At 34.5% G+C, this 72089-nt stretch overlaps 1 protein-coding gene across 3 annotated transcripts; it reads left to right on the top strand.

The window, feature by feature from the left end:
• The first annotated feature begins 12923 nt into the window (after positions 1-12923).
• Positions 12924-68706, top strand: LOC136026559 (uncharacterized). 3 transcript variants are annotated; one of them, XM_065703256.1, is made up of 5 exons: positions 12924-13056; positions 44520-44720; positions 54780-54835; positions 58355-58587; positions 67530-68706. In XM_065703256.1, the coding sequence occupies exons 2-5, from the start codon at positions 44636-44638 to the stop codon at positions 67813-67815; spliced, it is 660 nt and encodes a 219-aa protein (XP_065559328.1). In that variant the 5' UTR covers positions 12924-13056; positions 44520-44635; the 3' UTR covers positions 67816-68706. The 3 variants fall into 3 exon arrangements, with proteins under 3 accessions (XP_065559328.1, XP_065559320.1, XP_065559338.1); XM_065703248.1 differs by having other exon boundaries at positions 12924-13127; XM_065703266.1 differs by lacking the exon at positions 44520-44720.
• Positions 68707-72089: the final 3383 nt, after the last annotated feature.

Here is a 72089-nt window from a genome sequence, read left to right as displayed (position 1 = left end):
TATAGAAAAAAATATTCCAAAAAGAACTGTTTCAAATTTTTGATTAAATAAAAATACAAGTTCTTTTAACTGAAAGTAAGGAGTGACATTAAAAATTAAAACTAACAGAAATTACTCCCTGCATGAAAGGGGCTGTTCCCTCCTCAACATTCTGCTCTTTACGCTAAAGTTTGACTCTTTCTCTCAATTCTACTTTATAAAACAGTAAATAACTTTAGCGTAAAGAGCGGGACGTTGAGGAGGGGACAGCCGCTTTCATGCATGGAGTAATTTCTGTTCGTTTTAAGTTTTAATGTCACTCCTTACTTCAGTTAAAAAAACTTGTTTTTTTTTATTTAGTTTCTGAACGTTTATGAATTAATGCGTGTTTGATTTTGGCTCTCCGAAAATGAATAATTAAAACAAAGTTTTAAAATTACCATATATCAATTAATTGTAAATCAAAGTAGGATAAAAAGAGCACATTCATTTCGTTACCTTAGGATTATTTTCGATGAGCTTTTATCTTTCTGTAAGCATTCTGATTATTTGAGATTGAAACTTACCCATAACTTAAATTGTATTCATAGATTGAAACATGTGTTTCCTTTTTCCATCCTTAAAAATATTCCAAAAAGAATTGTTTCAAATTTTTGATTAAATAAAATACAAGTTCTTTTAACTGAAAGTAAGGAGTGACATTAAAAATTAAAACTAACAGAAATTACTCCCTGCATGAAAGGGGCTGTTCCCTCCTCAACATTCTGCTCTTTACGCTAAAGTTTGACTCTTTCTCTCAATTCTACTTTATAAAACAGTAAATAACTTTAGCGTAAAGAACAGGACGTTGAGGAGGGGACAGCCGCTTTCATGCATGGAGTAATTTCTGTTCGTTTTAAGTTTTAATGTCACTCCTTACTTCAGTCAAAAAACTTGTTTTTTTTATTTAGTTTCTGAACGTTTATGAATTAATGCGTGTTTGATTTTGGCTCTCCGAAAATGAATAATTAAAACAAAGTTTGCGTATTAATTTTTTTTTTGCTAAATGGCTTTCTCTTAGTTTAGATCAGACGATTTTGAGAAAAAGGGAGGAGAAAAATAGGAGGAGACCTAGTTGCCCTCCAATTTTTCAGCTACTTAAAAAGGTAACTAGAATTCTTAATTTTTAACGAACGTTTTTATTAATAAAAATTATACGTAATTTAAAAATTAACTTACGTAACGAATTTCTATATTCGCACATTTTTATTATGTATATGAAGGGGTTTGCCCCCTCGTTAATACCTCGCTCTTTACACTAACGCTTTAATTTTGTCCCAATTCTTCAAGATCGACCCCTGAATCACAAAGGCTGTAGAATAAATAGTTGAAATTACTAAAATACTTTAGCGTAAAGAGCAAGGCATTTAGGAAGAGATGAACCCCCCATATGCTCATATGCGTAATAACCTATGTTAGTCTTAAGTTTTAGTGCTGGTCCTTACTTTCAGTGTAAAAAACTTTTTCATATTTATTTTTTCATTGTTTAAAAAAAAAAAACGCTAGAAAATCCTGCGCCCCTTCATGCAATTCCTCTTCTCGTATGACAAATTCTTACAAGGGAAGATCCTCCTAAGTATCCCCCTCCACTCAACCCCCCTCCCAACCGAAAAATCCCCCTGAAAAGGTCTGCACACTTCCAAATAACCATTACTGTATGTAAACGCTGAACAAAGTTTATAACTTGCAGCCCCTCCCCCAGGGACTGTGGGGGAGTAAGTCAGCTCCAAAGACACAGTTCTTATTCTTTTCGACTATACTGAACAAAATGGCTATTTAAAAATTTTGATCCGTTGATTTTGAGAAAAAATGAGCGTGGAAGTGGGCCTAGGTGCCCTCTAATTTTTTCGTTACTTGAAAAGGGCACTAGAACTTTTAATTTCCGTTAGAATGAGCTCTCTTGCGACATTCTAGGACTAATTGGTCGATACGATCTCCCCTAAAAAAACAAAACAAAAAACAAACGAACAAACAAACAAATAAATACGCACCTGTGATCGGTTTTCTGGCAAAAAATAGTAGGTTCCACATTTTTGTAGATAGGACTTGAAATTTCAACAGTAGTGTTCTCTGATACGCTGAATGCGATGGTGTGACTTTAGTTAAGATCCCATTACTTTTAGGGGGTGTTTCCTTTTTTTTTCCAAAATAAGGAAAATTTTCTCAGGCTCTTTTGAAACTTTTGATGAGTAAGACTAAATTTGATGATACTTATATGTTTAAAATTAGCATAAAAATCCAATTCTTGTGACTTATCTATTAGTATCAAAATTCCGTTTTTTAGAGTTCCGTTTATTATTGAGCCGGGTCACTCCTTACTACAGTTCATTACCACGAACTGTTTGATAAAAGGAATTTATGTACTAAAAATTAGTTTGGATTCAGGTCGAGTCATTCCACTTAACAAGCTGTTGCTGCGCTAATTTTAGAGATTACTGATTCACTATACGATGATACGTGTCTGCTCTTTTCTATGATATAAAAAAGGTATTTGATACGCTAAACCGTGAAATCTTGATAGAGAAAATTAACAACACCGGTTCAACACCAAAACTCTAAAAAATTTAATTTTGACATCAATAGCTACATCAAAAGAATAGCAAAAGTTACGAGCCTGAAAAAATTTGCCTCATTTTAGAAAATATGAGAAACAACCCCTAAAAGTCATAGAATCTTTATGAAAACCACACCATCAGATTCAGCGTATCAGAGAATCCTATTGTAGAAGTTTCAAGCTTCTATCTACAAAAATATGGAATTTTGTATTTTTTGCCAGAAGGCAGATCACGGATGCGTGTTTATTTGGTTTTCTTTTTCCAGGGGTGATCGTATCGACCCAGTGGTCCTAAAATATTGCGAGAGGGCTCATTCGAACGAAAATAAAAAATTCTAGTGCCCTTTTTAAGTGACCAAAAAATTCGAGGGCAACTAGGTCCCCTCCCACGCTAATTATTTTCCCAAAGTCACCGGATCAAAATTCTGAGATAGCCATTTTATTCAGCGTAGTCGGAAAACCTTATAACTATGTCTTTGGGGACAACTTACTCCCCCAGAGTCCCCATGGGAGGGTCTACAACTTACAAACTTTGACCACTGCTTACGTATAGTTATGGTTATTTGGTAGTGTACAGACGTTTTCAGGGAGATATTTCGGTTGGGGGACGGGTTGAGAAGAGGGGGATATGTTGGTGAAACTGTACTTAGAGGAATTTGTCATGGGGGAAGAAAATCTCCACGAAGGGAGCGCAGGATTTTCTAGTATTATTTTAAAAAAAAACAATGAAGAAATAAATATGAAAAAGTTTTTTCAACTGAAAGTAAGGAGCAGCATTAAAACTTAAAACAAACAGAAATTATTACGCATTTGATAGGCTCACCTCCTCGTAATACCTCGCTCTTTACGCTAATGTATTTTTAGTAATTTCAACTATATGTTCTACGGCTTTTGTGATTCAGGAGTGATTCTTGAAAAATTGCGACAAAATTTAAGCTTTAGTTTAAAGAGCGAGGTACTGACGAGGGGGTGAACGCTCTTATATACGTAATAAAAACACGAGAATACAGAAGTTTGTTACGTAAGCTTATTTGTAAGTTACGTATATTCTTTACTAATTAAAAGATTCGTAAAAAAATTAAAGGTTCTAGTTGCCTTTCTAAGTAACCAAAAAATTGGAGGACAACTTGGCCTCCTCCCTCGCTCCTTTTTTTCTCAAAGTCATTCGATCAAAACTATGAGAAAGCCATTTAGCCAAAACAATAAATATGCAAATTTGTTTAAATTATTCATATGCAGAGAGCCAAAATCAAAACATACATTAATTCAAAAACGTTCAGAAATTAAATAAAAAAAACCAAGTTTTTTAAACTGAAAGTAAGGAGCGACATTAAAACTTAAAACGAACAGAAATTACTCCGTATATGAAAGGGCTTTTCCTCCTCAACACCCCGCACTTTACGCTGAAGTTTTTTACTGTTTTAAAAAGTAGAGTTAAGAGAATGAGTCTAACTTTAGCGTAAAGAGCGGGGCGTTGATGAGGAAGCAGCCCCTTTCATATATGAAGTAATTCTGTTCGTTTTAAGTTTTAATGTCGATCCTTACTTTCTTTAAAAAAAAAACTTGTTTTTTTTTTTAATTTAATTAGAGGTAAAGGCCTAGATCAAATAGAATGTTACCTGCATGATCGAAAATTTCAGGTAGAAATAAATAGGCACCTGTCAAGCCATATTGTTGTTGATGATATTGGAGTCCCCCAGGGATCATGATTGGGGCCATTATTGTTTTTGATTTATATAAATGACCTTCTGAGGTGTTTTCCCAAAGATAACAGCTTAGCATTAATTTTCGCAGTTGATACAGCGGTGACATTAAAAGCTGAAACCCCATCTTTGTTGGTTGAGGAAATGGTGACAGCAATAAAATCTGTAAATCAATGGTTTGCATGTAACTAACTAGCTCCGTACTTCTCTAAAACTAAATTTATGATCTTCGGGTGGTCACAGCGGGCGGTAAATAAAATTACCATATATCAATTAATTGTAAATCAAAGTAGGATAAAAAGAGCACATTCATTTCGTTACCTTAGGATTATTTTCGATGAGCTTTTATCTTTCTGTAAGCATTCTGATTATTTGAGATTGAAACTTACCCATAACTTAAATTGTATTCATAGATTGAAACATGTGTTTCCTTTTTCCATCCTTAAAATTTTACATCATTTTCTAATTGAATCGTATCTTAATTATTGCCCTGTAATTTATCTCAACACATTTATGGTCCGTCTACAACTTCTTAGGATAATTCAAATAAGACAATTACAATTCTTGAGTACTTTTATTCATCGCCCTGTAAGGCTTATAAATCTGTCAGAAACCCAAACTTTTATATATTTTTCTCAATATACTTAATCTCAAGCAACTGAAGGACGTGCATACAGCAATGTGGCATTATGATTTCCAATGCTCAAGAAATTATTTCCATGATTTGGGTACAATTGAGACTCCTATTTCTCCTGCCACCACGTCCGCTCCAAGAAGTATCGTCTTCCCCAAATCAAATCAGAAAGATCCAGATTCTCAATCAGATACAAAATTCCTCATATTGTAAAAAAAAACCTAATTTAGTAGAAATGTCCTCAAGTTTCAAAAGCCGATTTTCTTTGAAAAAACATATTTCAAAAATAGTTCTTTGTTCGAATTAAATAAAAAAAACAAGTTTTTTTAAATGAAAGTAAGGAGCAACATTAAAAATTAAAACGAACAGAATTTACTCCGTATATGAAAGGGGCGTTTCCTCCTCAACGCCCAGCTCTTTACGCTAAAGTTTGACTCTTTGTCTTAACTCTATTTTTAAAACATTAAGAAACTTTAGCGTAAAGAGCGGGGCGTTGAGGAGGAAAAGTCCCTTTGATATACGGAGTAATTTCTGTTCGTTTTAAGTTTTAATGTTGCTCCTTACTTTCATTTAAAAAAACTTGTTTTTTTTATTTAATTTCTGGACATTTTGAATTAATGCATGTTTTGATCTTGGCTCTCTGTACATAAATAATTAAAACGAAATTTGCATATTAATTAATTGCAATTTTGAAAATTTTAGGAAGATTTTGAGAAAAAGGAGCGAGGGAGGAGGCCTAGTTGCCCTCAAGTTTTTTGATTGATTAAAAAAGCAACTAGAACTTTTAATTTTTTACAAACGTTTTCATGGGTAAAAAATATACGTAATTTACGAATTAACTTACGTAACGAACTTCTATATTCGTATGTTTTTATTGCGTATATGAGGGGGTTCAACCCTCGACGATACCTCGCTCTTTACACTAAAGCTTAAATTTTGTCCCAATTCTTTAAGAATGACATCTGAATCACAAAGGCCGTAGAATAAATAGTTGAAACTACTAAAAATACTTTAGCGTAAAGAATGAGATATAATGAGGAGGTAAATCCCTCATATGCGTAATAATTCTTGTTCGTTTTAAGTTTTAATGCTGCTCCTTACATCAGTAAAAAACACTTTCCATATTTATTTTTTCATCGTTTTTTTCAAATAATGCTAGAAAATCCTGCGCCCCCTTCATTGAAATTCTCTTCCCCCATGAGCATTTTCTCCATGGAGATATCCTCCCACGTAACCCCCCTCAACTCTCCCCCTAAACCAAAAAATTCCCCTGAGAAAGTCTGTACACTTCCCAGTAACCATTACTATATGTAAACACAGGTCAAAGTTTGTAGCTTGCAGCCCCTCCCACGGGGACTGCAGGGGAGTAAGTCGTCCCTAAAGGCATAGTTATTAGGTTTTTCGACTATTGTGAATAAAATGGCTATCTCAGAATTTTGATCGGGTGACTTTTGGGGAAAATGAGCGTGGGAGGGGGCCTAGGTGCCCTCCAGTTTTTTGGTCACTTGAAAACGACACTAGAACTTTTCATTTCCGCTAGAATGAGCCCTCTCGCGACATTCTAGGACCACTCAGTCGATACGATCACTCCTGGGGAAAAACAAAACAAAAAAAACAAATAAACACGCATCCTTGATCTGTCTTCTTGCAAAAAAGGGAAATTCCACATTTTTGTAGATAGGAGCTTGAAACTTCTAAAATAAGGTTCTCTGATACGTTGAATTTGATGGTGTGATTTTCGTTAATATTGTATGACTTTTAGGGGGTTTTTTCCCCTATTTTCTAAAATGAGGCAAATTGTCTCAGGCTCGTAACTTTGGATGAGTATTACCGATCTTGATGAAATTTATATATTTAAAATCAGCATTATTTTGCGATGCTTTTCATGTAACTATTGGTATCAAAATTCCATTTTTTAAAGTTTCGGTTACTAATGAGCCGGGTCGCTCCTTACTACAGTTCGTTACCACGAACTGTTTGATGTTGTGATTGATGAATAATGGATTTTAGTATGAATTTTGGTTATGGTGTTTTCACGCCGAGGTGGCCTCCTTTGTTATCTTCAAACTTGTATGTTTTTTTCTTTCCTTTTTTCGTTATTTCGGCATTTTCTTACCTCTGTTTTATGGCCGACACATCGAGTCCGGCTCCCCGGACTATTCAGTTTGTAAAATTATTTATTATGTAATTTGGTCAATAGAAGATCTTGTCTTGTCTTGTGTATGTCCTATTATTTACACACCCAACCTTACGAGCTCTGCTCTCTGCTGGGGGTTAATGTTTTTTTTTCGCGTTTTTATGTATATTAAATGAACTATATTTCTAAAGTATGAAACACTAGTCGACTTTTTCTTTTTTCAAAGTCACGGGAAAGTTTTGATAACAGCCAAGGAAGGGAAAGGTAACAGCAACTATTTTGTATTGCTAGACTCCAACCGTAGTAAGGGTAAATTGAGAAAATATTAAAAGATGACTATATTGTCAGTGGCTTATAGATTGATTTGTTATAGATAAGTTGACTATATTTCATTCACATATGAACTATATATAAACTGTATTATATCCACAAAGAAAATATGCGTCAGAATTACGTATAATATTGTCATTTGTGGCATCTATGGTATTATAAAGTCCTTCAATAATAGCCACAGCAATCTAACAACAGTTCCACGGGGCCCCTTGCTCTCTTTCAAAATATAAATGTCGGTTTCATATTTTTTTTTGTATTTTCTGTGTAGTACACCTATATTTGTATTTTTTAAATTGTCCTTCCCCTCCTGGAAAGTCCCCTTCACCGAAATAACCTCCTTTATACGCGCATCGTGACCGGTCCTAATTCTGACACAAATACTTGGAACATCAAACATGTTCAGTTTTCAGTAAATTTACTTTGATAGCTTCTTTGATTCGGATTCCGGTTTTAGGTTGCTTAGCCGTGGTTTGGCTTATTGGCCATTTATCCTTTTATTAGTCTATCTATTATGAAAAGTGGTCCAACACAAAAAAAAATGAAAATTTTTATTATTCGAATTTTAAGTGATAATGAAAATTTGTGTCTTTCTTGTTTATTCTGAAGATTAATTTAAAGTTCTATAAGCTAATAGACTTTTTTATGCTTTGTATCGGATTGGTGAAATCAATTAAGCTGTGAAGAAAATGTATGCAAAACTAGGGGTTACCCAAACCCCACTACCTGGTGTACATCTTGGAAAGCTTCGTTTGCTGCATAGTTACACCACATTTGGTGCACTTTCACCACGCTTGGCGCTCTTACGCCCCGTTCGGTTAGCATACAACACCCGGTGAAAGATTTCTGTGAGTGGATGCCCCCAAACCTGTGTATATATCAAATCTTAATTTATTCTTTTTGAACAAGTAAGCAAAAAAAGGGGGGGGGGGTTAACACCTATGAAACTATCGTCATAAATTATGTATCAATTTCTTATGATAAAGGTAAAAGGACTTATTGAAGTCTTTAAAAAAGACACTGATACTTCCGTATTATATGGTACACACTCGAGAAGTGAAGTTTGTTGAATGCTAATGAAATAAAACAAAATATGATAAAAAATACAATACTTTAGTTACAGAATCATGAAACGACAACAAAGAATAATGGTAGGGGACCGTACAGAACATATTATATTAAATACATAACCTAACCAAAATACCATCTAAATATTTAATTAAAGTATAGCTACAATGTAATTTTCCACCGAGTCAAAGCTAATTGTGTGGTATAAAGACCGTGAAAACCGGTTATTTTAACAAGTTTTTTTTAACTGAAAGTAAGGAGCTACATTAAAACTTAAAACGAACAGAAATTACTCCGTGTATGAAAGGGGCTGTTCCTCCCTCAACGCCCCACTCTTTACGCTAAAGTTTTACTCTTTCTCTCAACTCTACTTTATTAAATAGTAAATAAATTTAGCGTAAAGAGCGGGACGTTGAGGGAGGAACAGCCCCTTTCATACACTTAATGTCATAAATGTCATACACTTTAATCTCACTCCTTACTTTCAGTTAAAAAAACTTGTTTTTTTATTTAATTTCTGAATGTTTTTGAATTAATGCATGTTTTTATTTTGGCTCTCCGCAAATGAATAATTAAAAATAATTTTGCGTATTCATTTTTTTTTTTGCTAAATGGCTTTCTCTTAGTTTTGATCAGAGGATTTTGACAAAAAGGGTTGGAGAGGAGGCCTAGTTTCCCACCAATTTTTCGGTTACTTAGAAACTAGAATTTTTAATTTTTAACGAACGTTTTCATTAGTAAAAAACATACATAACTTATAAATTAACTGACTTAACGAACTTCTATATTCGTTTATTTTTATTATGTATATGAGGGGGTTTGCCCCCTCGTTAATACCTCACTCTTTACACTAAAGCTTTAATTTTGTCCCAATTCTTTAAGATTGACCCCTGAATCACAAAGGCTGTAGAATAAATAGTTAAAATTACTAAAAATACTTTAGCGTAAAGAGGGAGCTATTTAGGAAGAGATGGACCTCCATATGCGTAATAATCTCTGTTTGTTTTATGTTTTAATGTTGGTCCTTACTTTCAGTTGAAAAACACTTTTTCATATATATTTCTTCATTGCTTTTTTTAAAATAATGCTTGAAAATGCTGCACCTCCTTCATAAAATTTCTCTTCTCCCATGACAAATTGTTCCAAGGGAAGATCCTCCCACGTAGCCCCCTACCCTCAACCCCCCCCCCCCCTTCCCAACCAAAAATCATCCTGAAAAGGTCTGTACACTTCCAAATAATCATTACTGTATGTGTTAAATAAAAAAAACAAGTTTTTTTTTAACTGAAAGTAAGGAGCGACATTAAAACTTAAAACGAACAGAAATTACTTCGTATATGAAAGGGGCTGCTTCCTCATCAACGCCCCGCTCTTTAAGCTAAAGTTTGACTCTTTCTCTCAACTCTTCTTTTACGGTTGAGGGTACGTAGACCCCTACCCTCAACCCCCCCCCCTTCCCAACCAAAAATAAAAGTAAACAAAAAATAAAACAAAAATACCCTCTTTAAGCTAAAGTTTGACTCTTTCTCTCAACTCTTCTTTTTGAAACAGTAAAAAACTTTAGTGTAAGAGCGGGGTATTGATGAGAAAGCAGCCCCTTTCATGTACGCAGTAATTTCTGTTCATTTTAAGTTTTAATGTCGCTCCTTATATTCAGTTAAAAAAAACTAGTTTTTTATTTAATTTCTGAACGTTTTTGCATGTTTTGATTTTGGCTCTCCGCAGAGGAATAATCAAAACGAAATTTGTATATATTTTTTTTTTTGGCTAAATGGCTTTCTCATAGTTTTGATCTAATTATTTTGAGAAAAAAAAGAGCGGGGGAGGAAGCCTAGTTGCCCTCCGTTTTTTGGTTACTTAAAAAGGCAACTAGAACTTTTAATTTTTTACGAATGTTTTTATTAGTAAAAGATATACGTAACTTATAAATTAGCTTACGTAACAAACTTTTACACTCTCATGTTTTTGTTACATATATGAGGGGGTTCACCCCCTCGTCAGTACCTCGCTCTTTACACTAAAGCTTAAATTTTGTCCCAGTTCATTAAAAATGACCTCTGAATCACAAAAGCTGCAGAATAAATCGTTGAAATTACTAAAAATACTTTAGCGTAAAGAGCGATGTATTAGGAGGAGGTGAGCCCCTCATATGCGTAATAGTTTCTGTTCGTTTTAAGTTTTAATGCTGCTCCTTACTTCCAGTTGAAATTTTTTTTCATATTTATTTTTTCATTGTTTTTTTTTAATAATGCTAGTAAATCCTGCGCTCCCTTCATGTAAATTTCCTTCCCCCATGACAAATTCCTTGAAGGAAAGCTCCCCTAACATATCCCCCTCTTTTCAGCCCCTCCCCGACCAAAAAATCCCCCTGAAAACGTCTGTACACTTCCCAATAACCATTACTATATCTAAGCACTGGTCAAAGTTTGTAACTTGTAGCCAATCCCACGGGGACTGTGCGGGAGTAAGTTGTCCCCAAAGACATAGTTATAAGGTTTTTCGACTACGCGGGATAGAATGGCTATCTCAGAATTTTTAGATAGCCATTGGGTCGATACGATCACCCATGGGAAAAAAAAAAAAAAAAAAAAAACAAACACACAAATAAACACGCATCCGTGATCTGCCTTCTGGAAAAAAATACAAAATTCCACATTGTTGTAGATAGGAGCTTGAAACTTCTACAATAGGGTTCTCTGATACGCTGAATCTGATGGTGTGATTTTAGTTAAGATTATATGACTTTTAAGGGGTGTTTCCCCCTATTTTCTAAAATAAGGGAAATATTCTCAGGCTCGTAACTTTTGATGAGTAAGACTACAGTTGATTAGCATTAAAATGCGATTTTTTTGATGTAACTATTGGTATTAAAATTCCATTTTTTAGAGTTTTGGTTTCTATTGAACCGGGTCGCTCCTTACTACAGTTGGTTACCACGAACTGTTTGAAACGCTTGTCAAAGTTTTGGCTTGCAGTCCCTCCCCTGGGGACTGTGGGAGAGTAAGTGAGCCCATAAGACATAGTTATTATGTTTTTCGACTATGCTGAGCAAAATGGCTATCTCAAAATTTTGATCCGTTGACTTTGGGAAAAAATGAGCGTCGGAGGGGGCCTAGGTGCCCTCCAATTTTTTGGTCACTTAAAATAGGCACCACAACTTTTATTTTTCGTTAGAATGAGCTCTCTCACGACATTCTAGGACCACTTGGTCGATACGATCACCCCTGGGGAAAAAAACAAACAAATAAACAAACAAATAAACACGCACCCGTGATCGGTCTACTGGCAAAAAGTTCCACATTTTTGTAGATAAGAGCTTTACACTTCTAAAGTAGGGTTCTTTGATACGCTGAATGCAATGGTGTGATTTTTAAGATTGTATGACTTTTAGGGGGTGTTTCCTCCTATTTTCCCAAACAAGGCAAATTTTCTCAGGCTCGTAACTTTTGATAAGTAAGACTAAATTTGATGAAACTTATATATTTAAAATCAGCATAAAAATTCAATCCTTTTGATATATCCATTGGTATCAAAATTCCGTTTATTAGAGTTTAGTTTACTATTGAGTCGAGTCACTCCTTACTACAGTTCGTTACCACGAACTGTTTGATTATATATATATATATATATATATATATATATATATATATATATATATATATATATATATATATATATATATATTTATATGTAGTACGGAAGCGCCAAAAGTTATTATCATATTCTTTAGAATGCATTTGCGATTCCACCAGGGGTCCTAATACACATAAATCCTCTTTTAAAAGTACACTGATGGTCGAAGAGGCGTGATTTTTCTTATTTAGTGACGCGCTATAACGCTTTTACCTAGCTAAATTTGTAAAAAAAAAACAGGCTGAAAAGTGCGATAATAAAAACGACCTTAAGAATGCTAAGTAACCCTCCAATGCCTTTACCTAATATTCGTTTGTCCATATTGAATAAACAAAGATATGTAAATTGCACACAGTCATCCCTACAGCCTTAAAACACTTTGGAGTTATTATTAAAAAGTAATAATCAAAGAAAAAAGTAACAACAAAGGGAAAAATAAGTATAAAAAGTAAGCTACAAATGAAAACTGAATAAGGGAAAAATGAAAATTAAAATACGACCAGAAGTATTTGGAAATTAAATACATCTTATATGTATCTCTTCTATACTAAAAATTATAATAAAAAGATGTAGTGTTAATAGAAATTTGTGGTATGATAACTTTTAAACATGTCCGCGGCATATTTCACACCTACTAAATTTAGGGCGTATTATAGCTAATATTACTCAAGGATTTTCTTAAAATAAGACAATCTTATGGTTAAACAGTTTATTGTTGGTAATTTAAAACTTACAACCGTGAATTTTTATCATTTTAGCGAAAAAAATAATTATTCACGGTCGCTTGACCATCTGTTCTGATAATACCTCAATCAGGGTTTTTTGCTCAGTTATAGGTAACCAGAGCATGTGTGTAAGCGTTTCGTTCTAATAACTTCATTTACGACTTTTTAGTGATTGCTTAAGAAGTAAGCAATCAGGAAAAACAGACTCTCAAATTGAATTATACAGTTTTGGAAGGAATATTAATATTAAACTGGTATTCAATTTTCTTAAAAAAACGTATATTATTAAGTTTGCTTTAAGCCCTTTTGGATTAAATACCTTTGAGTAAGTTTTGTTCCCACTCTGTACATATTTTGTCCATTTCCAATAAAGATATGACTGACTTTTTAAAAGACACTGGCACGAACCTTTAAGACAGACACTAATAATAGAGCAGCTTAATAACAGAACGCACTGTTCTGCAAGCAGTGCACTGGTAAAAAAAAAGTAACCCTAGGAGTAGCTGATCCAGGTGAAATGGCTAATTTTAAGTACCTAAGTACCTATTCTATGTACTTCTTAAGTACCTATGTATCCTTAAGTATTAGCTATAACTTAATTTTATTATAACTTATTTTATTATTATTATTTTATTATTATTTATTATTATTATTATTTATTATTTTATTATTTTAATTATTAACTATAAATAACTTAACTATTAACTACAACTTATATCCTTAAGTATTAAATATTAACTATAACTATAACTTAAGTATCTTAAGTATTCTTAAGTACCTATTCTAAATGTATATTACGATCCAGTGAAACGAGAACAAAATCTTGTGTCTCTGGGCTCCTATCAATATGGTGTATGACTTTACCTACTACTGCTTATAACCTACTTACACATTACGCACTCTTTTTTTTTGCATTATACCCTTTTTATGCATTATCTTATGCCTTTTTTATTTTGCATTATCTTTTTTTGCATTATAAAAACTGCATAGAACTAAATTGTACCCAAGCCCAGGAGGCTTTCCCTCCTAGAGTCGACTCTTGCTGTGCAAGTTTTTGTACTTCCTTAATCCTTAATTAAATAATAAAAACAAGTTTTTTTGAATGAAAGTAAGGAGCGACATTAAAACTTAAAACGAACAGAAATTACTTCGTATATGAAAGGGGCTGCTTCCTCATCAACGCCCCGCTCTTTATGCTAAAGTTTTTTACTGTTTTAAAAAGAAGAATTGAGAGAAAGAGTCAAACTTTAGCGTAAAGAGCGGGGCGTTGATGATGTAGCAGCCCCTTTCATATACGAAGTAATTTCTGTTCGTTTTAAGTTTTAATGTCGCTCCTTACTTTCATTCAAAAAAAACTTGTTTTTTTTTTATTTAATTTCTGAACGTTTTTGAATCAATGCATATTTCGATTTTGGCTCTCCGCAGAGGAATAATTAAAACGAAATTTGCATATTTTTTTTTTGGCTAAATGGCTTTCACTTCATTTTGATCAAATTATTTTGAGAAAAAAAGGCGAGAGAGGAAGCCTAGTTGCCCTCCGATTTTCGGTTAATTAAAAAGGTAACTAGAACTTTTAATTTTTTACGAATCTTTTTATTAGTAAAAGATATACGTAACTTATAAATTAGCTTACGTAAAGAACTTTTGTATTCTCATATTTTTATTACATATATGAGGGGGTTCGCCCCCTCGTCAGTACCTCGCTCTTTACACTAAAACTTAAATTTTGTTCCAATTCATTAAGAATGACCCCCTGAATAAAAAAAGCCGCAGAATAAATCGTTGAAATTACTAAAAATACTTTAGCATAAAGAGAAAGGTGTTAGGAGGAGGTGAGCCCCTCATATGGGTAATAATTTCTGTTCGTTTTAATTTTAATGCTGCTTTTTACTTCCAGCTGAAAAAAATTTCATATTTATTTTTTCATTGTTTTTTTTAAGTAATGCTAGTAAATCCTGCGCTCCCTTCATGGAAATTTTCTTCCCCCATGACAAATTCCTCGATGGAAGATTCACCCAGTATATCCCCCTCTTCTCAACCCCTGCCTCCAAACAAAAATATCCTCCTGAAAATGCCTGTACACTTCCCAATAACCATTACTATATGCAAGCACTAGTCAAAGTTTGTAACTTGTAGCCCCGTACATAAATTCCACATCTTTGTAGATAGGAGCTTGAAACTTCTACGATAGGGTTCTCTGATACGCTGAATCTGATGGTGTAATTTTCGTTAATATTCGTTAAAATGACGTAAATTTTCTCACGCTCGTAACTTTTGATGAGTAAGACTAAACTTGATGAAACTTATATATTTAAAATCAGCAATTCTTTTGATTTTGAAAATTCCATTTTTCAGAGTTTTGGTTACTATTGAGCCGGGTCGCTCCTTACTACAGTTCGTTACCACGAACTGTTTGACACTGGTCAAAGTTTTGAACTTGCTGCCCCTCCCAGGGAATTGTGGGGGAGTACGTCGTCCAGGAAGACATAGTTATTATCTTTTTTGATTATGTTGAAAAAAATGGCTATCTCAAAATTTGGATATTTTGACTTTGGGATAAAACTGAGAGTGGGAGGCGGCCTATGTTCCCTCCAATTTTTTTGGTCACTTAAAAAGGGCACTAGGTTAGGTTAGAAATTTTATTTTCAGTTATAATGAGCCCTCTCGCAACGTTCTAGGACAACTGGGTCGATACGATCACCCTTGGGGAAAAAAAAACAAACAAACAAATAAACACATTTTTGTGATCGTTCTTCTGGAAAAAAAAATACGAATTTCCACATTTTTGTAGACATGAGCTTGAAACTTCTACAGTTAGGTTCTCTGATACGCTGAATGCGATGTTGTGATTTCCGTTAAAATTATACAACTTGTAGGGGGTGTTACTCCCTGTTTTCCAAAATAGGGCAAATTTTCTTCGGCTCATAAATTTGATGGGTTGGCCTTCATTGGATGAAACTTATATTTTTTAAAATCAGCTTAAACATGTCATTCTTTTGATGTATCTATTAGTATCAAAATTCCGTTTTTTAGACTTTCGTTTACAATTGATCCGGGTCCCTTCTCAACGCCCCGCTATTTACGCTAAAGTTTGACTCTTTCTCTAAATTCTACTTTATAAAACAGTAAAAAACTTTAGCGTAAAGAGCGGGGCGTTGAGAAGGGAACAGCTCCTTTCATACACGGAGTAATTTCTGTTCATTTTAAGTTTTAATGTCGCTCCTTACTTTCAGTTAAAAAACTAGTTTTTTTATTTAATTTCTGAACGTTTTTGAATTAATGCATGTTTGATTTTGGCTCTCCGCACATAAATTATCAAAATGAAATTTGCATATTAATTCTTTTTCTGGCTAAATGGCTTTCTCTTAGTTTTGATCAGACGATTTTGAGAAATAATGGATGGGGAAGGAGGCGTAGCTGCCCTCGGATTTTTTGGCTACTTAAAAAGGCAACTAGAACTTTTAATTTTTAACAAACGTTTTTATTAGTAAAAAATATACGTAACTTACGAATTAACTTACGTAAGAAACTTCTATATTCTTATATTTTTATTATGTATATGAGGGGGTTTGTCCCCTCGTTAATACCTCGCTCTTTACACTAAATCTTAACTTTTGTCCCAATTCTTTAAGAATTACCCTTCAATCAGAAAGGCCGTAGAATGAATAGTTGAAATTACTAAAAATACTTTAGCATAAAGAGCAAGGTGTTTAGGAGGAGAAAAACACCTCGTATGCGTAATAATCTCTGTTCATTTTAAGTTTTAATGCTACTACTTACTTTCAATTGAAAAAAACTCATGTTTATTTTTTCATTGTTTTTTTACAGTAATGCTAGAAAATCCTGCGCCCTTTTCATTGAATTTCTCTTCCCCCATGACATATTCCTCCAAGGAAAGATCCTCCCAAATATCCCCCTCCCCTCACCCCCCCAAACCAAAAAAGTTCCCCTGAAAACGTCTGTACAATTCCCAATAACCATTACTGTATGTAAATACTGGTTAAAGTTTGTAACTTGCAGCCCCTCCCCTAGGGACTGTGGGGAGTAAGTCAGCCCCAAAGACATAGTTATTATGGTTTTCGACTATGTGGAACAAAATGGCTATCTCAAAATTTTGATTCGTTGACTTTCGGAAAAAATTGAGCGTGGGAGGGGGCCTAGGTGCCCTCCAATTTTTTTGGTCACTTAAAAAGGGTACTAGAACTTTTCAATTCCGTTAGAATGAACCATCTTTCGACATTCTAGGACCACTTGGTTGATACGATGACCCCTGGGGAAAAGAAAAAAAAAAAAAAATAAACACGCACCCGTGATATGTCCTCTGGCAAAAAATATGAAATTCCACAATTTTGTAGATAGGAGCTTGAAATTTGTGCTATAGGGTTCTCTGATATGCTGAATGCGATGGTGTGATTTTCGTTAAGAATCTATGGCTTTTAGGGGGTGTTTCCCACTTATTTTCCGAATTAAGGGAAATTTTCTCAGGCTTGTAACTTTTGATAACAAAGACTAAATTTGATGAAATCCGTTTTTTAGAGTTTCGTTTACTATTGAGCCGGGTCGCTCCTTACTACAGTTCGTTACCACGAACTGTTTGATTAAACTTTTTTACTGTTTTAAAAATTTGAGCTGAGAGAAAGAGTCAAACTTTAGCGTAAAGAGCGGGGTGTTGAGGAGGCCCTTTTCATATACGGCGTAATTTTTGTTCGTTTTAAGTTCTAATATCGCTCCTTACTTTCAATTAAAAAAACTTTTTTTTATTTAATTTCTGAACGTTTTTGAATTAATGCATATTTTGATTTGGCTCTCCGCACATGAATAATTAAAACAGAATTTGCATATTAATTTATTTTTATGGCTAAATGGCTTTCTCATAGTGCTGATCGGACGATTTTGAGAAAAAAGTAGCGGTGGAGTAGGCATGGTTACCCTCCAATTTTTTGATTATTTAAAAGGTAACTAGAACTTTTAATTTTTTACGAACATTTTTATTAGTAAAAATATACGTAACTGACGAATTAACTTTTGTAACGAACTTCCATATTTCGTATATTTTTATTACGTATATGAGGGGGTTCACCCCCTCGTCAATACGTCGCTCTTTACACTAAAGCTTAAATTTTGTCCCAATTACTTAAGAATAACCCCTGAATCACAAAGGCCATAGATTAAATAATTGATATTAATAAAATTACTTTAGCGTAAAGAGCGAAGTACTAGGAGGAGGTGAACCCCTCATATGCGCAGCGATTTCTGTTCGTTTTAAGTTTTAATGCTTCTCCTTACTTTCAGTTGAAACTTTTTTTTCATATTTATTTTTTCATTGTTCTTTAAAAAAATACAAAAAAATCCTGCGCCCCCTTCACAGAAATTTGGTTCCCGCACGAATAAATTCCTCCATGGAAAGTTTCCCCCGCATATTCCCCATCCCCTCAACCCCTACCCCAACCAAAGAAATCCCCCTGAAAGCGTCTGTACACTTCCCAATAACCATTACTGTGTGTAAACACTGGTCAAAGTTTTTAAATTGCAACCCCTCCCACAAGGACTATGGGGGAGTAAGTCGTCTCCAAAGATATGGTCATTAGGTTTTCGATTAATTTGAATAAAATGTCTATCTCAGAATTTTGTTCTGGTGAATTTGGGAAAAAATGAGCGTGGGAGGGGGCCTAGATCCCCTTCAATTTTTTTGGTCACTTATAAAGGTCACTAGAACTATTAATTTCCGTTAGAATGATCCCTCACACGACATTCTAGGACCACTGGGTCGATACGATCACCCCTGGGGAAAAAACAAAACAAAAACAAACAAACAAATAAACACGCATCCGTGATCTGTCTTGTTGCAAAAAATGCAAAATTCCACATTTTTTTAGATAGGAGCTTGAAACTTCTATTGCAGGGCTCTCTGATACGCTGAATCTGATGGTATAATTTTCGTCAAGATTCTAAGATTTTAAGGGGTATTTCCTCCTATTTTCTAAAATAAGGTGAATTCTCTCAGGCTCATAACTTTTGATGGGTAGGTCTAAACTTAATGAAACTCATATATATAAAATCAGCTTTAAAATGCGATTCATTTGATGTAACTATGGTTATAAAAATTTCGTTTTTTAGAGTTTTGGTTACTATTGAGCCGGGTCGCTCTTTACTATAGTTCGTTACCACGAACTGTTTGATAACATTCAATCAAAGAATCAGCTTTCATGTAAATACGTAAATCGATCGTAAATACGTATTTGTTTATCAGTAATTAGTGCAGTTATTAGCACACTAACTGTCAAACTTTACACTAAAGTTTGACTCTTTCTCTAAACTGTACTTCTTAAAACAGTAAAAAACTTTAGCGTAAAGAGCAGGGCGTTGAAGAGGAAAAGCCCCTTTCATATACGGAGTAATTTCTGTTCGTTTTAAGTTTTAATGTCGCTCCTTACTTTCATTTAAAAAAAACTTGTTTTTTTTATTTAATTTCTGGACGTTTTTCAATTAATGCATGCTTTGATCTTGGCTCTCCGCGCATAAATAATTAAACAAAATTTGCATATTTTTTTTTTGGCTAAATGGATTTCTCATAGTTTTGATCGGAAGATTTTGAGAAAAAATGAGAAAGGGAGGAAGCCTAGTTGCCTTCCAATTTTTTGATTACTTAAAAAGGCAACTAGAACTTTTAATTTTTTTACGAACATTTTCATTAGTAAAAAATATACGTAATTTACGAATTAACTTACGTAACGAACTTCTATATTCGTATGTTTTTATTGCGTATATGAGGGAGTTCACCCCTCGTCGATACCTCGCTCTTTACACTAAAGCTTAAATTCTGTCCCAATTCCTTAAGAATGACCCTTGAATCACAAAGGCCGTAGAATAAATAGTTGAAATTACTAAAAAATACTTTAGCGTAAAGAGCGAGGTATTACGAGGAGGTAAACCCCTCATATGCGCAATAATTTCTGCTCGTTTTAAGTTTTAATGCTGCTCCTCACTTTCAGTAGAAACAAACTTTTCATATTTATTTTTTCATTGTTTTTTTTAATAATGCTAAAAAATCTTGCGCCCCCTTCATTGAAAGTCTTTTCCCACATGAGAAGTTTTTCCATGCAAATAATCTCCCACGTACCCCTTTCCACCTCAACTCTCCCTCCCAAACCAAAAAAGTCCCCCTGAAAAGTCCGTACACTTCCCAATAACCATTACTATATGTAAACACAGGTCAAAGTTTGTAACTTGCAACCCCTCCCACAGGGACTGCGGGGGAGTAAGTCGTCCCCAAAGACATAATTATTAGGTTTTCGACTATGGTGAATAAAATGGCTCTCTCAGAATTTTGATCCGGGGACTTTGGGGGAAAAACGAGCGTGGGATGGGGCTTAGGTGCCCTCCGATTTTTTGGTCACTTAAAAAGGGCACTAAAACTTTTAATTTCCGTTAAAATGAGTCCTCTCGCGACATTCTAGGACCACTGGGTCGATAAGATCACCCGTGGGAAAAAACAAAACAAAAAAACAAATAAACTCGCATCCGTGATTTGTCTTCTGGCAAAAAATGCGAAATTCCACATTTTTGTAGATAGGAGCTTGAAACTTCTACAATAAGGTTGTCTGATACGCTGAATCTGATGGTGTGATTTTCTTTAAGATTGTATTACCTTTAGGGGTTTTTTCTCCTATTTTCCAAAATGAGGCAAATTTTCTCAGGCTCGTAACTTTGGATAGGTAAGACAAATCTTGATGAAAGTTATATATTTAATTCCATTTTATAGAGTTTCAGTTACTATTGAGCCGGGTCGCTCCTTACTACACTTCGTTACCACGAACTGTTTGAAACACTGGTCAAAGTTTGTAACTTGCAACCCCTCCCACGGGGACTGTGGGAGAGTAAGTGGTCCACAAAGACATAGTTATTGGGTTTTTTTCGACTATGCTGAATGCAATGGTTATCTCAGAATTCTGATCTTGTGACTTTGGGGGAAAAGGAGTGCAGGACGGGGCCTCGGTGCCCTCCAATTTTTTTGGTCACTTAAAAAAGGCACTAAAATTTTTAATTTCTATTAGAATGAGCCCTCTGATGACATTCTAGGACCACTGGGTTGATACAATTACCCCTGGAAAAAAAAAACAACAAAAAACAAACAAATAAACACGCATCCGTGATCTGTCTTGTGGTAAAAGATACAAAATTCCACATTTTTGCAGATAGGAGCTTGAAACTTCTGCTGTTGGGTTCTCTGATACGCTGAATCTCGTTGTGTGATTCGTTAAGATTCTATGACTTTTAAGGAGTATTTCCCCCTATTTTGTAAAATAAGGCAAATTTTCTAAGGTTGTAACTCTTGGTGGGTAAGACTAAACTTATGAACTTATATATTTAAAATTAGCATTAAAATCCAACTCTTTTGATGTAACTATTGGTATCAAAATTCTGTTTTTTAGAGTTTCGTTTACTATTGAGCTTGGTCGCTCCTTACTACAGTTCGTTAATACGAACTGTTTGATATTTGAAGTCATTATAATCAGAAATGTTTCCCCTGAATGGAATGCTAGGAATTTCTAGATTTTTCGCCCTGAATGGATACGTTTTTCGTGTTTTATTATCATTTCTTTATATTATTTTATTTTGTGTTTAATTATCATTGTATTTATCAAGTTGTCACTTCGAAAAAGATTTGATTTTTTTACAATTATGAAGCATAAAGGTATCAAATATATTGGTTTTGGTATTAAAAATTGAATTAAAAATATTAAATTAAAGATTTGTATTTGATATCCGTCTAATGCTTCTGCAATACTCAACAGAACTGAATGCTGAGAGTGTATATCCTATATTTTCTTTAGTAGGCTATTGTATAGTGTATTTACTTACTTTTTTAATTACTTTAATTAATTACTTTAATTACTTACTTTTTCCGTTTTTATATACTTTTACTTAAATTGACATAGTCTTTCTATTGCCTTTAGAAAAATGTTTGTCTCTAAGCTTCATTAAATAAAAAAAAACAAGTTTTTCAACTGAAAGTAGGGAGCAACAGTAAAACAAACAGAAATTATTACGTATATGAGGGGAGTTGCCCCCCTCAACATCTCGCTCTTCACGATACAATTTTTCGGCACTTTAAAAAAGTTACTTGTTGTTCTCATTAAACAACCCTTGTGTTTCAGGAGTCGTTTTTACAGAATTGGGACAAAATTTAAACTTTCAGCGTAAAAAGCGATGTGTTGAGGATGGGACGATCCCCCTCGTATACGTAATGATTTATATTCGTTTTAATTTTTAATGCTGCTCCTTACTTTCAGTTGAAAAAACTTGTTTTTTTATTCAATTTTTTATGGTTTTTTAAATAACGTCAGGATACCTGGCTCTACCTCTACAAAAAATCCCCCTCCACATAGAAATATTCTCTGGACAATTCAATCCTGGTTCCCCGTAGTAGCATAAAACCTTGCTGCTTTGCTTGTAGCAATGAATATATAATGACTCGGAGGTAATAGGCTTGGGACTGTCTGTGCAAGATTTCGATTCTTGAAGATAGAAGAGCATTGCCAAGTGCTGAAAACAATGTTGTGACCAAGAAGAGGATTGCACAAAGCCTTCATTCCACTAGAGGTCCCAGGGACTTCTTGCTGTCCGATTCTAAGCCGGCTTAAGCGCTTCGGTGCGGACTTTAGAAGATGTGATGATCTCCGTCCTGCACTTGTATCCGGGATAATTGCTTTGCTTAAGGCCAAAATAATTTCAATGATTTAGAGAACATGAAAATTGGAACTTGGATTGTTCCAGCGTTAAGAAATGACTGTAGTATCGACACTTGACTGACGAATTCAGATGATTTGACCTGGACTTATTAGGAGTTTCAGAAACGCATATCTCAGTGGTAGGAAGCATAAAATTAAGTGATATAGAATTTGTTTACTCAGGTAGGCAGGATGGGGTACATAGACAGGGAGTAGGGCTAATGATGAATAAGGAAGCTGCTAAGTCTTGTTTAGGCTGGGAAGGTATTAATAATAGAATACTAATTGCTCATTTTATGACTAAAAAGTTCAGGGTATCAGTTATAGTAGTATATGCCCCTGTTGAACCGACTGACGGAGATACTAGTGACTCAGATGAATTTCACTTACAGTTACAGGAGCAAATAGACAGGGTCCCAGGTAGAAATATGGTGTTTTTACTAGGAGATTTTAACGTCCAGATCGGTAGAAATAGGGATAGATGGTATCCTAGCATAGGTAAATTTGGTACAGGAAAAAAAACAGTAATGGCTACACACTTTTGAAATTTTGTAGGTATAACAATCTAGTTATAATCAGTACGGTGTTTGGTCATGCGATGGCCCATTAGTTGACGTGGCATTGAAGTGATCGTAAAACAGCAAATCTTTTTGATTATGCTATAGTGAACCGAAGACTGGCAGGATCAATACGAGATAATAGGGTATATAGGGATGAGGTTATTGATTTTTAAAGTAAAGATCTCCATCTAGTAGTGTCTAGAGTTAATTTAGAGCTGAAATTTCGGAAGGGCAACTTGCCCCCCACGCCTTTTTTTGAATGCATCTGAAATTTTTCTTTCGAGATAGCCATTTTGTTGAAAATAGCTCAAAGACCATATAAGAAAAACTCCGTTGTCGACACAACCCCCAGGGCCCTCGGGCAGGCGTTGCAAGTTATGCCCTTAGAGCATATTTGGTTCTCATGGAAGAGGTGCTCCTATAAACTACAGAAATGGCTCATTTGACTGGATATTCAAAGTTATAGTTCAGTTTTTCAGGGTAAAAAGAGATCGGAGGGAAATAGGATCCCCCCCCTTTCCACACCCGTTTTCCTCAAAAACATCCGATAAAAACTTTGAGATAGCCATTTTCTAAAAATAGTTCCAAGATCGTATAACAAAAACTTCGGGGTTGACAGCCCCCCAGGCCCCGGGGACAGGCATGCTAAGTTATGCCCTGGGGGTACATTTGGCTCTTATGGAAGGAATGCTCGTATAAACTTCATAAACGGCTCAATTGCTTGAAAACTGAAAGTTCTATTTCAGTTTCTAAAAGTCAAAAGAGATTGGAGAGCAACTAGCCTCCACCCCACGCCCCTTTTTCGCCAAATGCATCCGACGAAAATTTTTAGATAGCCTTTTTGTTCAAAATAGTTCAAAGGTCATATAGTAAAAGCTCAGGTGTCAACACAGCCCTCGTGGGCCTGGGGTAGGCGTTGTAAATTATTCTCTGGGAGTATATATGGTTCTCATCAAAAGAATGCTCGCATTCAGCTGATAATTTTTTGGCTATTAGGATTAATAATTTTGTACTGGTCAATGTTTACCTTCCTCATAACCAGGATTCACTGTCTTCTCTGACATAATTTGCAACTGTGTGCCCCTCCATCAGAAGTCTGATCAAAAATATTGAAAGTCATGGATACGAATGGGTTCTAATGGACGACTTCAACTGTGATTTATGCAATAATTCAAGTCGCGCTGAACTTATTTTAGGGTCTTTAACTGCTGGTTTCCGTATTGTCCCAAAAGATTCTAGACACGTACATTCATAACAGTGGAACTCTGCACAGCCATTGACCATTGTGTATGCTCTGCTACTGTGTCTTCCTCGGATGTACATGTGAATGAGGATGAGCGTGATTACGACCATCTCCCAATATCCTTAAGCGTCTCCATTTATTTTTGGCAATCTCGGTTGCCCGTAACTGGCAGTAAGCTTGATAAGAAATGGTTTTATCAAAGTGAATGGAGACAAATTGACCTTCCATTATGCATTTTCACCCTTGCTGTTCTCCTCTCAAATATTCAAATCTCGTTCAGTTTGCTGTGCACTAGAATTTATTTACAAAATGCTCGCTCCCTGTTAAGCACATATTATCTTCTAATCGTTGCCTGTTTGAGGCAAGAATAAGCTGCTGCCGTCCCTCGTGTCCGGGCTCGTCTAAAAAATCGTAGTTCCATTTGGAAAGATGTCAAAAATTAAAAGGCATTAAAAGTAGAGTAAAGGATCTGCGTAGTGTACGGTATAATGGGTCCGAATTTCCCAAAACTGCATCTCAATGAAGACAAGTGATCAATTCCTCTAGGCTGGAACCCTCTGCTTCTAGCGATGTTATTCCCGTGGCTTCTTGGATTAAGCACTATTATAGTATTTTCATTGTCATTAACTATGCTGCACATTCGCGTTTCTCGTATCTCCTAATTCTCTTGAAGCTGAAGCAGAAGCATATAATCCCAATCTCCTGTGAACAAGTGCTTAAAAGTGTTAAACAACTTAATTCGAAATCTGTTGATCATGATGGTATGCTGTCTCTGACCTTTGAACGGAGTCGCGAGATTTAGTGTTTCACCTGCAACTGCTTTTCCAAATGTGCTTGGCATCCTCTCTGGTGCCTGACTCCTTTCTAAGCGGTGCAGTAACCTTGATGCTAAAGCGTGGAATGGATCTTTTAAGTTGTGATTCAGTTTGTGATGATTAAGTTTGTGGCCTATGATTTTGGCAAAGTTTTTGAGTGTGTTTTGTTACCTTTTGTAACAGAAATTACGGATAACAATCAAAATCTGTTTGGATTCAGGTGGCGTATTGGTTGCCAGCATGGCCACCGTGTTTTAACTTTTGTCCGTTTAAAGGCTCAAGTCAGCGGCTCTGAGGTCCATTTTTGTGCACTGGACCTGTCTAAAGCTTTTGACAGTGTTTCTCATGCTCAAATTATGTTTTCCCTTGTCAGTTCTGGAGTCAACGTTTCTGTCGTTCGGGTTTTTCAGGATGGGTATAGTAATTCCCATGTTCGTATAAAGTTTCACTCTAATTTTTATGAATATTCCAATCCGATCAAGGGTGCGTCAAGGTGGTGTTCTTTCACCATATCTTATCATTAGTTGTAACCAGAGTGTACTATCAAAAATTATGCCCTCTCTTTTTTATGATTTGGTAAATGTCTCTTATATTGCATATGTGGATGATATACTTCTTTTAAGCTGTTCTAGATCTAGCCTCTCGAATTCCGTATCATTTGTTCCAAAACAATTCCAAAGTGTTGGCCTGTCATTGAGTATTGTTATTGTTATTGATAAGTGTGAGTACCTAGTCTTTAATACAAAGTCTATGCCCATTTCTCTTCCATGCTCTAACTTCTCCGTCCGTTGTCTCTGATATGCAGTGGTTAGGCATTCATATTTGTTCAAACAATTTGTGGTAACGAACTATAATAAGGAGCGACCCGGCTCAATAGTAACCAAAACTCTAAAAAATGGAACTTTGATACCAATAGTTACATCAAGAGAATTGAATTTTAGTGCTGATTTTAAATATATAAATTTCATCAAGTTTAATTTCACCCATCAGAAGTACCGAGCCTAAGAAAGTTTGCCTTATTCTATAAAATAGGGGAAAACGCACCTAAAAGTCATAGAATCTTAGCAAACATCACACCATCAGATTCAGCGTATCATAAAACGCTACTGTGGAAGTTTCAAGCTCCTATCTACAAAAATGTTGAATTTTATAGTTTTTTGCCAGAAGACAGATCACAGATGCGTGTTTATTTGTTTGTTTGTTTTTTTGTTTGTTTTTTCCCCAGGGGTGGTCATATCAACCCAGTGTACGTAAATTAAAAGTTTTAGTGCCCATTTTGAGTGACCAAAAAGATTGGAGGGCACCTAGTCCCCCTCCCATATACATTTTCTCCCAAAGTCACCGGATCAAAACTTTGAGATAGCTTTTCTTTCAGCCTAGTCAAAACCCTAATAACTATGCCTTTGGGGACGGCTTAAGCCCCCAGAGTCCCCGGGGGAGGGGCTGCAAGTTAAAAACTTGACCACTGTTTATATATAGTAATGGATATTATATAAATGTACACACGTTTTCGGGGGGGGGGGGCTTTTCGCGCTGGGGTAGGGTTGGGTCGGGGGGAGGGGGTTACGTGGGAGGATCTTTCTATGGAGGAATTTATCATAAGGGAAGAGAATTTCCATGAAGGGAGCGCAGGATTTTCTAGCATTATTAAAAAAAAACAATGAGAAAATAAATAATTTTTTTAGAACTCGAAGTAATGAGCAGCATTAAAACTTAAAATGAAAATAAAATATTACGTATATAAGGGGGTTCGTCTCCTCCACAATACCTTGCTCTTTACGCTAACGTATTCTTAGTAATTTGAACTATTTATTCTACGGCCTTTGTGATTCAGGGGTCATTCTTAAAGATTTGGGACAAAATTCAAGCTTTAATGTAAAAAGCGCGGTATTGACGAGGGGGCGAACCCCCTCATATACGAATAACGTTTTTTATTGTTTTATACTTAAAGCTCTTTATTGTTTTAAAAGTAGATTTCTGACAAAGAGTCAAACTTTAGCGTAAAGAGCGGGGCGTTGAGGAGCGGACAACCCGTTTCATATACGGATTTCTGTTCCGTTTTAATGTCGCTCCTTACTTGCAGTTAAAAAATTTTTTTTTGTTTAATTAACTTTTAGGATCAATATTGTACGGGATGTTAAAGAAAAACATAAAGTGGGTTATGGTAAAATAGTGGCTAATCGTGGTCATTATTCAAGAAAGGGGCTTGCATTGCTATATATTAGCTTTTGTGACCATTCAATACTTTTCCTGTGTGGTATTTCACCTATCCTGAAAAAAGGATCTGGCTGAATTGTGTGTATTATATTTCCACTATTGTAAGTTTATGCTTTATTTACCCCGATCTTATAGGAACAAGAAAATAATTCGATATTTTGGGGCTTCTGACATTACTACTTCTTTGTGGACATTAGGCTCAAAATTGGAAAAAAATTTTTTTTCTCCAGGCCCCTTCCACTTCTTTGTTCGTTTATTTATCGGTTAGTTTTCACCTGTTTTCGTTTTATATTTGTGTTATCTATTAAAATTCTTTTGTTAGTTGAGTTATGGTTGTGTTGTATATGTTTTATTTCTCGTATAGTTGTGTTATTTTTCTTTCATTTTCTTTTATTTACTCCACTTGTCTTGTATTTTAGTGGGTTAAAAATAAACTATTATTAGCATAAGCTTCATAGAGGGCTAATTTGATTGGAAACTGAAAGTTCTATTTCACTTTTTAGAGTAAAAAAAGATCGGAGGGCAACTAACCCCCGCCCCTACGCAGTTTTTTCCCCAAACTAAAACGATACAAAATTTTGAGATAGTCATAATTTAACAGTTCAAAATTAGATAAAAAAAAAATTCAGTGTCCAAAAAACCCCCCAGGGCCCAGGGGCAGGCGTTGTAAGTCGTTTCCTGGTGGGGTATATGGTTTTTATTAAAGGGATGCTCGTACAAACTTTAGAGAAGGCTAATTTGATTGGAAACTGAAAGTTCTAGCTCCATTTTTAGGGGTCAAAAGAAATTGGAGCGCAACTAAACCCGCCCCTACGCCACTTTATCCCCTAATACATCAGATACAAATTTTGATAAGGCCATTTCGTTAAAAATAGTTCAAAGGTCAGATAAAAAAAAACTCCGATGTCGACACAACCCCCTAGGTCCTAGGGACAGGCGTTGTAAGTTATGCCCTGGGGCACATAGGGTATTTATGGAAAGGATGCTCGTATAAGCTTCAGAGAGGGCTCATTGGACAGGAAATTGAAAGTCCTAGTTCGCTTTTTAAGAGTAAAAAGAGACTCGATGGCAACTAGCCCTCTTCCACAGCCTTTTTCCTCAGGCCCATCCGATAAAAGTTTGAGATAGCTATTTTGTTATAAACTTTTCCAAGGTCAGATACCAAAGGTCACGAAACCCCCCAAGGGCCTGGGGGCAACCAGCCACCCCTCTCCCTAGCCTTTTCCCCCAAATCCATCCGATAAAAATTTTGACATAGCCATTTCTTTTTTTAAAATAAGACAACGAAACCTCCAGGGTCGACACAACCCCCCAGAGCCCGGGGACAAGTGTTTTATGTTATGCCCTCGGAGGCGTATGAGGTTTCTGTTTAAGAGGTGGTCGTATAACATTCGAAGGTGGCTCATTTGATTGGAAATTGAAAGTTTTAGTTACCTTTTTATGAGTCAAAAGATATCGGAAGGTGTCTATCCCCCCCCCTCAAACAAACAAAAACTTCTCTCCAAATAAATCAAATGAAAAATTTTGAGATAGCCGGTTTGTTTGAAATAGTCCAACGATAAGAAAACAAAAACTTCGTTGTCAACTTACCCCCCCCCCGAACAGGAGCCAAGGAAAGCGTTGTAACTTATGCCGTGGGGGCATATAAGGTTTTTATGGAAGAGGTGGTCGTATAAACTTGGGTGGGACTCAAATTATTATGGCGCATTTGATTGGAAATTGAAAGTTCTAATTACCCTTTAAAGAATCGTCAAAGTGATCGGAGGATATCTACCCCCCCCCTCCCTACGCCTTTTCCCGAAATAAATCTGACAACAATTTCGAGATAGTCTTTTTGTTCAAAACAGTTTAAAATTCAAATTACTGTAAATTAGGGATTGAGAAATCCTCCATAGCACCCGGGACAAGAATTGTAACTTATGTAAGTTCTTAAGATTCGGAAGTAAAACACGCATCATTAAACAAATAAACACGCATCTGTGATCTTTTTTCTGGCAAAAATTACAAAGTTCCACACTTTTGCAGATATGAGCTTGAAACTTATATATTTGGAACCAGCATGATAAGCCAATTCTATTTATATATCTATTGGTATTAAGATTCTGGTTTTTACAGTTTTGGTTACTATTGACCCGGGTCACTCCGTACTTCCAGTTCGTTACCACGAAGTGTTTAATAAAACAGTTCGTGGTAACAAACTGTAGTAAGGAGTGACCCGGCTCAACAGTAACCAAAACTCTAAAAAACGGATTTTGATACCAATAGTTACATAAAAAGACTCGCATTTTAATGCTGATTTTAAATATATAAGTTTCATCAAGTTTGGTCTTACCCATCAAAAGTTACGAGCCTGAGAAAATTTGCCTTAATTTAGAAAATAGGGGGGAAACCCCCCTAAAAGTCATAGAATCTTAACGAAAATCAAACCACCGGATTCAGCGTATAAACGCATTACATATATTTGTTTAAATACATTGAAGCACTTCGCATAAGTAGAAAAATAAAAATCTTACCATTTAAAATTGCTGAAAACTAAGTTCCTAGCAGTATTTGCCACCCCAAAGAAATTTCCTGGCGCGACTGGCAATGACCTGCCTTGAATTTTCCACCTCTGTGCTGGTAGGTATGGGAATGTAAAATTTTAGTTGTATAGAGAAATATTTTAATTAATTTCTACTTCCCCCCTACCTCTTTCAACATTTATCTGAAGCCTCACGAAGAGTAAGCAGTTTGTCCATTAAAATGTACATTTTTTAGGAATCGATCCTACCCCCACCTGAACCATTACTCGCCCCACCCCTCATTATAGCTGATATGCATTTACAGATCACCAAACGTAGCCTAATTTCATTACAAATAAAGTGAATCAACTTGGTTGAATCCAGTACTGCCACCGTGTGGAATTACTTCTTTTGCAACTGGGAAGCCTAAAATATAGTTATTGATACTTTTAAATCCTTTAATTTCTCAGAGTTTTAAATTGATTGCAAATTCGTTCTCTTCGCGGTAATGTCGTACTTTGGTGCCCCAAAATGGCCAAAAACAAGACTTCCCCCCGGCCCAATCTGTATGGTCACTTTAAAAAGAGCTGTAAATTTACGTTTGAATAAGCTCCTTCCCAATTATCTTGGACCTTCGGTTTGAAATAATCAACTTTCGTCTTTCATATCTTTCAGCGTTTGGTCCAGATCTTAAAAAGCACTATTCGAACATCAAAGCTCAACGATCTTATAAAGATTAAATAAATTTTTTTTTACTGAAAGTAAGGAGTAACATTAAAACTTAAAATTAACAGAAATTATTACGTATATAAAGGGGATAGCCCCCTCCTCAACACCTTGCTCCTTACGCTAAAGTGTTTTAGTACTTTAAAAAAAGCTTCTTATTTTTCTAATGAAATACGCCTCGCTCTTTGCGCTGGAGTTTTTTTTACCGTTTTAAAATGTAGAGTTCAGAGAAAGAGTCAAACTTTAGCCTAAAGAGCGAGGCTTTGAGCAGGGGACAACCCATTTCATATACGGAATAATTTCTGTTCGTTTTAAGTTTTAATATCGCTCCTTACTTGCTGTTAAAAAACTTGTTATTTTTTATTTAATCACTTAAAAAGGACAATAGAGCTTTTAATTTCCGTTAGAATGAGCCCGCTTCATTCTAGGACCACCAGGTCGATACGATCACCCCTGAAAAAAAAAAAAAAAACAACACACATCTGTGATCTTTCTTCTGGCAAAAAAAATACAAAATTCCACATTTTCGCAGATAGAAGCTTGAAACCTCTTCAGTAGGTTTTTCTTGTACGTTGAATTTGATGGTGTGATTTTCATTAAGATTCTATGACTTTTAGGGGATGTTTCTCCCTTTTTCTAAAATCAGGCAAATTTCCTAAGGCTTGTAACCTTTGATGGGTAAAACTAAACTTAATGAAACTTGTATATTTGAAGTCAGAATAAAAACGTAATTCTTTTGATATATCTATTGATATGAAAATTCCGTTGTATAGAGTTTTGGTTACTATTGAGCCGGGTCACTCCTTACTTACAGTTCGTCACCACGAAGTGTTTGATTTTATCTCTCATCTGTAGTTTCAAACTGAAATCTCTTTGCGGGTATTATACGTAATCAGGTAATATTGATTAATTTAATAAGTTTTTTGCATGAAAAGGTGACGTCTTTTATCAAAAGTATAAAGGTCTATGTCATACTACCTAGAAACTATACTCCTCTCAATTTTCATGTGACTGCTGATGACAAAATTTTTCATGAGAGAACACATAAGAAAAACAGTTTAAGCTATTTTAGATAGGATAAAGATCCCCCACAGCATTTGATGGTGCACAGGTCGTAAACAAATGTCAACGTTTGAGTAGCCAGATTTTCTAAAACCAAATTATAAGTTAAGATTTTATTTGGATTGGACTAAGGCCCGAAGCCGTATCCAGGGGGCTAGGGGGTTTGAATCTCCCCAATGTTTGTCCAACCCATGACAATGTAGCAAAAATGAACATAAAGACATTTTTATACGTTTTTTGTTGTTTTTTTGTCCCCCCCCCGGAAAAATCTTTCGTAGACCCCCAAAAAATCCTGGAAACGGCCCTGCTAAGGCCATAAGGTTGTCGTTGAGCACCTTCACCCCTTAATTTTCAATTAATTTTTATTCCGCTCGCAATTTCTTTTATTGTTATATCTAACTTGAATATTTTATTTCAACTTCCCCCCCTCCCCAAAAGTGTAACCCACGTAAACAAACTCATGAGAAGGAATGGATTTGCATTATATGGAGGTCTTGGTTACAAATAAGACGTCCAAAATGATTACAAAGGCTCGAGAAAATTGAATACCAAACTGCTTGTAAGGTCCCTGGCAAATCCCTTTTTGGCAGTGGTATTGTTGAAGATGTTTGTTTGTAGAGGCAGGATCATAAAACCCTTAAATTATTCTGCAGATCCCGACTAGAGGTCAAGAAAAGATTAGAAGCAAAATCCACATCAAGAAGTCTAACAGAAATCTTTCCCTTCCAAGGAACGAGACTAAAATCAAGGGAAGTTAAATAGCTGCTACAAAATTCAAAATACCTTAAAAAGTCAAAATAAAACAATGACAACTTTCTTGCAGAAATCCAATGATTTAATTTTGTATTACCACCCCTGAAGTCATTGTTCTATAACGACGTTTTATCTTGAGGATTCTATCTTGATAGGAGATTCCTGGCATAGAATGAGAGGATAGAACTTATCCAATGAAATTTTATTTGAAAAGGAAAGTCTCTATTTAATGGATTAAATAAAAAAAACTAGTTTTTTAAATGAAAGTAAGGAGCGACATTAAAACTTAAAACGAACAGAAATTACTCCGTATATGAAATGGGTTGTCCCCACCGCAGTCCCTCGCTCTTTACGCTAAAGTTTGACTCTTTGCCACAATTCTACTTTTTAAAACAATTGAAAACTTTAGCGTAAAGAGCGAGGGACTGCGGAGGGGACAACCCATTTCATATACGGAGTAATTTCTGTTCGTTTTAAGTTTTAATGTCAATCAATTCAATCAATCAATCAATCAATTTATTGATACTAAAAGAAAAAACTATTACAAAAGTAAAGTGGTTACTAGGCCCAAGAAGCTTTGCTTGTAATGGACCACAGAGAACAAGAATAAAACACTACTATAAAATATATACAAAAAAAAACAAGAAAAAAAAAAAAAAAAAAAAAAAAAAAAAAAAAAAAACACTGGAACAAGACAAGGACATTGAATAGATAGGATATTTAACAGATAAAAGATTTAGAAGGAGATTAACATATAGCTGAAAATGATTTTAAAAGAAGAGAAGAGACATACAAATTAGGAAAGGATTAATAAAGAGAGAAAAATTATTGAATTGGAAATACCCGACGAAATAATGCCTTTGCAGAAAGAAAAAGAGGGACATCCGAAGGGATGGAGTTCCATAATAGAATTGATTGATATACTGGAGACCTCTGGCTTGCTGTAGAAGATCGTTTTGGTAAAATAAATCGTCGAGAAGAATTACGTAAAGAAGAAAAGTACCTACCTGAGCCTGTCCGTGAGAAAAACTGCTGTAGGGGCGGTGGGAGAGTACCTAGAAAAGCAGAATGCGCAAAATAAAGGGTAATTTTACCTATAATATGATCCAGCGGAGCTATTCCAGTATCATTATAAAGATCAGAGGAAGGGTAAAGCCGAGGGAGAAGAAAAGTAGCCTTCACTGCCCTATTTTGGGCTCTTTGAAGTGAGCAGAGAAGAGATTTATTATTATTACCCCAGACAGAGCAGCAATAAGAAAGGTAAGGATAAATAAAAGCATAATAAAGAGAAACCATAATATCAGGAGGAAGAAATGAGTTAATCCGGTGCAACATTGAAGACTGGCGGAGGATTAAGGAACGGGTGTGAGTTATATGCGGTTTGAAAGAAAGAAAACAGTCAAGATACACACCAAGAAATTTCACCACAGTAGCTTGTGGTATAATATCATTCCCAAAAGTCAGGGTGATTGGCTCCTGTACGTCTCGCATACGGTAAGGGGTTCTGAAGTTGACAATGGCACTCTTTCGGCTGTTAAGAGCCATACCATTTGACCAGCACCAATCCTTTATTTTATCAAGAAGACCTTGAGCCATAGAAGTGGCAGATGGCAGGTCCACCGCAGCAATGAAAAAGTTACTGTCATCAGCAAAAAGAACAGGGTGAACATGGGGATGAAGACCATCAACAAGATCATTGATGTAAATTAGAAATAAAAGTGGACCAAGCACAGAGCCTTGTGGGACACCTTTCAATACAGGCAAAGTAGAGGAAGAAGTACAGTTAACCAAAACATACTGAGATCTCTCTGAGAGGTAGGACCTAAACCATTCTAGTGGGACTCCATGCACTCCAAATAAAGATAGTTTAGACAGAAGAACATTGTGGTCAACCATATCAAAGGCCTTAGAAAAGTCGAGAAATAGACCCAAAACACACAAGCCCTTGTCCAGATTAACACGCACAAACTCAGTTGCATCAGAAAGTGCGTGCAAGGTAGAGAATGAGGGACGAAAACCATACTGATGGTTAGTGATGAGAGGATTTCCAGCAGTCGAATTAGTACTAAATACAAATGAAGAGAGTCGACGATACACTACTTTTTCAACAACCTTTGAGATGACGGGAAGAAGAGAAATAGGTCTGTAATTTGAAATTAGAGAAGAATCACCTTTCTTATGCAAGGGTACAACGGTAGCAACTTTAAATAAATGAGGAAAAATACCAGAAGAAAGAGAGAGGTTAGTTATATGTGAGATGGGATGAGAAACAAACTGACTGATTTTTTTAAGGACATTATTACTCAAACCAAAACTATCAACTGAACAACTAGTTGGAAGTTGAGAAATAATAATAGAAATCTCAGTAGTACTACATGGGGAAAGGAAAAAAGACTTCTCTGTCATAGGAAAACAACTTACTCTACTCAGGGGTGGAATGAGAACTGAGGGAAGTGTCGCTCCTTACTTTCATTTAAAAAAACTATTTTTTTTTATTTAATTTCTGAACGTTTTTGAATTAATGCATGTTTGATTTTGGCTCTCCGCACATAAATTATTGAAATGAAATTAGTATATTAATTTTTTTTTGGCTAAATGGCTTTCTCTTAGTTTTGATCAGACGATTTTGAGAAATAAGGGGTGGGGAAGGAGGCCTAGTTGCCCTCCAATTTTTCGGTTACTTAAAAAGGCTACTAGAACTTTTAATATTCAACGAACGTTTTTATTAGTAAAAAATATACGTAACTTAAGAATTAACTTACGTAACAAACTTTTATATTCTTATATTTTTATTATGTGTACGAGGGGGTTTGTACCCTCGTTAATACCTCGCTCTTTACACTAAATCGTAAGTTTTGTCCCAATTCTTCAAGAATGACCCCTGAATCAAAAAGGCCGTAGAATAAATAGTTGAAATCACTAAAAATATTTTAGCATAAAGAGCGAGGTATTTATCTCATCCTAAATACCTCGCTCTTTATGATAAAGTATTTTTAGAACCCCTAATATGCGTAATAATCTCTGTTCGTTTTAAATTTCAATGCTATTCCTTACTTTCATTTGAAAAAACGTTTTCATGTTTATTTTTTCATTGTTTTTTTTATAGTAATGCTAGAAAATCCTGCGCCCTTTTCATTGAATTTTTCTTCCCCCATGACATATTCCTCAAAGAAAAGATCCTCCCACAAAGCCCTCTCCCATCAACCCCACCCCCCAAACCAAAAAATCCCCATGAAAACGTCTGTACACTTCCCAATAACTATTACTATATGTAAACACTGGTCAAAGTTTGTAACTTGCAGCCCCTCCCTCAGGGATTGTGGGGGAGTAAGTCATTCCCAAAGACATTGTTATTATGGTTTTCGACTATGCTGAAGAAAATGGCTATCTTAAAATTTTAATCTGTTGACTTTTGGAAAAAAATGAGCATGGGAGGGGGCCTATTTGCCCTCCAATTTTTTTTGTCACTTAAAAAGGGCACTAGAACTTTTTATTTCCGCTAGAATGAGCCCTCTCGCGACATTCTAGGACCACTTCGTCGATAAGATGACCCCTGGGAAAAAAAAAAACAAAAAAAAAACAAACAAACAAATAAACACGCACCCGTGATTTGTCTTCTGGCAAAAAATACAAAATTCCACATTTTTTAGATAGGAGCTTGAATTTTTTGCTATAGATTTCTCTAATATACCGAATGCGATAGTGTGATTTTCGTTAAGATTCTATGACTTTTAGGGGATGTTTCCCCCTTTTTTCCAAAATAGGGCAAATTTTTTCAGTCTCGTAACTTTTGATGACAAAGACTAAATTAATTGAAACTTATATATTTAGAATTAGCGTAAAAATTTATACGCTAAAATTTATTATATTTATAATATAAACTTATATATTTAAAATCAGCATGAAAATCCGATTCTTTTGATGTATATTTTAGCATCAAAATTCTATTATTTAGAGTTTCGTTTACTATTGAGCCGGGTCGCCCCTTACTACAGTTCCTTACCACGAACTGTTTGAAAAGAAAATAATTCGGTATTTCGAGGCTTCTGACATTATTACTCCTTTGCGGAAGTTAGGCTCAAAATTGAAAAAGGATTATATTTTTTCTCTGGGCCCCTTCCACCTCTTAGTTCGTTTATTTTCGCTTTATAGTTGTGTTATCTCTTAGCAGTTATTTCGTTAGTTGAGTTATGGTTGTGGTATATATGTTTTATCGCTCGTATAGTTGTGTTATTTTCAAATTATACTCCATAATAGAGAGGCTCCGAACACCCAGCATGGTATATTAAGCTCTTAATTTGACATTTTTTCTAACGTGACCAGATTCGTCCTGCGCCCTTTTCATTGAATTTTTTTTCCCCATGGCATATTTCTCCAGGGAAAGATCCTCCCACATAGCCCCCTCCCTCAACCCTACCCCAAAAACAAAAAAAAAATCCCCTGAAAACGCTGTACACTTCCCAATAACCATTATTATATGTAAACACTGGTTGAAGTTTGTAACTTGCAACCCCTCCCCCAGGGACTGTGGGGGAGTAAGTCATCCCCAAAAACATAGTTATTATGATTTTCGACTATGCTAAACAAAATGGCTATCTCAAAATTTTGATCCGTTGACTTTGGGAAAAAAATGAGCGTGGGAGGGGGCCTAGATGCCCTCCAATTTTTTTGGTCACTTAAAAAGGGCACTAGAACTTTTCATTTCCGTTAGAATGAGCCCTCTTGCGACATTCTAGGACCACTTGGTCGATACGATGACCCCTGGAAAAAAAAACAAAAACAAACAAATAAACACGCACCCGTGATTTGTCTTCTGGCAAAAAATGCAAAATTCCACATTTATGTAGATAGGAGCTTGAAACTTCTACAGTTGGGTTCTCTGATACGCTGAATCTGATGGTGTCATTTTCGTTAAGATCCTACGACTTTTAGGGGGTGTTTCCCCCTATTTTCCTAAATAAGGCAAATTTTCCCAGGCTCGTAACTTTTGATGGCTAAGACTAAACTTGATGAAACTCATATATTTAAAATCAGCATTAAAATGCGATTCTTTTGATGTAGCTATTGATATGAAAATTCAATTTTTTAGAGTTTTGGTTACTATTGAGCCGGATCGCTCCTTACTACAGTTCGTTACCACGAACTGTTTGAACAAGGCAGAAGTCAATTTAAGTTAAATAGCTTCAAGAATATCCCACAATATATGCTTTTTGGGGATATGAAACTGTCAGTGTACACGCATTATTAAATATAACATCTGGTGTGTGAGAAATAGTATTTCTTTCGTGAAGACTGCTATGAGTGCAATTGTGCGCAAGGCCGTATTGAGGGGGAGGTGGGTTTGAACCACCCTCTCTCTAAATTCATTTTCAGCTCGTAAAAACGTAACAAAAATATATATAAAAAATTTCTGGTGCATTTTTAAAATTTGTTGCAATCTTCCCCCAAAAACCCCTCTGAACACAAGATCGTGGTTGCGGCCATGAGTACGCTGCATTAGAGATATACGTGAATTTTTGTAAGAAATAAATTTTCTTTATATTAATCTCGTATATGTTTTTTTTTCGTGAAAGGGAAACGACCGTAAATTGAAAATTACATTTTAATTTGCTAAGAAATTATTTTTGGAATTGGTATCTACTGTAATGTAATAAAAATAATGTCAAGACTCCTTTAAAGGTAATATTATCATTCTTAAATTTTAATCTGAATTACGATATTCGCCTTTTCAGGTACAGCAGTGTTAGCATTGAATAGTGTTCACTACTGCGTTTTCGACAATTCCTAAAAGACAAAATAGCTAGAAAGTGAATAGGACCCATTTTCTTATGTTTTCTCAAAGAAAATTTTCAAAAAACTTATCAAATACAAAATAATGTATCTGAGAAAGTACAAATCTTTAACTTTTTGCTCTGGACTCATTTTAGAATTTCCCCTAAAAACCGCAATAAAATATTCCATAAAGTTTTAATTTTAGAAACAGCTAGGCTGCCAATATTTTTCATTCGGATGATTAGTTCATGTAAATTTTACCCTATCCACCTACTTTTCCCTTCTTCATTAGTTTCCACTTTCCTTTACTAAAATCAATGGTAGTGAAATATGAACGCAACAATAATTAACTGTACTCTACCACTTAAATATCGTATTTATACCTAAATTTACCATTTCCATTTTTAACATTTATATCTTAATAAATTGGGGAAACCTTGTTCTGCTGTACATGAAGTTGGAGTTACACATGAAAGAAGCAGTAGCCTACTATGTCGTTGAAAATAAACTTTAAATTATGCCCGCTAGTTTACCCGTCACGCGTAGGAAAATTCCCTCCTTAGGAAAACATCTGCTTTACATGAAGTCCCACTGGGGTAATTTCCACCGGGAATTTCTCCCTAGTGAAAAGTTTATTCTTCCTCTGTGTAAAATTCTCCCGGAAAATCCCCTCGCGTATTAATGTTTTTCAGAATTTGAATTTAAATGTATTTGACAAATTCCCGCAGAAAAATCCCCCACCTTGACGATTCTCCCTCAGGAAATTCTCCCACACCCCTTGCAGACCCCCTTTCTATAGAAAAATCATCCTTTGTGGGAAGAAACCCTCCAAAATTTTGGCTCCGCAAAATTCTACTCCTTGCCCGTGTATTAGAAGTGATTTTATTTCTAAATTCAAAAGTACAAGAAAATTTCCCCCGAGAAATTTTCCCCGTGGACAATTCTGACGCCAGCTCCCTTCCTCCTGTAAAAAATTCTATTTCATGGAAAATCCCTCCCCCGTGGAAAACTCCCCCCACGTATTAATAAAGATAGTGCTTTTGAATTTAAAAGTATTTGAAAAATCAGGTTAGGATTGTTAACTTTCGCTTTACCACCTCAAATTTTTCAAGAATTTATGCCTAGTTGTCTCTAATTTCAGTCAGTGCAGAAAGTATTCTAAAGGCTAAGAGAGCCATGGGAGGGAGGAAACACTCTTCCGCCCTTTGTAAGAGTGTACTCAATAGCTTAAAGTTTCTTGGCGATCGGAAGAACAGTGTAGCATGCATACAGGTCACACAATCAGACATCTATTCGATTCTATTTGTATATCAGCTTAAAAATAGAAAAGTTTTCCAACTGAAATTAAGGAGCAACATTACAAGTTAAGAACGAACAGAAATCATTACGTACATGATGGTGGCTACCCCTTCCTCAACCATCGCCCTTTTCGCTAAAGTTAAAAGTATAGCTCATTCAAACTAAACGGCTCTCGTGTTTGAACAGTCTTTCTTAAAGAATTATGTAAACTTTAAACTTGAGCGTAAAAGCGATAGTTGAGGAAGAGCTACCCACCCTCATATTTGGAATGATTTCTGTTCGTTTTAAGTTTCAACGCTGCTCCTTCCTTTTAGTTGTAAAAACTTGTGTTTTTTAATTTGATTTCTGACCGTTTTTCCAATTAGGAAAGGAAACCCCTTAACATCTCCCCCCACTGGATAAGGTTTCCCTGGAAAAAATCCCCCAGAAACTTTGCCCACCCATGGAAAATTCCCCTACAGAAAATTCTTCCCAAAAATGTTCTTACATTTTTCAAATAGCGCATATACTACACGTGGGCATTGGGAATATTTTTTATTTTATAGCCCTTTTCCCAGGGACTATGGGGGGTTTTGCCATCCAGCAGAATATTCTCCCCCTCCCCCCAAAAAATCTGCATATTTCCCAATACCAAATGCTAGATGTAAACATTGGGTAAATTGTACAACTTGCAGCCCTTTCCCCAAGAGTTATTGGGGAAATAACTGCATAGTTATTGGGTCTTTAAACTATGGAGAATCAAACGGGTATCTCAGAATTTTGATCGAAGGTCATTGGAGCAAAATGTGGTGTGGAGAGGGCTAATTGCTCTCCAAATTTTTTGGTTACTTAAAAAGGGCTCCAGAACTTTCTATTTCCAATCACATGAGCACCCTTCCGACCTTATAGTATCACTGGTTTGATACAATTGCTCCTGGGGAAAGCAAACAACAAACAAAGAAAAGCAGCAAAGAAACACGCACGCATCCATAATCTTTCTTCTGGCAAAAAAAAAAAAAATGCAAATTCCCATATTTTTCTATAGAGGACCTTGAAACCCGTACAGTAGAGTTCTCTGATGCGCTGAATCTGATAGTATGACTTACATTAAGGTTACCTCATTGTTTGGGGTTGGATCTCACTTTTTTGAAAAGGCGACAAATTTCCTCAGGCTGGTAGCTTCTGATGGGTAACATTAAACTTAACGACCCAAATATATATTTGGAAACAGCATTAAAAGCCAATTCTTTTGATATATGTATGCTTATCAGAATTCGAATTTTTAGAATTTCTGTTACCACGAACTAAATGACTAAATAAAAAAACAAACTAGTTTTTTCAACTGGAAGTAAGGAGCAACATTAAATCTCAAAACGAACATAAATTATTCCATATACTCTCAGTCTTAGCGCCAAAGTTCAACTTTTTGTCAAAATTCATTAAGAAAGACTGCAAAAACACAAGGGCCGTTGAATTTGAATGACGAGTTTCTTGAAATATTACTTTATTAATTTAGCGTAAAGAGTGGAGATTGAGGAAGGGGCATCCCCCCTCATATACGTTTTTTTTTAGTTTCAGTGTTGTCCTTGCTTTAAGTTTTAAAAATTGTTTTTTGTTTATTTAATTTCTGGCGGTTTTTAAATAAAGCCATGATATTCCTCTCCCCCCGAGTATTATTTCCCTAGAAAGTTTACCCTTGAACCTCGCTTCCCGCTCAAAATTATTCAAGCAGAAGATACCCTCCCCCCCAATAAAACAATCCATATATTTCCCAATAGTAAATACTAGGCCTATATGTAAACAATGGGCGAATTGCGTAGCTTATAGCCCTTTACCCAAGGACTGCTGGGTTCAAGTTATCCCCGGCTGAATAGTTATTGGATGTTTAAGCTATGATGAACCATACGGTTATATCAAAATTCTCGTCAAATATCTTTCGTAGAAAAAGGGAATGGGACTTGGGCTAGTTGCCCGCCAATCTTTTTTGTCGCTTAAAAAAAAGGCAGTAAAACTTTTGGTTTCTGTTTGAATGAGCCGTCTCTGATCCTCTAGGACCAAAGGTTCAATACGATTACACCTGGGGAAAAAAATAAACATTTGCCTTTTAGCAAAAAATTTCAAAATTCTACTTTTTTGTATAAAGGAGATAGAAACCTCTACAATAGGGTTCTCTTATATGCTGAACCTTATGATGCGATTTTCGTTAAGGTCACTTGACTTTTTGGGAGTGCTTCTCCCCTTTTTTGAAAATCAGGCAAATTTTCTGAGGCTCCTAGCTTTTGATGTATATCTTTAAACTTAATAAATTTTTCACATTTGGAAGCAACATAAAACGTATATTCCTTTGGTGTATCCATTGCTACCATAATTTGGTTTTAGAGTTTTGGTTACTGTTAGGCGGAGTCGCTTCTTACTTACAGTTCGTTACCACGTACTGTTTGAATATGTTTGTTATATTAGTAATTATATGGCGATTAAATGAGCTTTTTATAATATTACATAAGATCAACTGACCTATCACATGCCCTTAAAAGCCGAAAAATCATCGTACCACAAATTTGTGTCGTTAATGAGTAATATTTAAATGCGTCTTAATAGATATAATACATTCGAACCATTATAAATTGAGTTGTCGTCTCATATTCATTGACAAGGTCAACTGAATCCTTGGAATTATTGTGCATGGGAAAACTAAAATGTAAATAGTGTGAAATACCTGTATCAAACAGTTCGTGGTAACGAACAGTAACCAAAACTCTGAACGGCTCAATAGTAACCGAAACTCTAAATAATATAATTTTGATACCAATAGTTACATCAAAAGAATTGCATTTTAATGCTGATTTCAAATATATAAGTTTCATCGAGATTAGTCTCACCCATCAAAAGTTACGAGCCTGAGAAAATTTACCTCATTTTAGAAAATAGGGAGAAACACCCCCTAGAAGTCATACAATCTTAACGAAAATCACACCATCAGATTCAACGTATCAGATAACCTTATCTTAGAAGTTTTAAGCTACTATCTACAAAAATGTGGAATTTTGCATTTTTTGCCAGAAGAAAAATCACGGATGCGTGTTTATTTGTTTTTTGTTTTTTATGTTGTTTCTTTTTTCCCAGGGGTGATCGTATTGACTCAGTGATCCTAGAATGTCACAAAAGGGCTCATTCTAACGAAAATTAAAAGTTCCAGTGCCCTTTTTAAGTGACCAAAAAAATTGGAGGGACCTAGGCTTCCTCCAAAGCTCATTTTTTCCCCAAAGTCACCGGATCAAAATTCTAGAGATAACCATTTTATTCACCATAGTCGAAAAACCTAATAACTATGTCATTGGGGACGACTTAAGCAGTCCCCGTGGGAGGGGCTCCGATTTACAAACTTGGACCTGTGTTTACATATAGTAATGGTTACTGGGAAGTGTACAAACGCTTTCAGGGGGATTTTTTGTTTGGGGGGGGGAGTTACGTGAGAGGATCTTTCCATGGGGGAAGAGAATTTCAATGAAGGGGGCGCATGATTTTATAGTATTATTTAAAGAAACAATGACAAAATAAATACGAAAAGTTTTTTCTACTGAAAATGAGGACAAGAAATTATTACGCATATGAGGGGTTTACCTCCTCGTAATACCTCGCTCTTTACGCTAAATTATTTTTAGTAATTTCAACTATTATATACGGCCTTTGTAATTCAGGGGTCATTCTTAAGGAATTGGGACAAAATTTAAACTTTAGTGTAAAGAGCGAGGTATCGACGAGGGGTGAGTCCCCTCATACACGCAATAAAACATACGAATATAGAAATTTGCTACGTAAGTTAATTCGTAACTTACGTATATTTTTTACTTATGAAAAGTTCGTAAAAAATTAAAAGTTATAGTTACCTTTTTAAGTAATCAAAAAACTGGAGGGCAACTAGGCCTCCTCCCTCACTCCTTTTTTCTAAAGATCTTCCGATTAAAACTATGATAAAGCCATTTAGCCAAAAAAAATTAATCTGCAAATTCCGTTTTAATTATTTATTTGCGGAGAGCCACGATCAAAACATGCATTAATTCAAAAACGTCCGGAAACTAAACAAAAAAAAAACAAAACAAGTTTTTTAAATAAAAGTAAGGAGCGAAATTAAAACTTAAAACGAACAGAAATTACTCCTTATATGAAAAGAGCTTTTTCTTCTCAACGCCCCGCTCTTTACGCTAAAGTTTTTTACTGTTTTAAAAAGTAGAGTTAAGAGAACGAATCAAACTTTAGTAGCGTAAAGAGTGGGGCGTTGAGAAGGAAAAGCCCCTTTCATATACGTAGTAATTTCTGTTCGTTTTAAGTTTTAATGTCGCTCCTTATTTTTTTTTTTGTTTAATCCTCTTTTCAAGGCACAGCTTCCCTACCACGATCTATGGAACTCTATCCACACTGGCATACATTTGCTCATAAATTTACATCGGGAGTGAGGTGGTGCAGGGGGTTCAAATTTGCCTAAAAAGAAGAGTCATTTTTGTGAAAACTAATAAAAAATATCTTTGGAATTCAAGAGTCACCTATATATGCTTGTCTAGAATTTACGCTCTTTTTTTTTCTTTTTTTTTAAACAGTAACAGAAACACATTAATCGTTCCTATCCGGTACACGTATATTAACGAATCAGTTCATGTTTATTTTTCCCTTTTAATTTGTTTTTTTTTTCTAAATATTTCATTTCTTTTTTATGGATGAGTAAGGTAAAGACCTCGTTCAAGTACTTATCTATATTAATTACTAAAGTAGGAAAACAGTCTCCCTTACTTCTTCTGTCTTTCTTTTTTGTTTTATTTTTTTGTATTTTATATTTTATTTACTATTCATTATTTATTATATTTTATATATTATTTATATATATATATATATATATATATATATATATATATATATATATATATATATATATATATATATATATATATATATATATATATATATATATATTTATATATATATATATATCATTTATATAGTTTATATTTTTATGTTTGTTTCTGTATTTGTGTTGTTGCATTGGTGATTTCTTTTTTCACTATAGTACTAATCAGACGAAAGAGAGAAAAAGCAAAAGTTGACAAAGCACAATCAACATAACTCAAAACGAAAGTCAACAAAACCATTCTATATTTTCTCTTCCCCTTCTTTCCTTGAAAAATGAGGTCGAAGAAAAGAACTATACAACAAGTGCGGAATCTTGATGGAAACGAGTACGAATCTCAAGAGAAATCTGTTTTTCTGGGTAAGTGTCTTGGTCTAATATCAATTTTTGGAATCTCCTTATTTCACCAGCATAAGATATTTTGCTCCTTCTCTGTATTTTGTTAAAGATTAAAGATTAAGAAATTTATGATTAAAGAACTTTGACAACTTTGAACTTCCTTTTATCTTGACTGCTGCTTGTAAACTCGGTGTCGTTGAACAAGTAATAAACGCGAGTAAAAATTCATGTAAAAAATAATAAAGTAATGGCCAGAGTATTCCAGGAGCACTTTAGCGGTTGACCACCTCTAAAGGAAACTTGTTAAACAAATAAGAGTAGTATCAATAGATTCCTTATTAAGCACTCTTTCCAAATATTACGGTCATTTTTTCTGATAATACACACTGTCCCATGTATGGTGCGCAGATATAGCGCTACAATATATACAAAACTAAAAGAAAACACTAAATCTTAAAATTATTACGCTGGAAATCAGTAGTAAAATCTCGGACATGTAGGTGGGTTTCTACATGTCCAAGATAGGCCTTTCAGAAGGCAGGCCTGCACAATTATTTATATTTATATATATATATATATATATATATATATATATATATATATATATATATATATATATATATATATATATATATATATATATACATATATATATATAAATATATATATATATATATATATATATATATATATATATATATATATATATATATATATATATATATATAGAGTGGTGAATGTACATTATTAATATAGTTTGTATTAAGTTAAATTCTATTTAAATCCTCTTAGGGGGGTTTCATAATAAAGTAGAGATATTGATTTATATTTTTTCTGACAGATTTTGTGTTCCAGGATGAATAAAATCCTTATTACATTTAATACAACCCTCCTAAGAAGTTTAAAATTTAATATATTCATATACTTATTTTTTGTATTTCACGACAATGAAAATTAGATTCCCATGTGTCCTCGCGTTGTTGTCCATATTTTTAAACCATTCCAAATAATTTTTTTTTCAATATTGGAACTTCATTCAGATGAAACTGGATTTCCTCAATTTTGATTCAGCTCATTTAGTTTAATGCACTTCTTTGATTTCCGTTGAAAAACTTCTTTTGTGGGGAAAGTTTTTTTGTTTTAATTAACACCAAAATTGACGGACTTCGTCCATCCTGTATCACCAGGCTTCTACTATAGCTCAAATTACACACTCTCTAATGGACTTCAATCGCCAGCACTCAGGATTTGAAATGATTACATAAAAAAACTAGTTTTTTTAACTGAAAGTAAGGAGCGACATTAAAACTTAAAACGAACAGAAATTACTCCGTATATGAAATGGGTTGTCCCCTCCGCAATCCCTTGCTCTTTACGCTAAAGTTTTTAATTGTTTTAAAAAGCAGAATTGTGGCAAAGAGTCAAACTTTAGCGTAAAGAGCGAGGGATTGCGGAGGGGACAACCCATTTCATATACGGAGTAATTTCTGTTCGTTTTAAGTTGTAATGTCGCTCCTTACTTTCAGTTAAAAAAACTAGTTTTTTTATGTAATTACTGAACGTTTTTGAATTAATGCGTGTTTGATTTTAGCTCTCCACACATAAATTATTAAAATGAAATTTGCATATTAATTCCTTTTTTGGCTAAATGGCTTTTTCTTAGTTTTGATAAGACGATTTTGAGAAATATGGGGTGGGGAAAGCCTAGTTGCCCTGCATTTTTTGGTTACATAAAAAGGCAACTATAAATTTTAATTTTTAACGAATGTTTTTATTAGTAAAAAATATACGTAACTTAAGAATTAGCTTACTTAACAAATTTTTATAGTCTTAAATTTCTATTATGTATATGAGGGAGTTTGTACCTCGTTAAGACCTCGCTCTTTACACTAAATCGTAAGTTTTGTCCCAATTCTTTAAGAATGACCCCTTAATCCGAAAGGCCATAGAATAAATAGTTGAAATTACTAAAAATACTATAGCATAAAGAGCAAGGTATTTATCTCCTCCTAAACACCTCGCTCTTTATGCTAAAGTATTTTTAGTACCCTCATATGCGTAATAATCTCTGTTCATTTTAAGTTTCAATGCTACTCCTTACTTTCAATTGAAAAAACTTTTCCATGTTTATTTTTTTATTGTTTTTTTATATAGTAATTTTAGAAAATCCTGCGCCCTTTTCATTGAATTTCTGTTCCCGCATGACATATTTTTCCAAGGAAAGATCCTCCCACATAGCTCCCTACCCTCAACCCCACCCCCAAAACCAAAAAAAAAAATCCCCTGAAAACGCTGTACACTTCCCAATAACCATTATTATTTGTAAACACTGGCCGAAGTTTGTAACTTGCAGCCCCTCCCCTAGGGACTGTGGGGGAGTAAGTCATTCCCAAAGACACAGTTATTATGGTTTTTGACTATGCGCAATAAAATGGCCATCTCAAAATTTTGATCCGTTGACTTTGGAGAAAAAATGAGCGTGGGAGGGGGCCTAGGTGCCCTCCAATTTTTTGGTCACTTAAAAAGGGCACTAGAACTTTTCATTTCCGTTAGAATGAGCCCTCTTGCGGCATTCTAGGACCACTTGGTCGATACGATGACCCCTGGGAAAAAAAACAAAAAAAAACAAACAAATAAACACGCACCCGTGATTTGTCTTCTGGCAAAAAATACGAAATTCCACATTTTTGTAGATAGGAGCTTGAAACTTCTACAATAGGGTTCTCTGATACGCTCAATCTGATGGTGTGATTTTCGCTAAGATTCTATGACTTTTAGGGGCTGTTTTCCCCTATTTGTTAAAATAAGGCAAATTTTCTCAGGCTCGTAACTTTGATGGGTAAGACTAAACTTTATTAAACTTATATATTTAAAATCAGCATTAAAAAGCAATTCTTTTGATGTAGCTATTGATATCAAAACTCCATTTTTAGAGTGTTGGTTGCTATTGAAACGGGTCGCTCCTTACTACAGTTCGTTACCACGAACTGTTTGATATTTTCGTCTATACTAGGACAAAGGCCTACGACTACTAATCAAAGGCTACAAATAGATTCTGAGCTTAATTGAATAAAAAAAAAACAAACAAGTATTTGTAACTGAAAGTAAGGAGCGACATCAAAACTTAAAACGAACAGAATTTACCCCTTATATGAAAGGGGCTGTTTCTCTCAACTCTACTTTTTATAACAGTAAAAACCTTAGCGTAAAGAGCGGGGCGTTGAGGAGGGAACATCCCCTCTCATATACGGGGGTAATTTCTGTCCGTTTTAAGTTTTAATCTCGCTCCTTACTTTCAGTTAAAAAAAAAGTTGTTTTTTTTATTCAATTTCTGAACGTTTTTGAGTTAATCCATGTTTTGATTTTGGCTCTCCGCAGATGAATAATCAAATGAAATTTGCATGTTTATTTTTTTTTTTTTGCTAAATGGCCTTATCATAGTTTTGATCGAACGATCAAACTAGAGCGGGGTAGGAGGCCCAGCTGCCCTCCAATTTTTTGGTTTAAAAAGGTAACTAGAAATTTAAATTTTTTACGAACATTTTCATTAGTAAAAGATGTACGTAACTTACGAATTATCTTACGTAAAGAACTTCTGTATTTGTATGTTTTTGTTACATATATGAGGGGGTTCGCCCACTCGTCAATACATCGCTCTTTACACTAAAGCTTAAATTTTTTCCAAATTCTTTAAGAATGACCCCTGAATCACAAAGGCCGTAGAATAAATAGTTGAAATTATTAAAAATACTTTAGCGTAAAGGGTGAGGTATTAGGAGGAGGTGAACCCCTTATAGGCGTAATATTTTCTGTTCGTTTTAGTTTTAATGATTCTCCTTACTTTCAGTTGAAAAAAGTTTTCATATTTATTTTTTCATTGTTTTTTTAAATAATGCTAGAAGATCCTGTGCCCCCTTCATGGAAATTTCCTTCACCATGACAAAATCCTCCATGGAAAGTTTCCTCCAGATAACCGCATCTTCTCAACCACTCCTCCAAACCAAAAAATCCCCCTGAAAACGTCAGTACACTTCCCAATAACCATTACTATATGCAAACAATGGTCAAAGTTTGTAACTTGCAGCCCCTCCCACGAGGACTCTGGGGGAGTAAGTCATCCCAAAAGACATAGTTATAAGATTTTTCGACTATGCTGAATAAAATGGCTATCTTATAATTTTGGTCCGACGACTTTGGGAAAAAATTAGCGTGGGAGGGGGCTTAGGTGTCCTCCAATGTTTTTGGTCACTTAAAAAGGGCACTATAACTTTCAATTTCCGTTTGAATGTGCCCTCTTGCAAAATTCTAGGACCACTGGGTCGATACGATCACCCCCGTAAAAAAAAATAAAAATAAGTAAATATAACGCATCTGTGATCTGTCTTCTGGCAAAAAATACAAAATTCCACATTCATATAGATAGGAGCTTGAAGCATGTACAATAGAGTTCTCTTATACGGTGAATCTGATGGTGTGATTTTCGTTAAGATTATATGACTCTTAGGGGGTGTTTCCCCCTGTTTTCTAAAATAACGCAAAATTTCTCAGGCTTCCGTTTTTTAGAGTTTTGGTTACTATTTTTTAAAATCCTCTTGAAACTAACTTTTTCACTTTCATCTGGGGAATTAAAAATTCACCTCGTTTTATCCCCAACTATGCTTGATAAGGGGGAATCCAAAATTTAAGTTTCCTCTAATTGTAGTGGAAAAAAGTTTTGATGATGTTTATCCTCTTAAAGCCTAGAAGTTAGAATAAAGTCTCTCTCTTAGCTTAACTAACAGCCCAGCAAGGGAAAAATCTTTCCATCTTTTTGCAAGGAACTTGGCTTTCTCTGCTACATTCTTATTTTATGGAAAATTTAAGGTCGTTTGAATATCAAATAAATATTCTCATGAATAATTAATTCCTATTATTAATAAAAAGTTTTAAATGTTATATAAATTTTTAATGCTATATTAATTAATTCTTACTATTAATGATTAATTAATAATTAATGAATATAAATTTTTAATGCCATATTAATTAGCCAAATCAATGAAGTATTCTTCTTTTATTAGATTTTAGCATCGAAGCTTTTGACTGGCTCTTCCCTTTGTTATTCCATAAAAAAAAAACTAGTTTTTCTAACTGAAAGTAAGGAGCGACATTAAAACTTAAAACGAACAGAAATTACTCCGTATATGAAATGGGTTGTCCCCTCTGCAATCCCTCGCTCTTTACGCTAAAGTTTGACTCTTTGCCACAATTCTACTTTTTAAAACAATTAAAAGCTTTAGCGTAAAGAGCGAGGGATTGCGGAGGGGACAACCCATTTCATATACGGAGTAATTTCTGTTCGTTTTAAGTTTTAAAGTCACTCCTTACTTTCAGTTAGAAAAACTTGTTTTTTTTATGTAATTTCTGAACGTTTTTGAATTAATGCATGTTTGATTTTGGCTCTCCACGCATAAATTATTAAAACGAAATTTACATTTTAATTCCTTTTTTGGGTAAATGGCTTTCTCTTAGTTCTGATCAGACGATTTTGAGAAATAAGGAATGGAGAAGGAGGCCTAGTTGCCATGCAATTTTTCGGTTACACAAAAAGGCAACTATAAATTTTAATTTTTAACGAATTTTTTTATTAGTAAAAAATATACGTAACTTAAGAATTAATTTACGTAACAAACTTTTATATTCTTAAATTTTTATTCTGTATATGAGTGGGTTTGTACCCTAGTTAATACCTCGCTCTTTACACTAAATCGTAAGTTTTGTGCCGATTCTTTAAGAATGACCCCTGAATCAGAAAGGCCGTAGAATAAATAGTTGAAATTACTAAAAATACTATAGCATAAAGAGCGAGGTATTTATCTCCTCCTAAATACCTCGCTCTTTATGCTAAAGTATTTTTAGAACCCCTCATATGCTTAATAATCTCTGTTCGTTTTAAGTTTCAATGCTACTCCTTCCTTTCAATTGAAAAAGCTTTTCCATGTTTATTTTTTTATTGTTTTTTTTTATAGTAATTTTAGAAAATCCTGCGCCCTTTTCATTGAATTTTTGTTCCCCCATGACATGTTTCTCCAGGGAAAGATCCTCCCAAATAGCCCCCTCTCCTCAACCCCACCCCCCAAAACCAAAAAAAAATCCCCTGAAAACGACTGTACACTTCCCAATAACCATTATTATATGTGAACACTGGTCGAAGTTTGTAACTTGCAGCCCCTCCCCCAGGGACTCTGGGGGTGTAAGTCATTCCCAAAGACTTAGTTATTATGGTTTTTGACTATGCGGAACAAAATGGCTATCTCAAAATTTTGATCTGTTGACTTTGGAGAAAAGTGAGCGTGGGAGGGGGCCTAGGTGTCCTCCAATTTTTTGGGTCACTTAAAAAGGGAACTAGAACTTTTCATTTCCGTTATAATGAGCCCTCTTGCAACATTCTAGGACCACTTGGTCGATACGATGACCCCTGGGGGGAAAAAAACAAAAAAAACAAACAAATAAACACGCACCCGTGATTTGTCTTCTGGCAAAAAATACGAAATTCCACATTTTTGTAGAAAGGAGCTTGAAAATTTTGCTATAGGGTTCTCTGATACGCTGAATGTGATGGTGTGATTTTCGTTAGGATTGTGTGACTTTTAAGGGGTGTTTTCCCCTATTTTCTAAAAGAAGACAAATTTTCTCAGGCTCGTAACATTTATATTTATAATATAAACTTATATATTTAAAATCAGCATGAAAATCCGATTCTTTTGATGTATATTTTAGCATCAAAATTCTATTATTTAGAGTTTCGTTTACTATTGAGCCGGGTCGCTCCTTACTACAGTTCGTTACCACGAACTGTTTGAAAGAAAATAATTCGGTATTTCGGGGCTTCTGACATTATTACTCCTTTGTGGAAGTTAGGCTCAAAATTGGGAAAGGATTATATTTTTTCTCCAGGCCCCTTCCACCTCTTAGTTCGTTTATTTTCCCGTTAGTTTTCGCTTTATAGTTGTGTTATTCTTAGCAGTTCTTTCGTTAGTTGAGTTATGGTCGTGGTATATATGTTTTATCGCTCGTATAGTTGTGTTATTTTCATATTATACTCCATAATAGAGAGGCTCCGAACACCCAGCATTGTATATTAAGCTCTGAATTTGACGTTTTTTTCTAACGTGACCAGATTCGTCCTGCGCCCTGTGCCCTTTTCATTGAATTTTTCTTCCCCCATGACATATCTCTCCAAGGAAAGATCCTCCCTAATAGCCCCCTCCCCTCAACCCTACCCCCAAAACCAAAAGCATCCCCCTGAAAACGTCTGTACACTTCCCAATAACCATTATTATATGTAAACACTGGTCGAAGTTTTGTAACTTGCAGCCCCTCCCCCAGGGACTTTGGGGGATTAGGTCATCCCCAAAGACATAGTTATCATGGTTTTCGACTATGCTGAACAAAATGGCTATCTCAAAATTTTGATCCGTTAAATTTGGGGAAAAAATGAGCGTGGGAGGGGTCCTAGATGCCCTCCAATTTTTTTGGTCACTTAAAAAGGACACTAGAACTTTTTATTTCCGTTAGAATGAGCCCTCTTGCGACACTCTAGGACTACTTGGTCGATACGATGACCCCTGGGGAAAAGAAAAAAAACAAAAAAAAACAAACAAATAAACACGCACCCGTGATTTGTCTTCTGACAAAAAATACAAAAATCCACATTTTTGTAGATAGGAGCTTGAAAGTTCCACAATAGGGTTTTCTGATACGCTGAATCTGATGGTGTCATTTTCGTTAAGATCCTACGACTTTTAGGGGGTGTTTCCTTCTATTTTCCTAAATAAGGCAAATTTTCTCAGGCTCGTAACTTTTGATGGTTAAGATTGATGTAACTTGATGAAACTTATATATTTAAAATCAGCATTAAAATTCGATTCTTTTGATATAGCTATTGATATCAAAATTTAATTTTTTAGAGTTTTGGTTACTATTGAGCCGGATCGCTCCTTACTACAGTTCGTTACCACGAACTGTTTGATTAAATGAAAAAAAAAAGTTTTTGCAACTGAAAATAAGGAGCGACATTAAAACTGAAAACGAGCAGAAATTACCTCATATATGAAAGGGGCTGTTCCCTCCTCAACGCCCCGCTTTTTACGCTAAAGTTTGACTCTTTCTCTCAACTCTACTTTTTAAAACAGTAAAAACTTTAGCGTAAAGAGCAGGGCGTTGAAGAGGGAACAGCCCCTTTCATATACGGGGTAATTTCTGCTCGTTTTAAGTTTTAATGTCGCTCCTTACTTTCAGTTAAAAAAATTGGTTTATTATTTAATTTCTGAACGTTTTTTAGTTAATACATGTTTTGATTTCGGCTCTCTGCAGATGAATAATTAAAGACAAATTTGCATATTTATTTATTTGGCTAAATGGCTTTCCCATAGTTTTGATCGAATGATTTTGAGAAAAAAGGAGGGGGAGGAGGCCCAGATGCCCTCCCTCCAATTGTTTGTGTACTTAAAAAGGCAACTAGAACTTTCAATTTTTTACGAACGTTTTCATTAGTAAAAGGTATACGTAACTTACGAATTAGCTTACGTAACAAACTTCTATATTCGTATGTTTTTATTACGTACATGAGAGGGTTCGCCCACTCGTCAATACCTCACTCTTTACACTAAAGCTTAAATTTTTTCCCCTGAATCACAAAGGCCGTAGAATAAATAGTTGAAATTATTAAAAATACTTTAGCGTAAAGAGTGAGGTATTAGGAGGAGGTGAACCCCTTATATGCGTAATATTTTCTGTTCGTTTTAAGTTTTAATGCTACTCCTTACTTTCAGTTGAAAAAACTTTTCCATATTTATTTTTTCATTATTCTTTTAAAAAAACCCTCATGGAAATCTTATTCCCCCATCACAAATTCCTCCATGGAAAGTTTCACCCACATAACCACCTCTTCCCAACCCCTCCTCTCAACCAAAAATCCCCCTGAAAATGTCTTTACACTTTCCAATAACCATTACTATATGCAAACACTGGTCAAAGTTTGTAACTTGCAGCCCCTCCCATGGGGACTGTGGGGGAGTAAGTTGTCCCCAAAGACATAGTTATAAGGTTTTTCAACTATGCTGAATAAAATGGCTATCTAAAAATTTTGATCCGACGATTTTGGGAAAAAATGAGCGTAGGAGGGGGCTTAGGTGCCCTCCAGTTTTTTGGTCACTTTAAAAGGGTCCTAGAACTTTTTATTTCCGTTCGAATGAGCCCTCCCGCAAAATTCTAGGACCACTGGGTCGACACGATCACCCCTGGGAAAAAGAAAAATACAAAACAAATAAACACGCATCTGTGATTTGTCTTCTGGCAAAAAAAAATACAATATTCCACATTTTTGTAGATAGGAGCTTGGAACTTGTAGAGTAGGGTTCTCTGATACGCTCAATCTGATGGTGTGATTTTCGTTAAGATTCTATGACTTTTGGGGTATAATTTTGATGGGTATAATTAAACTTGATGAAACTTATATATTTAAAATCATCATTAAAATGCGATTCTTTTGATGTAACTATTGGTATTAAAATTCTGTTTTTAAGAGTTTTGGTTACTATTGAGCCGGGTCGCTCCTTACTACAGTTCGTTACCACGAACTGTTGATTAACGGCTAAAAACAGATACGCCTTGGCTTCAAAACGACACATACAGTGGTAAAAATATGTCAATAGAATGGCATAAATCTTAAACAAACCTAAAAAACAATTTTCCCCTTCAGTTTAATTACTTTCTTTCCGTTAAATTAAATCTCAGCAATCGCGGAAACACTGAAAGAAAATATGCCAATTTCAATCTCATGTGAGAAAATTCAAAACATAATACTACCCAAAAAGCTGATTATTATGCATGTCTTATTAACTTATGAGCATTATTTTTGACAACTTTTACCACATTCGTTATAATTGAAAGGAAACCTAATTTAAAAAAAGCAACTGTGCCTCTTTTACTACGCTTTTGTTAGATTATTTAATATCGCACCGCCAACTGTTAAAAGTATCGTTTTGATTACTCCTGTTGTTAAACTGAATTTAACTTTGAACCTGAAAATTGTTTTTACAGATGGAGACTCAGAAATGAATACCTATGGATCGTCTGTTAAGTTTTATGAAATGAAGGTTAGTATCTTATTTTTTTAACTTTTAAAATTTATGTCACCATGAATACCTTATTTTTATTTTACTTTTATGAATACCTTACGTATCTTCATTTGCTTCTCAGATACCTTTTCCTAGCACTTATATTGCAAAAAAAGTCTTTTTTATATGGAATACGAAAACAATTTTTAAGGAAATGTCCATCACATATAGTAATAGGCTCAGGCCTTTATGGCTTGAGCCTCGTTGAATGTCGCTCCTTACTTGCAGTTGTAAAAAAACTTGTTTTTTATTTAATTTCTGAACGTTTTTTAATTAATACATATTTTGATTTTCGCTCACCGCACACGCATAATTAAAACGAAATTTACATATTATTTTTTTTGGCTAAATGGCTTTCTCATAGTTTTGATTATGCATCGGCACTGTTTCTGTTTTCTGTTTCTGTTTCTGTTTTTTCTTGCCTGTTTCTGCCTGTTTCTGTTTCTGTTTTTACAAAAAACAGAACAGAAAACATAAACAGGCTACCTGTTTTTGTTTTACCTGTTTCTGTTTCTGTTCTGTTTTTCTTTCATCTGTTTTTTTCCGTTTCTGTTTTTTTTTTATCTGTTTTCTGTTTTTTTTTCTGTTTTTTTTTTTTTTTTCAAATGCCGCGCTATCTAGCGGGCATGATACCGAAACGCATGATACCTACCCGTACCTACCGTACCGAAACGCACATCTAGCGGGCATGATACCATGATACCGTTGATTTTTGAATTTAACAAAAAGGGAATAGTTGTGGGAAAAGTCAAAGTCATGGCCAATTGTAGAAAAAAGCTAAGACCGATTGTCCAATTAAGTGGGCAACTCAGTCAAGGTTAATTTTACCCCTTTGATTGGCGTTGTGACTGTCTCCCATTTATGCTACACCTCTCCGTGCATGCATGTCCCTTGACAATGCCGAAATAGAGTCAACCCGTTGACTACGGGTTGACTACTTGAAAATTTTCCTCTCATGCATGTCACTCCACAATGCTCAACTAGAGTCAACCTCTCATGCTAATTCACGGCGGGGTAAATCTGAGCGAAAGAGAGAGATAGAGAAAGAGAGAGAAGCTTGAACGCTATACAGTGGACATGGGCTAGATGGGAACCCCATATGACAATGTCTCTACTGTTGGTATATGTGTAGCGGATGGCTATTACCGCTTGAGCAACGGTCTAACCATTGACGGCTTTAAGGATTCGTGCTTTAAGCGGCAAACATAGGCTCAATGAAACCCCATATAAAAGAGGAATATAGCGTTGGTATGGGTTACCGCTAGAACAGCGGTCCAACAAGCCACGGCTTGAAGGCATCCGTACTTTAAGCGGTGAACCTAGACACCTTGGTATGTGTGTAGCGGAGGGTTATTACCACTTGAGCAATGGTCTAACCATAGAGCGTTGGTATTTGCTTAGAGCAATGGGTTACTGCTATAGCGACGGTTTAAATAGCCTCTAACTTAAGCGGTGGACATAAGCTAGATGGGATGACTCTGTGTCTGTCTGGTATATATTAGCAAGCAGCGGTCTAAGTAGCCTCGGCTTGAAAGCATCCGTGCTTTAAGCGGTGAATATAGTGTTGGTATATGCTTTGAGCAATGGTTTACCCTTAAAGCAACGGTCTAAGAGCAACTAGGGTAAATTGTCAATTATAAATGACATTTAAGCTTGAAAGGAATATAGCGTTGGTATCACCCGATTGGACACATTTTATGACAAATTTCGCCCCCCCCTAAAAATACGCTAGTGTGTTGAATTACACGAAGTTGCTCATCTTTTGTATGTGACTACAAGGATTTAACAAGAAGATGTTTTCTTTCCTATTAGAAATAGAAGAAGTAAGGAAAAAACAGGAAAAACAGCTGTTAAAACAGCTGTTTTTTTTTTAAAACAGCTGTTTTCTGTTTTTTCGAAAAACAGAATAGATTACAGAAACAGGTCACCTGTTTTTGTTTGACCTGTTTCTGTTTCTGTTCTGTTTTTTTTCTAACTGTTTTTTTCTGTTTCTGTTTTTCTCAAAAACAGAAACAGTGCCGATGCTTAGTTTTGATCGGACAATTTTGATATAAAAAAAGGGTGGGCGTGGAGCCCTAGTTGCCCTCCCATTTTTGTTTGCTTAAAAATGCAACTATATTTTTTTATTTTATGCGAACGTTTTTGTTAATAATAAACATACGTACCTTACGAATTAACTTACGTAACGAATTTCTATATTTGTGTGTTTTTATTACGTAATATGACGGGGTTCGCTCCCTCGTCAATTCCTCTTTCCTTATACTAAAGATTGAATTTTGTCCCAAGTATTTAAGAATGACCCCTGAATCACAAAGGCCTTAGAATAAATAGTTGAAATTACTAAAAAATCCTTTAGGGTAAAGAGCAAGGTATTGTGGAGGAGACGAACCCCCTTATATTCGTAATATTTTATGTTCGTTTAAAGTTTTAATGCTGCTCATTACTTCCAGTTGCAAAAAATTATTTATTTTCTCATTGTTTTTTTTTAATAATGCTAGAAAATCCTGTGCACCCTTCATGGAAATTCTCTTCCCTCATGAAAAATTTCTCCATGGAAAAAAAACTCCCACGTAACCTCCTCCTCACGACTCACCCCCACCACAACGCGAAAAACTCCCCCTGGAAACGTCTGTACACGTCATAATTAACAATTGCTATATGTAAACAATGGTCAAAGTTTGTAACTTGTAGTGGTAACTTGGTTAATTGTTGTAACTTGGGGGTGGGGGGGGGGGTAATTCATCCCCAAAGACATATTTATTAGGTTTTCGACTAAGTTGAACAGAATGGCTATCTCAAAATTTTGATCCGGTGACTTTGGGGAAAAAATGTGCGTGGGAGGGGGACTAGGTGCCCTCCACTTTTTTGGTCACTTAAAAAGGGCACTAAAACTTTCAATCTCCATCAGAATGAGCCCTCTTGCGACATTCTAGGACAACTGGGTCGATACGATCATCCCTGGGAAAAAACAAACAAAAAAATAAATAAACACGCATCCGTGATTTGTCTTCTGACCAAAAATACAAAATTTCATATTTTTATTGATAGAAGGTTGAAACTAAAGTAGGTTTCTCTGATACGCTAAGCCCGATGGTGTGATTTTCGTTAATATTCTATGACTTTAGGGGATGTTTCTCCCTGTTTTCTAAAATAAGACAAATTTTATCAGGCTCATAACTTTTGATGGGTAAGACTAAACTTGATGAAACTTATATATTTAAAATCAGAATTAAAATGCGATTATTTGATGTAACCGTTTTCTAGAGTTTCGGTTACTATTGAGCCGGGTTGCTCCTTGCTACAGTTCGTTACCACGAACTGTTTGACTTAATTATAGAGGGAATTGGTACACACTTTGTGGCAATTCATTCTATTCTTATTCTATCATTCTTTCTGTGAATTCTAATTATATTATTTTCGTCAAAATATTAAAGCATCCTAATATTATTCCTTAAACTTTTACAATAGATTCCCTTAAAAGAACGGATTTTTTTGTAGGAAGTGTCACGTCAACGTTATAGGAAGCCTGGTACCTTAAGTACTTACTCTCGTTCAGATAGCGCACCATCTTTTATTACTGGAGACGTAAGCATCTATCCCCCTGGGAAAATGCCAACAAATCTTGTATATGACGGTTCGATGGCATTTGAAACAGAGACAAGGGTAACAAAGATATCATTGCCTTCTCCTTTCTTGTTCACGGGGAAAATGCCAGCACTTGGCAAAGTCAAGTAAGTAAAGATTATTCTTTCTTACTTTAGAAAGGCAGATGATTTCGACTGTTTCGACATTCGATACAATACTGTATTTTGTTCGTATCGATTATTTTCTTGGCGGAAAAATCGTAATACTTGCTAAATTCAAGTAGGAAAAAGTCAAGCGACTTTGTAATAAAGGAAGTTGCTTTCTGAAAGACTTGTATAACGACTTTCTGATAAAGATAGATAGTGCACACAGTGTATCAATAAACGAAATAGAATCTAGTGATTGCAAACGACGTTTATCGAGGAAAATGTTTACATTGGGTGACTAAAAGTCAGCAAAAACTATGCTATTTGTCACGTATTTTATAAGTTTGAATTTTATCTTTGATGCTAAACTTCATATCATGCATGCAAATTGGATCTTATTTGGAAGGGGTGACTATTTTGGAGGAGCCAATTAAGAAAAAAATGGGCAAAATATATATAAAAAACTGGAAATTATTAGAAAACCGTGAAAAATTTAGATTTCAGTGGCCGAACTGATACTTCAAACCTCCGTAATACCGTAACAAGCATTTAGCTTGACAAGGTCGTTTAAAGGTTCTGAATTTTTATCTTTGTAATGGTGGGGATTTGACTACGTTTCGGTACTTTCCTGATGCAGTAGTAAGAAGAACAGTAAACATTTTCTGATAAACAAGGAAATCGGCCACACGCAACACATCTACAAATCTACCCCTGTACTCAGTCCAAAAGAGTTTATCTTATACCCAAATGAACCTTAACAAAAAATTACTCGAAGCAATTCAACTGCAATTTACTTAAACTACACACAATTCAACATATCAAAACATTTAATCCTTTAAAGCTGGACCTTTCTTCCTTTTTCTTTCTTTTTAAGTTGGATTCTATACGTTCTGTGAAATAAAGAATAGTTAAATGTTATTAGTCACTTCTTATAGAGAAAATATAACCAGAATGAAAGGGGAAGTACAAGGTAATTTAGCTCAACTTAGGACGAGGTGGGAGAGTAGAAGGCCCGAATCATTGAATAGGTCAAATTGAGAAGACAATGAGAAGTAAAGTGTACTGCCAAACATAGGACCTCAAAAAAGAAGAGTAAGATATACTTGACGTATCCAAGATAAAATGTTAAAAATAATCTATGCATAAATCATGCCCATAAGATACTAAAGACACCTCCTTATAACAAAAGAGAATCTTCTCTTTTATGTTGTTCTGGATCAACAAATTTGTATCGATCGTAAAAATTAAATCTAAGAAGATGAGGCAGTTTATTTCTTCTTGGAAGTTTATGTGAAAGGATAGAAGGATACTAAACATCCTACTCTACATAAAAGAAAAAATTAAATAGTTAAGTTTCGTGGGGTTGATCAGTACTGAATTTTGTTTTAGGGTGGTAAAATTGCGTTGTTAGAGTAGATTAAGTTGTGTAGGTTGAGTCGTACGGTTGGTAAAAATATGGAGCGGAGTTACATGGGGCTGAGTTATGTCAGCGATTGAGCTTTGCTGATGATGACTAAAGTTGGGTTGAGTTTGGAGTTTGAGGCTGGGTTGTGCAGGATCAAACTGCAATGAGTTGAGACTCTTGGGTTTTAAATTGTGTGAGGATTGAGTTTTGTTGAGTTTAAAGTGTAGAAAATGATTTTATATCTCCGTCATTCTCTCTTTATTTCTCCCTCTCTTTCTCTCTCTTATAGCCTTCGTAAAACAATCTATCTTCCCTACTCTATCTTTCTCTCAGTGTTTCCACTTCTACTTATTAATCAAGGAGAATGTTTACTTTTCATCTCTTTTGCTTCCAATTTTTCCAGATCATAGTCTTGGGTTAAATTAACGACCTGTAAACCCAAAATTGGAAGATTTACATGAATTGAATTTATGAAAAAGAAAAATAAAGTAAAATTCTTAGGAACGTAAAAAGCTCTGGTATCAATGTGATTTGGGATAAGGAGTGTTTATAACAGTGTTTACACGTTATATAGATGGCGGTAAATACCTCCCAAGAACAGCTCTGATTAAAATTAAGTAATTAGAGGATTTGAATATTAGGGAAAATATTGCCTTTGTTAGGATTTTGCACGATTTTACGGTAAATTTGCTAAATTGTATTCTACATTCAATGAGCTTATTGCGATTCATTTTTGTAATTATCTTTTCACAGACCCTTCCAAGATTATCGAAAAATTTATGATCCAAAAATCATCATCAGGCTTTGTCAGCTTGAACATTCCTTCTGGTGTTAGCGAAATAATAAGAAGCTCATAGAAAATTTTTCTATGAATTTGTTAATAAAAATTTGGTATTATGTATCGATTGCTGATGAAAAAAGTTGGAAAAGCTACAAAAGCACCAAAACATTGAAATCTTCTTAGACAATGGTCATTAATGGTAATAAGTAAATAGATAACAACAAAATTGGGCCAAATCCCAACACCTTACAAAGTTTACTGATTTTTGACGAAAGAATTGTCGATTATAAACTGTTTCAAAAATTAAAAGAAACAACCTAAATCAATTAAATTTCGTTAATAATTAATTGTTGATGAAAAAGAAACAGGAAAAGCTATAAAAAAATCACCAAAATCGACGAGGTTTCGTAAATACATTGCTATGTTTGAGATATGTTTCTTCGAAATCAAGAGAGGAGAAAAAATTTAGGGAGACAACTAACCCCATGGAAAGAGATTAGATTAGACTCTCATTAAACGTGCATTTGCGCATGTATTATGTTTTTTTCAAAAACGGCTGCATTTTTTTTTTTAATTTGCACCCTCGGATTTCTGTCCAACCACCTAGAACACCAAATGTAACAAGACCAAGAGGATTATCCAAAAAATCAAAATCACAATTGCTGAAAAAAAGCAGCCTGAACTGTTAAACGTGACAAGTCTAATCCAAAAAGATAGTGTAAAGGACATGGAAAATATCTGATCTAGTGATGAATCATAATGAAGCGCAAACAAAAATACGGTTAGAAGACATGTAACAATCTGGACTTTCAAATTTGACAAGACTAATCAGAAGATGAACGAAATTAAAAAAAATAAGAAATATGTGGTTAGAAGGCAAGTGACAGAGAGAATCATAACGAGTCAAAAACCAAGATGAAGTACAAACATCAAAAAGAAGAAGAACAATAGGGATTTCTTTTTGTAAGACAGTGGAATTCTAATTTGAATCAATATTTCGGCCCTATGTCCAAGGACCGTCCTCAGAAAAACATAAATATATAAATGAATATAGATATATAGTTCACTAATCTTTCATTTAAATGAAATCCATTATTTATTTTGATAAATAATGGATTTTCCAATTATCAGTTAATTGTGACTGTAAGTTTGCTTTGCGATGCTTCCATATTTTATTCTTTTTCCTACGAAGCTTTCCAATTTTCTCACTTAATAAGATAAAGTTCTCTAAGCGGATTAGTCTAACGTTTTTTTTTGTTTCCTTAGAATCCACTTTGAGTTTCTTGGGAGGAAAGAGTTTCTTGTGAGGAATAGTACTACTAATATTCTGCACTTGGACTTCAGTAGAAAAAACATTAGCTTAAACATCATGGATTATTCGTCATAGTCAGGATTCTTCTACAAAAGAATTGAATTTTCAGTGAAAGTATGTCCTTATGCCTTGAAAAATTAGTTTGATATTTTTTCCTCCTCGAATATTTTGCTCTTGTAGGAGAAGCAAGGCTACCGATATTCTGCAATTAGTCTTCGGTAATAAACATTAGTTGACATAACATAAACCCCTGGTCATAATAAAGAGTCTTCTGCAAGGGACCTGTTGAATTTCGGTGAAAGTATGTTCTTATGCCTCAAACAAATTAGTTTGATATTCCCCCCTCCTAGAATTTACTACATGTTTGGTAGAAGAAGGGTTACTAACATACTACATTTAGACTTCTTTAATAAAAATTAGATTATACAGAATAAATCGATGGACATAATCAAAAGTATACTGTAAGAGAACAATTGATTGTCAGTAAGTGTTTATTTAGGTTACGCCAAATATATTAATTTGCAATTTTTAAAATTATTTTCCCCCTCTTTAAAATTTATCTTTTAAAATATATTTATCTTATCATATAAATTTATCTCTCAAGATGTATCTACCTTGTGTATATATGTATTTTTTTAATGTTTGCTACTAGGATAAACGTCTTGGTGAACTGGAAATATACAAAATACTACTAATACTTCTACTAACAACTCAACGCAGCCCCAAGCCACCTGAGGCCAACACAGCTACACATGTTCCGCCTCCAACCCAGTCGATTTAAATCCTCCCTCTTCAAAACCTCCACACGTTCCGCCTCCAACCCAGTCGACTTAAATCCTCCCTCTTCACAACCTCCCAGGAGGTGTCCATTTCCCTTGAATCTGTCCTTACGACTTCTTCCCAGCCCATCCAAGGACGACCTTCTTTCCGTTCAGCCCTAGACGGTTGGCCGAAAAGGACAATCTTTGGCAATCTGTCCCCCTTCATTCGCAGTACGTGCCATAGCCATCTCAATCTTGCTCTTATTTTAGCCGTAGAAAGCGGGATCGAACCTCAGTTTTCGTTCAGCCTACTCTTTGAAATTCGGTCAGTCAGTCGGGTAGCCAAAACATCCCTTAATGACATCTAGTAGCTTCCAATATTCTAATCCTGGTTCACAGACTTATCTTCCTATTCTTCTAAACTTTCTTCAACTGTGAAAAAAAATCCTGGGCCTTGGCTATTCTACTTTTAACACCTTCACTGTATCCACAGTCTTTACTAATAATACTACCAAGGTAAGTGAAGCTGCCCACTTGATCAATATTTTAGTTACGCAAAATCACCTTTTCATCTCCACTTATTCCTAGCCTTAGCATTTTAGTCTTCTTAACATTAACTTTCAGACCTAAGTCTCATATATTCACTGGTATTTTTTTTCATTTTACACTTTCTTCTTTTTAGTAGTCTTATTTTCTACTTCTTGAGTTTAAAAGGACATTGTTTAGCTATATTCCATAATGGTAGCTGAGTTTTCTAGTCGTGACACCATAAAATTTACTATAGTTTTTAATCTATAAAACATAACACCTTATGTTTGTTTTGGTATTTATTTGAATGAAAATGTGGGATGGACAACCAGCCTAAAATGTATGACCTGTTTTCCAACTTGTCTTTATGCCAGTTTGGCAGAGTTCTTAAAGTTTATTATATATAGTTTATTTATTTTTATATAGTTTTATATTTCTATATTAATTTACATAGTTTATATAGTTACATAGTTTATATAGATATATAGTTTATTTATCCTGTGGTGAACTTTAAAACAGTAGGAAATACAATCCATGATTTGATTTATACAATTAAGAAAATCCCGGGAACCGACTATTAACAAAGCTACTGGGAAAGTGAAATCAGTGTTTGGCTTGTCAGCTAATGTCAAACATTTTTAAAATTATTTTTTCCGCCTCTTTTAAATTTATCTTTCAAAATGTATCTTACCTTGTGTACATATGTATTCTTTAATGTTTTATACTTGGATAAACGTCTAGTTGAACTGGAAATACACGAAATACTACTACTACTACTACTAACAACTCACCACACCACCAAACCACCTGAGGCCAACACAGCTACGCATATTCCATCTCTATTCCAATCTTTTGAAATCCTCCCTTTTCACAACAGAGCTGTTTTCCAACTTGTCGTTATGCCAATTTGGCCGTTTTCAGGGGCTGTATAGTTTATTTATCCTGCGGTGAACTTTAAAACAGTAGGAAATACAATCCATGAATTGATTTATACAATTAAGAAAATTCCTGGAACTGACTATTAACAAAGCTACTGGGAGAATGAAATCAGTGTTTGGCTTGTCAGCTATTGTCAAACAGTTCGTTGTAACAAACGGTAAGTAACGAGCGACCCGGATCAATAGTAACCGAAAATCTAAAAAGCAGTATTTTGATAATCACAGATATATCAAGAAATTCAATTATGATGCTGATTTCTAACATATAAATTTCATTAAGTTTAGTTTTACCCATTAAAGGCTACAAGCCTGAGAAAATTTATCTGATTTTCGAAAAAAAGGTAAAAACACCCTAAAAGTCATAGAATCTATATAAAAATCACACCATCAGACTTAGCGTATTAGAGAACCCTACTCTAGAGGTTTTAAGCTCTTATCTGCAAAAATATGGAATTTTTTTTGCCAGAAGAAAGATCACGGATGCGTGTTAATATGTTTTTAGGTTTTTTTTCCAGGGGTGATCATATCTACCCATTGGTCCTAAGACATTGTGAGGGGGGAGGGTATTCTAACGGAAACTAAAAGTTCTACTGCCCTTTTTAAGTGAACAAAAGGAATGGAGGGCATCTAGGCCTCCTCCCCAAACCTTTTTTCCCAAAATCGTAAAATAAAAATTTTGAGATATCCATTTTGTTCATCATTGTTGAGAAGCCCAATGAGTATGGCTTTGGATGACCCCCCCCCCCCTACAGCCCCAGAGGAAAGGTCTTTAAGTTATAAAATTTGCCCATTGTTTACACATAGTGTTCATTATTGGGGAGTATGCATACATTTTTGGGTGGGAGGTGGGGACAAATTTTCTGCCGTTTTTTTTCTACGGCGGAATTTTCCATGGGGAGGAAAGTTTCCGGAGGGTGAACTTGTAAGGGAAAATTATACGCTTGGGGAATATGCCAGAATTCCTATCCAAAATTCTTTTTTTTATGTCTTGCTTTCTCTTTTCCGTCTCAATTTTACGCCTGGAGTTGTTAAGGGTAATTGTCCAGTTTAAATTTTTACAGATATTGAATTGTCTATAGGATATTTCTGTGGGGAGGGGAATCTTTCTGTGGACGTGGGACCAGATTTCCTGGTGTTATTAAAAAAAAGATCAGAAATTAAATAAGAAAACATGTTTCATCGACTGAAAGAAAGGAACTACAATAAAACTTAAAACGAAGATAAATTATTACGTATACGAAGAGAGTTGCCCACCTCGCTCTTTATGCTAAAGCTTGCATTTTGTCGCAATTCTTCAAGAATGACTCATGAAACATAAAGATCGTTTAATTAGAATAATATGCTTTTATAAAAGTACAATATATTTAGTGTAAAGAGCGAGGTGTTGAGGAGGGGGCAACCCTCTTCATGTACATAATAATGTCTGTTTGTTGTAAGTTTTAATGTTGCTCCTTACTTTCAGTTGAATTTTTTTTATTGAATTACAATTAAGAACATACGATTTTTATTAAGCGTGCTAGATATTTCTGGGTAGGTGGCTTACAAGTTTTAAAAGGCTGTGTTATTAGTTATTACAAAGTAAATAGTAAAGATCTTGATCACTTGAAAGAGGGTATGGGTTTAAAGGCACTTGGTTGTATGTTGCAATATTTATAGAAAAACAAATAGTTTCCTATAGAAATTTCATTTTTTTACCCACTCGAAAGAATTAGATTTAAAAAGAAGAAAATAGTAACAACAACAATTTTATAATAACCTTTTTTCCTGGAAACATGAGTAGTTTTGATTTTCTTTTCTAATATTTCTACTTACTAATAATTTTTTCTAATGTTTCTTACCAATCATTTTTTTGTGAAAGTTTTACTTATCTTTCAAGAATATTATACTTCTAAAAAAAAAATGATGTAAAAGGAAAGCACATTGATAAGAAATGAGGTCGATCTTGAAATAGTAGAATTAAATTAATTGAAATTTTTTCCAGTGAATGTTGACTAGCTTGTGCAGTAGCTTTATTTGTTTTAATTTTCTTTATGAGAGGAGAAATAAAGACAAACTATACATTTTTTTTTCAGTGTGGTACAAATAGAACTTTATTCTTCTGGGGCCTTTGAAAGGGTGGTTACATCTCATTTTTTGTGGTAATTTCAGTTTGTTTCGGTATTTTTCGATAAATTTCGGTAATTTCTGTGAGTATGCTTTGTGTTCGTTTTGGTTTTCATTTCTTCATGTGTAGTAATTTTCGTTTGCATTAAATTTTAACATAGCTCTTTATTTTTCTACGAATGACTGCATTTTCAATTTGTCTTCCATTTGTTCCTACTGTATATCATTATGTCTGCATTGCAATTTTAGACTCATATATGTATTTAAAAATCTCAAGATCCTTGAGCATGCGTCATGGTAGGAATTGGAAGGTTTCTAGGGACATATTATGCTCAGTTTTTTAAAAATATCATAGTTTTGTAACAACCGAAAAACAACCTTGGAAAACATTGGTGTCCAGGTATAAATAGACCTATGGTTAGACATAAGAAATATTTTTGACATAAAAAAGCTAGATATAAAAATATTTCTGATGTTATTGTTACTCTATAACAGAGCTTTATGATGCATACAGCGTTATTTTTTATTTATTTTTTATATTTATATTATGTATATATATATATATATATATATATATATATATATATATATATATATATATATATATATATATATATATATATATATATATATATATATAAATATATATATATATATATATATATATATATATATATATATATATATATATATATATATTTATATAATTATATATTATATTACTTATATTATAATTATAATTATATATATATATACATATATATATATGTATATATATATAGAAATATATATATATATGTATATATATATATATATATATATATATATATATATATATATATATATATATATATATATATATATATATATATATATATAAATATACATATATATATATATATATATATATATATATATATATATATATATATATATATATATATATATGTATATATATATATATATATATATATATATATATGTATATATATATATATATATATATATATATATATATATATATATATATATATATATATATATATATATATATATATATATATATATATATATTTTATTTATTTGTGTTATTTGGTTCATTTATTTTATTTAGTTCAAGCAGAATACAGCGGAGGCTTTCTTTCAAACCAAGTCGACAAAACAGAACCATTGGTGATATATCTAGTGACGACAATGACAGTGTATATGAAGATACAGTTGCCTGGATTGAACTTGTACCTCGCCCTAATTTTCGTATTGGAGCTTCTGGGCTACTGAATCTGGACTATTCTGGAAACTGGACGAACTTAAATGACTATATAGAAAGTCGGAGAGGACCAATACATAGCTCTGATGGTTATGAGTACCTATATGATGATGATTTGGTTCTATATAATTAATTATGATACTAAAAATAGAGGAATTCTCTAAATTATAAACAAGTAACTTAATTCTCTTATGTTCTATAGCAACAATATAAAATACTTTGTACAGTGTGTTTTATGCATTAGTATCCAAGGAGTCTTAGAAAAACATAAAAGTGAACAACAAATATACGGTTTTCTAAAATCTCACCAAACCACTGTCCCTCGGTATATGCGATCTCACCACGCCACACGCTAACACGTAACCTTAAAAAAAGAAAAAAAAATAGAGCCGATAATTCTACTTTAAAACAGTATACATTCATAGGATTTCGATGGCGTGAAGCTACCAAGTATCACAATATCGTTCGAGTCGGATGCACAAGTTACATAGAAGACTGCAATGGCCTCTCTTGCGCTCAGGGCAAAATCTTGATTAGCATCCCCCCCGCTCCGTGTCTTCCAAAAAAGTTTATTTATTGCCAAATATATCAATTGTTAACAAAATTCGAATACATAATATTCCGAAATATATGAAAATTAATTCAATTCGGTCTGTTTCCTTTTATTGTCTAAGAATGAACAAATGGGAAATATGAAAATTCTAAGGAAAACCTTAGATTAATTATTTGAAGTTTTGCGCCCCTGAAACTTCTGCGCTGGGAGCAAGGGCCTTTACCCCCTTAAAAATTGTCTGAGGGGGCTTTTATGTTTAAGTTTATTTGTTTCATGTTCTTTGAGTTCTTTCCTGTAAGTTTTGACGTAATAATTTCTTCTTTTTTCTAGTGCGTGAAAAAAAAAACATTAAATGCCATGAAGTCTAAAAAGTATCTTTTCCCTCGTTATATGTAATTTTTTTTCAGTTTTCTTATTTTGTATTTATTGGGTTGATCCTGTAATTAAATTCGGTTTATATTCATTGTATATTTTTTTCTTCTCGATATGGCTATTGATTTTGAGATTTCATAAAATAATTGAAAGTGAAGATGTAACCAGGAGTCTTAAGGTCACTAACTATTCTTTAGCAAGAGAGAAACATTTATTATTGAAGTGGTGGGAAAATTCCAATTTGCTGTTCAGATTTTTCCGCTTCATTAATGTTTTTCCTTTATAAAACATGTTGGAATTTATTTTCAGCATTTACTCAATGTTGAAATTTGAAATTTATTTTATTCAAAAAAAGTTTTACAAAGAAAGTAACAATCAAAACTGATAGCAAAAATAAGTATGGAGTAATAATGTAATTTCACATTTTGACATTTTCAAATTTTGAAGAGAGTGACATTAGACCTCTTATGTATGTAAAATTTTATTGCAGAATTTCTTTCAATAATGTAACTCGATTTCGAGTTCAATTCCTTTTTCTAAGCAAATAATAGTGTTTTATATGCTAATACAAATGATGAGCTAAATAAAAATTAAGAAATTTTGCGTATTGGAATCAACCTGAGTAACATATATTGTCGCTGCATAAACTCTATTTCTTAGACTTTGGGTTTCTATTGACAAGGGTTGATCTTTACTTACAACTAGTTTTTATGAGCTGTTTAACCCAAGGTACTTCTGAAGGAGGCTACTGTTTGCTTCTTCAGCTTCATGTTTTACATTTAAATTTAATTCCGTATAGCACTGCTTTGAGAATGATAATCATCCCTGATAAAATTAAATAAAAAAAACAAGTTTTTTCAACTGAAAGTAAGGAGTGACATCAAAACTTAAAACGCACAGAAATTACTTCGTATATGAAAGAGGCTGCTTCCTCATCAACGCCCCGCTCTTTACGCTAAAGTTTGACTCTTTCTCTCAATTCTTCTTTCTAAAACAGTAAAAAAACTTTAGCGTAAAGAGCGGGGCGTTGATGAGGAAGCAGCCTCTTTCATATACGAAGTAATTTCTGTGCGTTTTAAGTTTTGATGTCACTCCTTACTTTCAGTTGAAAAAACTTGTTTTTTTTATTTAATTTCTGAACGTTTTTGAATCAATGCATGTTTTGATTTTGGCTCTCCGCAGAGGAATAATCAAAACGAAATTTGCATATTTTTTTTTTTTTTTGCTCAATGGCTTTCTCATAATTTTGATCGAATGATTTTGAGAAAAAAAGAGCGGGGGACGAAGCCTATTTGCCCCCCCCCCGATTTTTTGGTTAGTTAAAAAGGCAACTAGAACTTTTAATTTTTTACGAATCTTTTTATTGGTAAAAGATTTACGTAACTTATAAATTAGCTTACGTAAAGAACTTTTGTATTCTCATGTTTTTATTACATATATGAGGGGATTCGCCCCATCGTCAGTACCTCGCTCTTTACACTAAAGCTTAAATTTTATCCCAATTCATTAAAAATGACCCCCTGAATCACAAAAGCCGTAGAATAAGTAGTTGAAATTACCGAAAATATTTTAGCGTAAAAAGCGAGGTATTAGAAGGAGGTGAGCCCCTCATATGGGTAATAATTTCTGTTTGTTTTAAGTTTTATTGCTGTTCCTTACTTCCAGCTGAAAAAACTTTTTCACTTTTATTTTTTAATTGTTTTTTTTTTAAATAATGCTAGTAAATCCTGCTCTCCCTTCATGGAAATTTTCTTCTCCCATTACAAATTCTCGAAGGAAAGTTCCCCCAGCATATCCCCCTCTTCTCAACCCCTCCCCCAAACCAAAAAAATCCTCCTGAAAACGCCTGTATACTTCCCAATAACAATTACTATATGTAAGCACAGGTCAAAGTTTGTAACTTGTTGCCCCTCCCACGGGGACTGTGGGGGAGTAAGTCGTCCCCAAAGACATAGTTATAAGGTTTTTCGACTACGCTGAATAAAATGGCTATTTCAGAATTTTGATCCGTTGACTTTGGGAAAATAATTAGCGTGGGAGGGGGCCTAGGTGCCCTCCAATTTTTTTGGTCACTTAAAAAGGGCACTAGAACTTTTCATTTCCGTTAGAATGAGCCCTCTTGCAACATTCTAGGACAACTGCGTCGATACGATCACCCCTGGGGAAAAAAACAAAACAAAAAAACAAAAAAACAAAAAAACAAATAAACACGCATCCGTGATCTGCCTTCTGGCAAAAAATGCAAAATTCCACATTTTTGTAGATAGGAGCTCGAAACTTCTACAGTAGGGTTCTCTGATACGCTGAATCTGATGGTGTGATTTTCGTTAAGATTCTATGACTTTTAGGGGGCGTTTTACCCTATTTTCTAAAATAACGCAAATTTTCTCAGGCTCGTAACTTTTGATGGGTAAGACTAAACTTGATGAAACTTATATATTTAAAACCAGCATTAAAATGCGATTCTTTTGATGTAGCTATTGGTATCAAAATTCCATTTTTTAGAGTTTTGGTTACTATTGAGCCGGGTCGCTCCTTGCTACAGTTCGTTACCACGAACTGTTTGATACGATCTTTCAAATCAAACAGTTCGTGGTAGCGAACTGTAGTAACGAGCGACCCGGCTCAATAGTAACGAAACTCTAAAGAATGGAATTTTGATACCAATAGTTACATCAAAAGAATCACATTCTAATGCTGATTTGAAATATATATTTTTCATCAAGTTTAATCTTACCCATCAAAAGTTACGAGCCTGAGAAAATTTGCCTTTTTTAGAAAATGGGGGGAAACACCCCCTAAAAGTCATACAATCTTAACAAAAATTACATCATCAGATTCAGCGTATCAAAAAACCTTAATGTAGAAATTTCAAAGCTCCTATCTACAAAAATGCGGAATTTCCCATTTTTTGCCATCACGGATGCGTGTTTATTTGTTGTTGTTTTTTTTTCCAGGGATGATCGTATCGACTCAATGGTCCTAGAATGTCTTGAAAATATTCATTCTAACGGAAACTAAAAGTTCTAGTGCCCTTTTTAAGTGACCAAAAAAATTGGAGGGCACCTAGGCCCCTCCCATGCTCATTTTTCCCCAAAGTCACCGAATCAAAATTCTCAGATGGCAATTTTATTCACCATAGTTGAAAAACCTAAGAACTATGTCTTTGGGGACGACTTTCTCCCCCACAGTTCCAGTGGGAGGGGCTGCAAGTTACAAACTTTGACCAGTGTTTACATATAGTAATGGTTATTGGGAAGTATACAGACGTTTTCAGGGGTATTTTTTGGTTTGGGGGGAGGAGTTGAGGGGGATACGTGGGAGGATCTTTCCATGGAGGAATTTGTCATGAGGGAAGAGAATTTCAATGAAGGTGGCGCAGGATTTTCTAGCGTTATTTAAAAAAAAAATGAAAAAATAAATATGACAAGTTTTTTGCAACTGAAAGTAAGGAGCAGTATTAAAACTTAGAACGAACAGAA

The sequence above is a fragment of the Artemia franciscana genome, chromosome 1 (genome assembly GCF_032884065.1).
Source record: "Artemia franciscana chromosome 1, ASM3288406v1, whole genome shotgun sequence".
NCBI classification, from domain to species: domain Eukaryota; kingdom Metazoa; phylum Arthropoda; class Branchiopoda; order Anostraca; family Artemiidae; genus Artemia; species Artemia franciscana.
Note: the sequence above shows the minus strand (reverse complement) of the source record. Positions and strands in the feature narration are given on the sequence as shown.

Coding starts and splice junctions, on each gene's coding strand:
- LOC136026559 (XM_065703256.1), top strand. CDS start 44,636: ATGAGGTCGAAGAAAAGAACTATACAACAAGTGCGGAATCTTGATGGA. Junction 44,721..54,779: donor AGAGAAATCTGTTTTTCTGG/GTAAGTGTCTTG, acceptor TTGTTTTTACAG/ATGGAGACTCAGAAATGAAT. Junction 58,588..67,529: donor CCAGCACTTGGCAAAGTCAA/GTAAGTAAAGAT, acceptor TATTTTATTTAG/TTCAAGCAGAATACAGCGGA.